Below are 71,081 nucleotides of genomic sequence, written 5' to 3'. Positions count from 1 at the left end.
CCTCAAGCCCTTTCTAAACCAAAACTCTTAAGGCGACTACAAACTTAAAGAATCCCTTAGCTTCATCATTACCATTAACAGGTTAACATAAATATTGCTATACATAGTCACAATTCTCTCAATCTTACAACTCAAAAGAAACTCTTAACAGAACCATTAGAATTAGCATATATGGTGCTATATATAGTTAACAATTTTCTCCGTCTTACAACTTTAACTCAATCATTTGAATTTTCTTGTTAACAGAACATAGGAAAAACTTCGATGTATTCACATCAAACTTAAACATTTCCTCAATTCCACAAAGCCAGGGTGCATTAATATCAATAGGTTTCTGCGAACATAATTCAATCTCATAGCTCCTCCTTTTCTTTATAATTTTAAGCAAAATCTCAAGCCTAGTTAGAAAACCCAAACTTTTCTGTTTAAACAGTTCCATTTGTAACAAAACCAGTTCCATAAGTAATTCCATTTTTACATAAACAGTTCCACAAAACAATTCATAAATCTCCAGTTAATAAAGCATATGTGCATACACAAAATTGCATCTTGATTCTAAGTAGAAATACATTTCTTCATTTAAACAGTTCCATTTTTAACCCAATTCCAGAAAACCGTTCCTAGATCATTACTATAAGTAAGCTCAAAATTGTCCCATTGCAATGAAATCTCTATTGTTCATTTCATTTAAGTACCAAAATTCAAATGATAAATATTGGTACTAGCCTTCCAAATTTGAAGAAATCCATAACCAAAATGTTTTTGTAATTTTATCTCATTTTAAGTTCAAAAAGTTCAAACAAGAAATAAATTCTGGTATCAGGCTTTCACTTCCAAATATGAAGAGATGTTTTCAACCAAAACTTTTTGCAGTTAATATTTTTTGTTCAAACAAGCGTCTCTGCAACTTTTGTTCTCACAGACAGACCTTTTTAGTTATAGTAATATTTTAAACCGCACCGTTTTTTGCTGTTAGCTCAGGTTTTTCTGTGCTGCGTTGATATTCCACGGATCTCAGCTGCAGATGCCTTGTGCTGGTTCTGGCGTCCGCCATTCTTAGCTTCTTAGCGGCTTCTGGAGCTTTTGAAACCATTCAGACTGCCTACCTTGCAGTCTACCAGGACACTATCTCCTGTGTCTCAGGTGTTTTCACCATATACATTAATAGACTCACACTTAACATTTACACTTTTTCACAAACTCACATAACATGTGCTAAGCATAAACTCACTCAACATTACACATTTTTACAAACTCACATATAACATTAACATCTACTTATTTATACTTTAAGGAAACTATAGAACTACTTTAGCAAATATATTTATTAATTCTTATATACTTATATTCATTCCATCTTATTTCTTATTTAAACTTACATTTACAACTAGCATCTTACAAGCTTATTACTACCTGTCTTAAGACTACCTTAGATACTTCTTACAAGCTTATATTCTTAAAGGAACTCTATAGATCTATTTTACAAACTTATATAGGCTACCATTAGCATATATCTAACTTAGCAAACACCTAAAGATTTCTTAACACAGATCTAACAAAACAGCATTTTTACAAACTCATGTATCTTATTTTCGTCTTTCTAACTTCTTACTCTTAATTATTATCACCATCTCTATTAGAAAGATTCTCTTAACTAGACAGGAAGTACGTACATCATTTCTAAAGTTTACAGTTTATAGTTAGCTTTGTTATAAAGCACTGGGATTTAGGGAGTGTTGTCATTATAGAGTTGTGATACTTGTTGCTAGGGGTTTGTAACATTCTCCGGACAAAGCCACACCCCAAAGTTGCGAGTTGGCCTTTTCGAACTGGCAGAGATGCACTGTCAGCGGTAGACAGTTTTTAACTAGAGGCTGTCCCTTCACCCAAATTCATAATAGTTCCCCTAAATGCCTCAATTCAGACAAGCGTTTCTATTACAGCAGCACTTTTGGTTTGCTCTACTGAAAAACTTCACTTCATTAGCTTTAACTCCTGATGTTATTAGCAGCGGTGATATTTAGCATTGTCTTTTTTTTTTTTTAAATAAGGAACTTTCAGGTGAAGCAACTCTTTTGTAAAACAGCTAGATTTTCTGAAGTTTGTTTCCCATCTATAAAGCAGTCATTTCTTTTTTGAATGCCTGTTTCCTTGTCTCCTTATTAGATTTGCAAAGGAATTACTCATTGTAGGCAGTTTGTTCAAAAGGCAAAGAACTTTTTAAATTTCAACAAGTTTTTTCATATCTAAGACAAAGTTCAGTGTATAAACTGCTTTCCCTTGTTTTAAGGATTTTAAAGTGGCTTGTTTGCTCTTATAGGTAGCTTTTTGTCACCCAACTACCGTAAAAACTTTTCACAGCTTTTAGGGTAAATAAGGCATTTTACCAACGGAGCCCCAAACCACGAAGCGCCTAGTTCCGTATCCTTTCAATTTTTCATTGGAACTGACACTTAAACTCTTAGACGATTTTCCTTATTCTTTTAAAGGCTGTATTTTAAGTTTACCATGAATGTATTTTCAAGCTGACAAAAGTGTTTCAGGGCAATGTCGCCATCTTTAGCAGAAAAACTACCTTTCCCAGAATGCATTTCCCTTATATCAGTCCATAATAATATCAGTCCCATATCAGTCCCTTATATCATTTCCCATATTTCTTATCAGGTTTGAGAGTCAACTGGTTCTCTTTTACCAGACTTGCTTACAAATTCTTGTCCGGGAGGTTTGAACAAAGTTTTTTGGCTTTTGCAACGGGAGATTTGAACAAGCATTTTACATTTTCAGCTATGGCACATTGGGAGGTTTCTATTCTCCTCAGCTGGCTTTAACAGGTGTTTCAACTTCATCAGACACTGGCCCCTGAATCAGAACCACACCTGCCTCGTTAACCGGCATTGAGGCTGACATTTCTGATAGCAACTTTCCTCGGGGCTTGTGTTTGTTTTAGCCAGTCAGTGAAAGACAAGATCATTTGCAACAGAGCTTTTCCATAGCTCCTTCAGAGATTTTTTTTCTCCCACTGATCTTATTCTCATTTTGCTTGTTCCTTCCCCTCCAGATGCAGAGCTTCAGGTATCTGTCTGCGGCTCTGTACCTCTGCTAGCTGCTTTTGGAGGTAGGGGCTTTTTTTTTCTCCCCCTGAATCTGCCTCAAATTCTAGCAGCTTTGTCAGGTCATGCATTTCCTGGGGAGGTATCTGTCCCTTCTGTTTCTTCAGAGTCTTTCTCCCAGACAGTTCCCAGTTTGGTCTCAATTTATCCCCTCTACCCCAGAAACAGTTTCCGACACTACAGTGGCGGCTTTCCCTGCTACTGAAGGTAGGGGCTTTAGTCCGTTTCTGTTTTCGGGGTCTGTGCGGTTTGCGTACAGACTGAAAATCCAACAAGGGAGGTTTTTGCCATCTCTAAACTCCCATTAGAACAGGTGCTTTGCCTCATCAGGCCTTCACCTGGCCCAGTCCCCCAGTGGGTTGCATTTGCTTGTCTGGGTGCTCAAGGACAGAGCTTATGCCAGAGGCAATCACCCCTCAGGGCTACACTCCCTCATCTCAGGGAGTCAGTTGAAACAAAGCTTTTCTCAAAGAGGTGCTTTCTCTGACAGAAAAGAAAGCTTTACCCCTGGATAGTTCTGTTCTGCCCTGGCCTGGCTCTTTCCCCAGACAGCGTTCTGACTCGGCAGCACGACTGTTTCAGACACAGTTCAGCTTTACTGTTTTCCCAGAAAGGTCCTTTCTCTGATAGGAAAGCTTTTTCTCAGATTTCTTTTTGCAGTTGTGGACCTATTAACCTGGGACTTGTAGGAAAGCAGATAACTGTGCCATTCCCACCGGCTTTAGTTTTGTTTGTTCATTAGCAATCTTCCCCTGGGTCCTGCACCTTCCTGCCTCAGCTCTGTGCTCCAGGAAGTTCACAATTGCAGGAACCCTAGTATCCCTGAAATGCACCCCAACTCAGATGCTGGCCAGTCACCTCTGGGTTTTTGGTCAGAAGCGAGGATACAATGCTAACAGTTTGCATTGCTTCAGGGGATCTTTGCATTAAGACAATTAGGAGCATCTTTTCATTCTGAAACGCTCACTCAGACAAAACCTTTGATGCCTCAGCTCGGCTGTAACTGTGAAGCTTGGCTTTTTGCTTTTCTCTGGTAAAGTTTCCTGCCCTTTTGGGCGCTCTCTAGCTCTTCACCCTTGCTCTCCCCAAGCGTTTCCCTCAGGGTACTCTGACCCACTGTCTTTTACTAGCTTGAAGAGACAGAGCTTAGAAGAGGTTTTTAGGAACTTGTTCCAGCCTCCTGCATTGCAGGGAGGATTGTTAAAGCTTGAAAACTTAGAGAGGTTTTGCTGTCTTAAATTTGTTGTTTTCCCTTAGAGCTAATCACAGGTGGTCCCCATACTAATATCTTCAGGTGATTCTAATTTTTGTCCTTTCTCAGAAGGACAAATTTAGTTTTTAAGTTTAAGAGCTTTTGAGAAAGATTAAGGCTTTTTAGAGATTTTTTCCCCCCAAATTTTCCAAGAAAAGCTTTATAGTTTAAGAGAAAGATTTTTTTTCCCCCAGGAGAAAGACCAACTTTTCCCAAAACTTCCCAACTTTAAACTTTGACTTCTTACACCCCCATTTTTGCCTCAGGGAGAAATTACTTTCTCCTGCCACTTGGACTTAACATTTCAGCTGTCCCCAGGTCAAAAGCTTCCATAGGAAACTTTTTCTTCTCCATAAGCTCAAAGAAGAGCTTTTTTACTACCCGTAAAGCCCAAAGAAAGATTTTTTCCCCCAGTTTGCTTTCAAAGCCCCCAAAGTTAGAAAATTGAAGAGCTTTTCTGTCTAGTTGCCTTACTTATTTTTTCCTACACAATCTTACACTTCTAAGTTTTTCCTAAACTATATTACTACCCTATACCTTATACTTATCACAGATAGAAATTGAGAAAGGGATAGAAGATAGAAAATTTTGACAGAAGAGAATTTCGCTGCAGCATCGGACATCCTTCCAGTCCGCTTTCCTTTTCTCTCGAGGATAAAACCCCTGCCTCACCAAAAAATATATATAAAATATATTTTTTTTTTCATAACACCGGCATGCCTTTCCACTGGCAGGGCTGACTCAGCACTTTCACCAAAAACTCTGTAATAAAACTATTATTTTCCTTTATCTTTAGTCCCTATTACTTTGTCTTAAGTCCCTGTTCATTTGTCTTTAGTCCCCCTTTTTTTGTTCCCCCTTTTTTTCTTTAGTCCCTTTTTTTCTTTAGTCCCTGTTCATTTGTCTTTAGTCCCCCTTTTTTGTCCCTTTTTTTTCTTTCGTCCCTTTTTTTTCCTTTTTCTTTAGTCCCTGTTCACGGCGCCATTCTGTGGGGCGTTTACCCACCACCCCCACAGCTTCCCAGAGTTTTCTTGAGTGCGAGCAGCAGGAAATATTAGATAGAAGGATTTATAGCAGAGAATCTTGCGGAGATAAACAGATAGAAAATAAAGGATAGCCTCGAGAGGGCCTGGAACCTATTCCAACGGGCCCGGACTGTCTCTGATCCAGGGTTTTTATAGAGACGCCAAGGGGTGGAGCAAAAGACCTCCTCCCCCAGCACAGCCAAGTGCAGGCCATCTCAGACACCTGCACTCAGGCCCGTGGTCCTGATCATCCTCTATTCGGACCTGCTGGGTAAAGCCACGAGGAACCCCAGAACGGGCTCCCACAGAGGACCCAAGACCCTATGGTATGTGTGGGAGCCCACAAAGGTTTCCTAGTTAGATCTGAGCTTGCTTTACATGGCAGGGCTGCATTAGGGGATGGCTTGACCACATGCATGGTCACCAAGTGTCTGGAATGGTCTGCACTTGGCTGTGCTGGGGAGAGGTATTTTGCTCCACCCCTTGGCATTCCTTTAAAAGCCCTTTGACAGAGACAGTCAGGGCCGGATGGATTACGATCCAGGCCCTTCCGAGGCTATTCTGGGTTTCTTCTCTCTCTCTCCTTCCTTCCTTCCTTCCTTCCTTCCTTCCTTCCTTCCTTCCTTCCTTCCTTCCTTTTTTTCTCTCTTTCTCTCTTTCCTTCCTTCCTTCCTTCCTTCCGTCTGTCCTTCCTTCCTTCCTTCCTTCCTGTCTGTCTGTCTGTCTGTCTCTTTCTCTCTCTCCAGGTATCTTATATTTCATGCTGTTTCTGCTCAAGAGTACCCTGGGGGAAAGTGGGGGTGAGATGCCCCCCCAAGGCATGTTCCTTCTCTCTGCTCTGGCCTTTTCCACTCAGCACATACACCTCCTTCTAATAACCATCTTCACTTTTCTTCTCCCCTTAACCCATCTTGAATATAGATGCAGGGCAAGAAAACAGGACAGCAGTCTCCAACAATAAGCAATACTCCTAGATATGGCCAGAACTTCTGTATCCCTGATAGAACTCAGCCTGGCATCAAATACTAAGGTGCCATATAGGTGAAGAAAGCCAAAGGGGGATTATGTCAGAAGATGAAAGGGTCTTAGAGGAGAGGAGGGACAAGGAGGATGCTACTGGGGATGCAAGCAAGTCAAGTAGTATTTTCTTACATGTGGGATCTAAATATATACACACACATACATACATACATGTGCACACTCATTTATTTGCTGTGAACATATAACGTGAAGCATTTGGGCGAGGGAATCCAGCAGCAGGTGCAAAGGGAAAGAGGAGAACTGTGGGGGTGCACATGATCAAAGGGTATTGATTATACATATATGAAAACAGCATGAAAACCTGTGTTTTGCATGTCAAGTTAAAATATTAATGAAAATATTAGGAGTAATGGATACACGCACACAGACTAAAAAGGCTCAAATTCTATCCTTTCACTGAAAAGTGTTTTCAGTCCCCACATAACTGACATCAGTTCCATCAGCAGAATGCTCCAAGTTCTTATAGGAGGAGACAACCTGAACTTCAGCCACGCAGGGGTCAGCGTGGAGAGTGAGAGCTGAGGTAGTTTATGTCCATGAATTGCAGCTAAGCAGGGTTCATTCAGTATACATGAAGATCAGAAAGTGAGGACTGAGTGGCAAGAGGCTGTGCTGGAGACACAGAGGACCCCAGAACAGAGGAGCCTACTGTGACAGGCCATGGCAAGGAGATGGCTTTTTATTTCTTAAACTTTTCCTGTATTTGAGCTGTCTCCCCACTCCATTCCAAATTTTCAATTTTAAAGAATTCACTATATTTAGGGTTTCTTGTATAAAAGATGCATCAGGGTGAAATGAGAGTAGATAAATGGACAACAGGTGTAGGACTCTGTCTCAGCAGGTCGGGCAAGTTCTGGCTCGGATGCAGAAGGAGGGACGCTGCCAGACTCTAAGGATATCAGGAGATAAAACTTACTGAAGTCTGGGGACAGGGAGAGGACAGTCTGTCCATCCTGAGTTTTAAGTACTGCTTGTTTGTGGAGATAAAACAAAGAACTTGATGAATTCTGGGGTGGAGAGAGGCCGGTCTGGCCATGCCTGGCTCAGCTATTTCTCACTTGTGGAGATAAAACAACAAAGTTTTGAAATCTGGGAAGGGGAGCAGGACAGGGACAGTCGCAAGAAGTAAAGCGTTCACAGCATCTGTGAACAAAACCGTAAATCTAACCACCGGCACAGGCAGGGAAAACTCCCTCAAATGATACCTCCGCCTCTAGAGTCCTGGAAGTGACAGAACCTCTCCAGCTGGTACTGAGGGCGGGGTGGCTTCAGCTCAGACCGGATCCCTCACACTGTGTGCAACTAAATAGCGACCTGAGGACTGCAGCCCCTGTGATGAAGGGGCGACCCATTACGGGCAGCCGCTCCCCTCTGCCTTCCGCGCTGGCCCGAGCTCCACAGACAGAAGACAAATCCCAGTCCGGACAGACAGACAGACATCTGCTTCCGCGCTGGCGAGCTCACAGACAGAAGACCAGTCGGACGACATACAGACAAACGAGACCCCAGAACCCGGAGCTGCAGCGCTGAGAACTCTGGGAGGTGGAAGAGATCAAGGCCGCGGAGAAAAGGGTGACCCAGGGCTGCCAAAATTGGAACAGAGCGCCTTGCCATTCCGGGATGTGGTTTCTGCCCTTCTTTTGTGGGGCACAGCCAGCTACGTCCAGGCCCTAACTGGGGCCACCGCTCATGTGGGCACCAGGATGCCGCCCACCTAATGTGGGAGAGAACCAACCACAAAACATCGACCTCCGGGCGACCGGAAGATGCCCCTAGATCAAGTAGGAATTCCGGGTCCTGTCATCCCTAGTGTACAGGTGGAGTGGCTCACGGTGAAGATCGGCGTGGAGGCACCAGAAGAGCTCGATTGGTCAGCCTGGCTTTGGTCCCACAGCGCCCTCTGTAGCTCAAGACGAGCAGTGCAGGTATGCTTGGTAGCCCTCCCTCCTGGGGTTCTCGGATTCCTCAGGACAGGAACACAAATTCAATCCTCCTCCACCCCGCCACAGGTGCCTGTGTGTTCTTTACAGTGTAGTCAAATGTAGACATTTGTCCATACTGTTTACTTTCACACTTATATGTAATCATTTTATACAAAGGCAAACACTACATTTACATTGCCCCCAAATGTACATATATACATATTAATACATATATAATACACACACATATATATGTAATGAGAATTTTAAAAGGTCTTATTAATAAAAAAAAAACCCGGGGCCAGATATTGGGGTAAATTCTGAGAGATCAGAGAGACAGAACAAACCACAGCTAACCTCACCTCGCCAACTCCTCAGCTGATCTTGTTTCCTCAGACTGAGAGCCTCTCCGTCCTCACTCAAATGGATCTCAGCTGAACTGCTGCCAAGAAGCCTAAAAGCTTAAAAGCCTCTGGTTCCTGGTCCTCATGCCTTATATACCTTTCTGCTTCCTGCCATCACTTCCTGGGATTAAAGGCATGTGTCTTTCCCAAGCAAGACATGAGATCTTCTCAAGTCCTGGGATTAAGGTGTGTGCCACCATCCCTGACTCTGTTTCCAGTGTGGCCTTGAACTCACAGAGATCTGAATGCATCTCTGCTTCTGGAATGCTAGGATTAAGTGTGTGTGCCACCACTGTCTGTCCTCTATGTCTAATCTAGTGACTGTTCTGTTCTCTGGCCACAGACAAGTTTTATTAGGGTTCACAATATATTGGGGGACACAATATATCACCATATATATTATATACATATATATTTATATCCATGCTAGTTTTAAAAGCATCAGAGTATTTCACTGATAATGAATATAAGTCAACATACCACAGTTCATTTAACCTGTTCAATATTTACAGACATTTGCCTGTTTGCAAGGTGGGCTTTTTTTGGGAGGGGGGATTGATTGTATTTTTGAGCTTCTGTAACAGAAAATTGTGCAGTGAACATCCTTGTAAATGTATACAGGGTTAAACAAAACATGCGCTTGTGGTGATATTGTGTTCCCCAAAATATTGTGCACCCTAATAAACTTATCTGGGGTCAGAGAACAGAACAGTCACTAGACATAGAGGCCAGAAAATGGTGGCACACATGCATTTAATCCTATCACTTGGGAGGCAGAGATCCATCCGGATTTCTGTGAGTTTAAGGCCACACTGGAAACAGCCAGGCATAGTCACTCACACCTTTAATCCCAGGAAGTGATGGCAGAAAGCAGAAAGGTATATAAGGCGTGAAAACCAGGGACTAGATCTGGTTAAGCTTTTAGGCTTTTGAGTATCAGTTCAGCTGAGAGGCATCCAGTCTGAGGAAACAAGATCAGCTGAGGAATTGGCCAGGTGAGGTTAGCTGTGGCTTGTTCTGCTTTTCTGATCTTCCAGCATTCACCTCAATACCCAGCTCCAGGTTTTTTTTTTTTATTAACAAGACCTAAGATTCGTGCTACACATGCTAATATTTTTAACAATCCTGTCGAATTGCCAAAAACTGTCAGCCCACCCATCCACTGACGGTCAGTTTTCCTGGCACCACACAGCAGGTGCCACGACAGCTTTGCACAGCGTGGTTTTCCGTTCAGTAAACACCAGAGAGAACAGAGAAAAGAGGAGCTCAAGTGCAAGATTCCCACAGCACTCAGGCAGAGGCTCCTGTGCCTGCTACGGAATCTCTGATTCACCTACAAGAGGAACCAAAGGACGGGACATTGACGTCAGAGCAGTGGACTAAGTCCCTGAGTAGACTGTAGGAACTCATGGTGGCCACTAATAAAAACGTTTACCTTAGTTTATAATTCCAGAGGTACCTTCCATCCACTCATGGTAATATTCACAGCAACTTAGATCTGTGGAAGCTGACTGAAGTCAGTTATTTTTAAAAAATGAATGACAGTGAATTCATTCAGTGAATGAATGGGCAGATGACTGCTAGTTAAAATTTCTGGCTGATGGTCATATTTTAGTCAATTTTATAACCATGTATATTTACAATTATGAAAGTTTCCCATAATTTAAAAAAGATCAATATTAGAAAATTGCTAATTGGAAATAGGAGCCATATGTTACCAGACAAAGTCTGCTTACCTTTGAAAAGATTGTAAGCAAGAATTGAGCATATTCTAAGTTGACATTAACAAAATAAACAGTCCTTTGGAAATTATAGAAAATTGTTGGTGTGTTGCCCTAAGAACAAATGGTACAGGTGCCGACAGGCAGGAAAACACCCAAATGTGGCCAAATCTCTCAGGAACTACAAAAGCCAAATTGATCTTTTACTTCAAATCTGAAGCACCAAACAACTCACTACAAATTGACCTAAGATGAACAGAAATGCAACAACTGTTAATAAAATACTTGCAAATGGAATTAAAGAAAACAGCAATGAGTAATTCTCTGTGATGAACACGGCTTCATCCCAAAAGTGCAGGAATGGTTCAACATATGAAAGTCAATAATACACCAAATAAATGGACTCAAAGACAGAAATCAGTAACAAGTTAAGGTTGCCCAGTGTCTCCACTCTCATTCAATATTCTTCCCGAAGTCTTAACTAGAGCCATAAGACAAGTAAAAGAAATGAAAGGGAAATAAGGCAGAAATCCAAGTGTCTGTATTTGCAAAGGATGTGAGTCTCTATGACATCTAAAGACTCCACCAGAAAACTCTCAGGTATCAACACTCAGCACAGCTGCAGAACACAGAAATAACATAGAAAGTGGACACAGAGGGCGCAGGGCAGGGGAGGGAGCAGAGGAACTGCAAACTTCCATGTGGAAGCATCAAATTGCTATGAAAATGACCTTTGCACAGGCTGTGTTGGATCAGCAATGCTCACACAAGTCCATGTGCTTCTGCTTTAGTCCCAGCTGAGGGACTAGAGGTGGAAACTTTAGGAGTGGTCCTAGGCTTCTGATCATTGGGAGCTTGTCCTTGAAAGGGACCCAGCTTTCTCTCTCTCTCTCTCTCTCTCTCTCTCTCTCTCTCTCTCTCTCTCTCTCTCTCTCTCTTTCTCTCTCTCTCTCTTCTCTCTCTCTCTCTCTCACACACACACACATTCTCTTTATATAGACAAGATCTCTCATACTTGCTCTGTATACAAGGATGGCTCTGAACTTCTGATCCTCCTGCCTCCACCTGCCAAACACTGGGATTTGGGAGCACATATCATCACACCAAGTATTTTAAGTTGCTGGAAACAAGCCAAGGGCTTTGCACACACTAGGCAAGCACACCACCAACTGAACTACACACCTGAGCCCCTCTTTCCCTTGTTGTGCTGTGATGGAGAAGGGACTTGCTCCACTGAGTGTCCCTTGCATTTGACATCCTCCCCTCGCCACAGGACAAAAATGCACAGGACCAAGTGCCTGTGAGGCAAAACAAACCTTTAAAGTTCTAAGTTAGGTATCTCAGGTGTTTTTCATGACAGAGAGCTGACTGCCACACCACACTAAGTTGGGTCTTAATATTCCACCCACCCTGACCCGGGCAGCTGTGCATTCTCCTGATATCCATGAGAACACAGGAAATAGAGATTATCCTGACTTACAGAATCATCGCATAAAGGAGGATGTGCTGTCATGTGCCTTTAATCCCAGCACCCAAAAGACAGGAGCAGGTGGAGGATCTGTGGGTTCAAAGCCAGCCTGGGCTGCATAGAAGCTTTGTGGGTTTTAGTCGCAGGTATCTGAAGTATGGTGCTGAGCTAGAAACAAAACCAAACAAGTTTGAAAATATCATAGCTCTGTCTCTGTACTACCAGCTCTTCCACATGCACACACAAAGAATCCCTACTTCATGATAAGCATGAGAACCCTAATTAGAAAAGATGAGTGAGGATCTATGCGTGCAGCACTCGTCTTCGTAGGTCCTTCTGTGAGTATGCAAAGCATGCTAAGTCAGGACTTATCCATGGAACAATTCCTACAGTTAGGCAGAAAAATAGAAATGACAAGAAACAGATGTGAGGATGACCTGACCCAGCCCAGCTCAAATAAGGTAGGGTTCGAGGAGAATAGAGATCTGCAGACAGGAGGCTTGGACCCTAGACAGCTACACTTAGGGAACATCACTCTCCTCAACTGAGCCCCCAAAGGAGCTCCCCCATTCTCCTCTCTCCTCCCTTTATGGTTAGAGGTGGGTTTTTTAAAAATACATGTGGAGGTGCACCATGTGGATGTCTGGTGTCCAAAGGGGCTAGAAGGGGGCATTGGATCCTGTTGGAACTGGGGCTACCTGTGGATGTGTACTAATACATGGTGGCTGGGAAAGGAACCTAGGTGGCATGGAAGAGCAGTCAGTGTTTTTAACTGCTGAGCTACTACCTGGGCCACAAAAGGAGCTTTTCAAACATATCCTCTGGTCCATGACAGCCGCTGTCAGTTTGCAAATCAGACTGAACAACAAGCTTTCAGAATGACTGTTTTTACTCAGTCTGGGGTCTCCTTTCTTCCCCAGCAAGGACCTAATCTGTCCACACAACATATACTGATGTTACCTGTTTGAAAGTGAACATCACAAGTCAATGATAAATGATTTGGTCAATGACCACTTGTAAGAAACATGTGACTCTCTCCGTGGAAAAGGGAACTGTTATGTCTGGGTTGTGTGCTTTCAGCTGCCCAGATGGCATCCATGTAGGGCTGCTCTAGTCTTCCTGCAGGGTGTCCACTCTGTCCCTTTTATACATGGCTTCTGAGATTCCTATTGGCTTTCACCTGCTTCATGATGTCATTCTCCCTCTCAGCCAATCAGCACCTGATAGAGTCTTGGGGTTCCCCTGGAGCTGACTAACCAAATTTGCCTCAGTGTTCAGCATCTCTGATCCTGGACACACATGATTTTTTAATTCTGAACCTAATAAACCATATTCCATCCCATTATTCAACTCCTACACTGTATTCATATCCCCATGTTGACGATGTAAGGAAGGGAAAGAAACTTGAACATTAATTTGTTAGACAAACCCCTACACTTGGAAGAATTGAAACAATGTGGGATAAAAGGGAAAGCTCTGAACCACGATCTGGCGCCCTAACTGTGGCCTTGGCTCTGACATTGTCTAGGGTTGTGACACTGGAAAGAGCATTTCCTTTCACTAAATGTGTCTTCACCTTCCTTGGTGATCTCACATGCTGGAAGGCTTCGGGGCTCTCTAAGTCATTGAGTCTTTAGGAGCATGGAAAGCAGGGAGTTCCTGGGACTGCTTTAGCTGAAGGAGAGAGAGAGAGAGAGAGAGAGAGAGAGAGAGAGAGAGAGAGAGAGAGAGAGAGAGAGAGAGACACACGGCGAGCGAGCTGGGTATGCAGAAATGAACACTCAGCTCCAAGATGCTTCATGCTAGCAGCTGCCCTCCGCCCACTGTTCAATGTCAGCATTTGAAGTTGATGCTGATCAGTAGTAGTTTGGGGTATTGGAGTGGGGGCAGGGATCAGCTACCACTGTGCCACTGTTCAATCAGCAGCGAGGCTGGCTGACTTACTAGACAGATGTCCCTTCCTGCTCCGTGGCAGCACTGTGTCTTCCCTGACACGTGGGGTAGAGGAAAGTCTTCTTCCCCTGGCCGATCAGGACTGTTTGTTACAGTCAAGGGCACAGGAGCAGCTGTGTCCCTCTGACACCGCACACTGGGTCAAAGTCAGGCACCTTCCTGGTAGAGGAGGTCACCCATTTTTAGTGAACGACTTACAGGTAGGTACCCGACCCTGGAGACATTCCAAACAAGCTCTTAAAGAGTTTAGTCAGAGCCCGGTGGCACACCCCTGTAATCTCAAGCCTTCAGAGCCAGAGGCAGGAGAATCAAGGGGTTCCAGGAAATAAAACAATATTCCTAATGTTTGGAGTCTTCTGTCTAGATAAAGAGAACTAAAGAGAGGAGTGAGGAGCACAGGGCAGTGAGGGCCTGCTCTCCCAAGTGCTGAGGGTCAGGACCAGCTCTTCCACTCCCGTGGCCCAGGGGCTTGCTCTCCTACCTGCCACAGGCGGCAAGGGGTGAGGAGCAAGGGGACATCTCTCACTCACCCGCACCACCATAGGGCAGACGAGGGGCGGGGCCAGACCTCCCATGCTTACATTCTCGTTCTCGGGGATGGCTCACCCACGCCTCTGTCAACAGGATCAGCTCCGTTGTGCTGCCCAGGTGAGGCACTGGGCCTGCTCTCCTGGTGCTGCAGCAGGTGAGGGGCTGGGTCAGCTCTCCAGCCTGTGCAGGTGATGAGGAGTGAGGGGGAGGGCAACTTTCTCTCCCCCATGCTACCACATGGCAGACAAGTGGGGCAGGGCCTGTTCTCCCACTCTCCCACCCTCAGGGCCAGCTCACCTGTGGCCCTGCCAACAGGGTCAGCTCTGGTGTCCTGCTCAGGGGAGGTGCAGGACCAGCTCTCTCAATTGCTGCAGCCAGCGAGGGGCAGGGACAGTTCTCTAGTGCGGCAGCCTGTGTGGGGTGGGGCCAACTCTGTGCAGCCCTGTCCTCTCGGCCTTCGATGGTAACAGGAGCCATGGACGTCAACACCACAGACCACAGCTGCTGAGGGTCACGGGTGCAGATATGGGCCTTGGCAGCCGCCCAGGCCTGAAGAGCACCATGGCCCGGGTGGCCAGCAGGCTATCCCTCGGTCCAGTCCTCACCAACTTCACCTCTTCCGATCTGCCTCTCTCCACAGGACATGAACCATTCCTTCTCTCTCTCTTCCATACCCCACCCTACATTTGCTCACAATCATAGATAGAGCCTGACCACCCGGTGCCACAGGGTGTCGGGTGAATCCCTGTTGTCTCCTTCTGGCCCAGGATGGACAGCCCTGTACGGGCATCAAGAAAGGATCTTTAACATTTGTTTTTATTCAGTTTCCCTCTACATTTGAAAAGTTCAGACACTGGAATCATGAGGTATTGGTGAAATTATTAAGGCCACTCCACGTAGTTAAAAGGGGGGGGGTTATTTTGTGGGGTAACTTACAAGTGAAGGGATAGGTTGCAGGGTCTGGTAAAGGTGTGGCGCAGTCCTGCGGTGTTCTCTGGAGAACTCTGCTTGGTCTGCCTACAGCATCCAGGGTCCAGGAACCAAGAGAGCTGGCACATCCAGTTCTCGGTCTTCAGGGTCCTCTCTCTGCCCACCTTGTAGGCATGACAGTTACCGAAGCCTCAATGGGGGTTGGAACTTTCAGATCAAAGCTGGAATGGCTACCCACTACAATGAGGAACGTACTGAACTTGAATCTAGGCCCTAACTTCAGTTTTGCCTCTGCTATATCCTGGGGTTATGACTTTGCACACTGTTTCCTCTCTTACTCAGTGATCTTCACTCTGATGGCTAAAGAAACTCCACTTTACGCTGGGCATCTACCTTGGTTCCTACTAGCCCTTTGTCTCTGACTCCTGTCCCTGGAAGAAAAGTTCCCAGTAACCCCGACTCAACAACCCCACCCAGAAATAGACACACGACCAGAATCTGCTTGTTGTGCTATGGCTGCTTTGATTGATTGATTGATTGATTGATTGATTTTGCTACAGCAAACATGCTTATCAGACATTCAGGAACCTTTTTTAGGTTGCCTTGAATACCTAATCTTGGCAAAGCAAAGCAATTCTTGGCCTGCTTGTGCAGACACACAAGCTCTTCTTGCAGTTTTTGCCTTTAAGAATCCTCCTCTCAGCTACTTCATGCAGCAGTTTCTAGCTCGGCTCAGAGGCCATTGTCCTGCTAGCAGCTTCAGTGAATTTCACTAATTATAATCTTAATTGAACCGTGGTCTTTTCCAAAGTGTCTTAAACCATATGACCTTTGGAGGCCCCATGAGATACACGGCAGAACCCAGACTCAGGGCTTGGGATTCAGGACAGGCCTAAGTAGGAGAACATCTGAGGTGGACTTGGGGGCCCAGGGGATCCGGAGACTATGCCTGCCATAGATTAAAGAGGGACAGGCCCTAGACGGAGAAAAGTACCACAACTTGGAGGCCCCAGCTGATGGTGAGGACATTGTGGACTTGGAGGCCCAGGGGAGTCCCAGACTGTGACCACCGCCAATTTGTAAATGGAAGACAGAAGTAAGAATTGTTGGCCAACACAAATCTGAAAGTGGACTGATTGATGAGTTGTACTGTTCTGTTCTGGGGACATCTCAGGAGAGACTGGGAGATCGGATACAACTGTATGCCCAGTCTCCAGGGACAGCAAGAGATGTCTTCCTGTCCTCCTGGTTCTGGTGTATGAATAAAGGTGGCCATCACATGTTCGTCTTTGTCTGGTCATCTCTGACTGTGTGGACTTACTGTCTTTTTACATTGTTTTCTTTTGTCTGCTGGATTTGTGTTTCCAAGATTGTTGAAGAAATAGGAATCGGACTGACCACACCCAAGTTTCCCTTGAGCTCCATGTTGTAACACTTTCAGAACTTCTGGTAGGTAGGCTACAGAGTTGTCACCTAGGAATCTCCACTCTCTGTGAACCAGAATGGCCAGAAACACGGTTGTTCGACCCTCAAACTGCCAAGTGAGTCTGGCAACTGGTCCCAGGGAACCCTGGCCACCCTGACCAGTTTCCTCACATGAAACTGGCGTTGCCTGTTCCTTGAGCCCCCTCCGTGGCCGAACTGTTTCAGTCACCGAGTTAATGTGTCAGAGGCTGAGCAAAAACCTCAGGAAAATGCCTGGACTCTGTTCTGGCTTCTGCAGAAGAGAAGGCAAGAGATCCCCACCTTACAATCCACACATCCAGCCCGTCCAAGACCTGACTGTGTCTGCAGGGTGCCATGTGCCTGCAGTCCCAAGAAACCTGCCCTGCCCTCACCTCCACACCCCAGCTTGCTGGATTATGCTCCACAAGCTAGCTTCAACTATTCTCCCTCCTTAGAGAGGCACCCCCTAGTGGGCCCCCACTCCTGCCAGAGGAAGGGACTGATGGGGACAGGAGACCCAGACCTCCATTTTCAACCTGTGATTTATATAATTGAAAGACCCAGAACCCTCCCTTCTCTAAGAAGCCTCGGGCCCTCATCGGCATGTTGGAAACCATTTTCTTTATCCATCAACTCACCTGGGCTGGTTTTAAGAAGTTTCTAGGTACCCTTTTTACTGCATAGGAGAGGGATTGAATCATGACTGAAGCCAGGAAGGCTGCAAAGGGTCCTGGCGTGACTGGGTTAGATGCTGAAAGAAGAGACGAGGGAATGTTGCCCTCAGCTCTACCAAACTGGAACCCCAACACTGATCAAGGCAAGGGGGAACTGGACACCTATCACTGGGGCCTCCTGACCAGAATGCGAGCAGCATCTAGAAACCAACTAAGTCTCAAAGGTATCTGAGGTAACTCAGGGAAATCAGGATCTCCTGCTGCATTCCTGGATCATCTCCAAGAGGCTTACCGGGCATTTACTCCCATTGATCTGGGTGCCGCAGAAAATCAGTGGGCTGTTTATAATACTGCTGTAGTCATCCAGTCAGCCCCAGATATTCACAGGAAGTTACAGAAAGTAGAAGAGGTCAGGGGGTGAATAGGTCACAGTCAGTAGAAATGGCTCAAATGACTTTTAACAATAGAGGTCCAGGTGAGAAGACAGGAGGCCGAACAAAATAATGGGGACTGCATTTAGAGAAAGGCCCAATCAAAATCAAAAGCACCCCAAGCAGCCAAACCAGCCCCAGGTCAGGTCAGAGAAGGACCGATGTGCACATTGTAAAGAAAAAGGACATTGCAGCTGGACCAGATTGATGGGGCCAGGGCTCCATACTAATGAGCCACCAGAAGTCCGTGGTCACAGGAAAAGCAGGGGGTTCCTGATGGATACAGGTGCAGCCCATTCAGTGCTAACTCAACCCCTGGGCCTTCTTACTAAGAAAGAGACCATCACCCAAGGGGCCACAGGGACTGGAACTTACACTTGGACCACCAACCAAGAAGTGGGCCTTGGACAAGGTACTGTGACTCATTTCTTGTTATTCCAGATTGTCCATAACCCCTGATTGGTAGAGACTTGCAGAGACAACTTGGTGCCACCATCAAGTTCAGTGAGAATAAAGCCAATCTGGACCTAGGGAGTCCATAGTCAGCCATCCTGGTCACTTGCCCCTCATCAGAAAAACATCAAATGACAAAAATTAACACGGAAAAAAATACTGGGAGTGGCCAACTCCCTTCTAACAGAATTAATGTTAAAGTTCCCTGGAGTATGGCCAGGGACCAGTCCTCTGGACTGGCCTCACATTGGCAGCCAATTGTTGTTCAGCTCTCAAGCTCAGCCTTGCCTATAGGTGTTAAACAGTGCCCCATCTCAAGGGCAGCTAAGGCGGGTATCAGAAAGCACATCAGCTGCCTTAGGGATACGGGAATTTGGGTCCCCAGCACTCGCCTTGGGACACTCCACTGCTCCCTGCAATTGAGCCTGTTCAGGACTTAAGTAAACAGGAGAGTGGAAATTGTCCACAAGAGTGTTGCAAACCCTTACACTTTGCTCAGCCTGTTAGATCCAGGAAAAGCTGTATATATTGTCCTGGACCTGAAAGATGCCGTTTTCTTTCTACCCCAGGGTCCTGTGGGCCAACCTATATTTGCTTTTGAATGGACAGACCCTTAGTCAGGGTTCAGTGACCAACTGACCTGGACCCAACTACCACAGGGGTTTAAGAACTCCCCTACTCTGTGTGAAGCCCTTAGTGCAAATCTGCTTGAGTACCTCCAAGGGTACCCAAAGGTCACCCTCTTACGGCATGTGGATGATCTCCTCATTGTTGTGTGTACCCCGAAAGAAAGCCAACAAGCTACTGAGGAACTGCTTAAAATGCTCTGGCAACTGGGCTACCACGTGTCTGCCAACAAGGCTCAATTATGCTCCAATAAGATAACTTACCTGGGGCATTGCTTACAGGGTGGCAGCAGGACTCTGTCCTTGAGCAGGATCTAAGCTATCTTGAATATTCCAGAGCTACAAAATAAAAGGCAGCTGAGAGAATTCTTGGGTACAGTTGTATACTGCAGACTGTGGTTACCAAACTTTACAGAAATAGCAAAACTGTTATACTAGAGTCAGGGGAAAATGGCCTCCTGATCTGGGAAACCCAAGAAAAGGAGGCATTCTAAAAACTCAAGGACAAAACTCAAGTCCAAGTGGATCAAAGACCTAAACATAAATCCAGTTACACTAAACTTAATAGAAAAGAAAATAGGAAGCACTCTTGAACGCATTGGCACTGGAGACCATTTCCTAAATAAAACACCGACAGCACAGACCCTGAGCACAACCATTAATAAATGGGACCTCTCAAAACTGAGAAGCTTTTGCAGGGCAAAAGACACAGTCAATAAGACAAAAAGACAGCCAACAGATTGGGAAAAGATCTTCACCAACCCCACATCTGACAGAGGATTGATCTCCACAATATATAAAGAACTCAAGAAACTAGACATCAAAGCACTGAACAGTCCAATTAAAAAATGGGCTAAAGAGCTAAACAGAGAATTCACAAAACAAGAACTACAAATGGCTGAAAGACATTTAAAGAAATGCTCAACATCCTTAATCATCAGAGAAATGCAAATCAAAACGACTTTGAGATACCACCTTACACCTGTTAGAATGGCTACGATCAAAAACACCAATGACAGTCAATGTTGGAGAGGATGTGGAGCAAAGGGAACACTCCTCCACTGTTGGTGGGAATGTAAACTTGTACAACCACTGTGGAAATCAGTATGGCGGTTTCTCAGAAAATTAGGAATCGAACTACTTCAAGACCCAGCCATACCACTCTTGGGCATATACCCAAAGAATGCTGATACATACCATAAAGATACATGCTCAGCTATGTTCATAGCAGCACTATTTGTAATAGCCAGAACCTGGAAACAACCTAGATGCCCATCAACGGAAGAATGGATGAAAAAAATGTGGTACATATACACAATGGAGTACTACTCAGCAGAGAAAAACAATGAAAGCATGAAATTTGCAGGCAAATGGATGGAACTAGAAAAACTCATCCTGAGTGAGGTAACCCAAACCAGAAAGACAGTTATGGTATGTACTCACTCATTGGTGGATTCTAGATATAAAATGAACAATCAGACCACAACCCATAGAACCATAAAGGCTATATATATATATAGCATGGAGGTCCCTAGGACGACTGTGGCATATAATAAATTTCAGTTTACTCAATTATTGAAAAAAAATAGCCAAATGAATGGAAACACATGAACTATGAACCAAAGGCTGAGGGGGTGGGCTGGGGGTAAGGGGAGGGCGTGGGAAGGGGGAGAATAGGGGAACCCATGGCTGATATGTAGAACTGAATGGTATTGTAAAATAAAAAATATATATACACACACAAAAAAATTAAAAAAAATAAAAAAAAAAAAATAAAAATCAAGGAGGCTTGATGTCAGCCCTGAACTCAGGCTACCGGCCATTACCAAGCCTTTGCATCTGTATGTGGATGAATGGCACAGAGTGGCCAAAGACATACTGACTCAGAATTTGAAACCCTGGAAAAGGCCCGTGTCTTATTTATCTAAATGCCTACACCTTGCTGCAGCAGGATGGCCACCTGCATCCGGACCATTGCTGCCATGCACTATTGCTAAAGGAAACTGATAAACTGACCATGGGACAGGAGCTGGTTGTCACCAGTCCTCACTCCATTACAGTGCTCCTTCCGAGAACTTCTGAGCACTGGATGTGGAACACACGCCTCACCCTTATCAAGCTCTCCTTTTAGATACACCCAAGATCTGTTTCTCACCTTCTGCAATGTTGAACCCAGCCTCCTTCCTTCCTGACCCTGAAGAGCAGCCAGCCTGTGACTGTGCCCAGGTCATTGACCACCTGCAATATGGATGCCCTGACTTCTGAGACCAGCCTCTGGGGAAGGCAGATATGACCCTGTTCACTGGTGGAAGCAACTATGTACAAGATGGGGTTAGGTATGCAGGAACAGGTGTGGTGATGCTCATGGTGGTAATCTGGTCCCAATCTCTTGCCCAAGAGACATCAGCTCTAAAGGCAGAACTGATAGCCTTGACCCAGGCACTAAGGTGGGAAATAGCTATGCTGTCATCATCTATGCTGATGACCAGTGTGCCTTGGCCACTGCACACGTCCATGGTGCTTTGTGCCAGGAACAGGGTCTGTTGACCCACTGGAAAAGAGATCAAGAACAAAGAGATCTCTGCTCTTTTTAGCAGCAATTTGGATGCCAGAGAAACTAGCTATTCTCCATTAACCAGTGCACAAAAAAGGGGACTCAGTTGAAGCACAAAGCAACAGATTTGCTGATACTACAACAAAAAGAGCAGCTACAGGCCAGTGAGGCCACTGCAAACATTAGACCATCCTTAGATTCTCACCCCCTTTCTGCACCAGACCAGCTAGAGCATCCTACATACACCAACGAGAAAAAAAAAATTGGGCCAGCAGCAGGGATCCAGTAAGACAGAGGACTGGTGGGCGCCTTCAGATGGTTGCCCCATCACAGCAAATGTCTTGGGGTGGTCCCTTCCCTCAAAGCTTCATGAGAGGACACACTGAGGGTCAACCAAATGGAAAGAACTAATCAGAGGCAGGTACTTTCTACACCACCCAGATGAGAGGTTTGAATAAATCACTGGCCACTGTGCCATCTGTGCTCAGGTGACCCAAGAGGAGGAAACCCAGCACCTACAGGTGTTCAAGAAAGGGGCACGGTCCTGGCGAACACTGGAACTGGGCTTTCCTGAAGTTACTCTGACAAGGTTTGGCTAATGGTATTTGCTAGGTTTTTGTAGGTAATTTTCAGGATGGGAGGAAGCCTCCCCACCAGGTCAGAAACTTAGTCTTACTAAGAAGCTACTAATGGAGATCATCCCCAATTCAGCCTTCCCTATTCTTTGGGGTCTGACAGTGGCCCCACCTTCACAGCCAAACTTTCTTACCAAGTGGTTAAAACTCTAGGAATACATTGGAAATTACGCTGTACCCATAGGCCCCAGAGCTCAGGATAGGTAGAGAGAGTTAACAGGCCCATTAAAGAAACCTTCAAGAAATTCTGGGCAGAGACTGGGGAGGGGTGGACAGAGCTGCTCCCTACGGTTCTTCTCAGGACCAGGGGCTCCCTCTACTGAGATAACACCATGTGAAATGTTTGACCTCCCACCTCCACTTATTCCTACAATTTGAAGATCAAGATATACAGAGTCACCTGTCACCTCCCAACGCTGGTTTTAACTGAAGCACACAAGTCCCAACCTGGGGACGTGGAGTGGGTCTGCTGCCTGCCCGACAAAGCCCTGTGACCTTCCTGAAATGGGCCATACCCAGTGATCCTAACACCACCCACAGTTGTCAAGGTAGCAGGAGCCGTGGCTTGGGTCCACCGTTCCCATCTAAAGGCAGACATGATGCCCATAAAAATGGTAAGAAATGGAGGTTAATGCGAGCTGCCCAGTGCCATCAAAAGGTACAGCTCATCTAGACCTCAGACTCAGACTGATAAAAGAGTTGGGAATCTTGACAAGTATCTCTTTTTTTTTTTTTTTTTTTTTTTTTTTTTTTTTTTTTTTTTTTTTTTTTTGGTTTTTTCGAGACAGGGTTTCCTGGAACTCACTTGGTAGACCAGGCTGACCTCGAACTCACTTGGTAGACCAGGCTGACCTCGAACTCACAGAGATCCACCTGCCTCTGCCTCCCCAGTGCTGGGACTAAAGGTGTGCGCCACCACCGCCCGGCGACAAGTATCTCTTATGCTTGGACATCTGAAAATGTTAAGGTTTAGGATTGGGAATTGTCCAGGGAATCATACCTCTTTTATATCCATGGTCTACTAGTACAAAATTAACAGATGTTCTCCAGAATGTTGCCTCCAAGCCTGTGTTTAAATTTGGTTTTTGTGACCTTTTTGAAAGTTATTTAATCATGTCTGACAAAAGAGATTGTGGCCAGTCACTTCCAAAACGTGGTTTATTAGAGGTAGCATAATTCCCGGGGGGTAATGAAAATACACGAAATAAAACCTTTTCCCATACATGCCAGCACATTGCCATCAGAAAAACAAATCACTTTTCTGACCCAAACTGCGAAACCGAGTTTGTCCAAGAAGGGAGAACGGGTACCTAGAGCGACATATCCTTTTTGAGTGAGAAAGCCCTCCCTCAGGATGCGCCTATGTGAATGCAGCCTCTTTTAGAGTCAAGACCTGGAATGAACTGAACACCCACTCCTGGTGTAAGGGCCTGAGCTGGGGCTTCCACCTTAACATTAAAGGTTATAGCTTGTAATTGGGCTGTGAAATTCCTTCTCCAAAAGATACTGCTATGGCAAGTCAGCCCTACAGGCCAAGGAGAAAGCTGGCTGCCTCAACCACAGACCAGAATGTCTTCCATTCTTCTCCTCTCAGACCACTCCACCATGACAAGAAGTCGACTCTTGGTCTCAGCCAAGGGGTCTATGGTAACAGACTCAACCCCAGCCCTAATATAAGGTCATGAAATAATCTCATCATCTCCTGATGATGTCCCTGAGCTTGAGAATTTAAAGATACTACAAAGCTGGACACCTTCCCCGGCCTGGGGAATGAATTACTGTTGCTTTTGCCTAGATCCTAGACTTCCTTTTTATGTGGTGATAGGGATCAACTTTTCTATCACCCCAACTACTACCCCACCAGAGAATTTCAGTTGTAAACTGGAGAAAGCTAAAGTCCCCTAGAGACTTCCAAGGAATAGGTTCTTGTTTAATCTCTTCCACCAACAGTTACTCAACCGTCCAATTATGGCTCACATGGATACCAATAAATCTGAATGTATCAGAATGTATTTTCTGGCTCCATTAGAGACAGAAATAACGGGCCTGTACACGTGGCCTTGCTAGATGTGTAACAGCTGAGCATCCAGCACTGGACCACAGGAAGGAAACCTCTGTATTCTAACCCATATCCTTCCCCACGTAGACACGCATACTGAGAGGAGGCTAGAAAACTACTGCTTGCAGGAAAACCTCTGACTATGAGGTCCATAGTTAGAAGGAAAACAATGGCAATTTCAGCTCTACCGCCTCGTGACAACAGAGATCACAGGCATGGGCTGACTTGGGGACAGCAGCATTAATTATTCAAGACCAGCATTTTAAAACCCTAAGTAATGAAGGATACCAGTATACAGAACCTGACACATTCCACAGGACAGCTTGGAAAACAAGTGGATCCCCTGGCAGAGATGGCTTCACAAAAAAACGTTAGAGGTGAGACTTGTTTTTCCTAGAAGAATGAGGCCCCTGTGCCGCTTTAGGTGAGAAATGATGTTTTAATGCCACCAGATTGGGAGTTAGACAAGGAGCATTAGACATGGTTCAGAAAAACCTAGATACAAGAGCAAAGGAGCATGCTGAGGCCTCTGGTTGGTACCAGTTTATGCCTTACCATCCTCTTTACTGCCAGAGCTGGGCCTGTTATTTTACTGCCCCTTGAGGTTGTCATCATCCCTCACATAGGTTTTTTTGTTTTTATCTTTTTTATTTTATTAAAGATCCTTTTATTCTTTGTGTCTTTCACATCATATATCTCAGTACCATTCATTTCCCATCCCTTCGTATCCACCCTCTGCCCTTGCAAACTCCTTCCCCAAAATTAAATAAAATTTAAGAGAAAAAAAAAAAGGAAAAACTTTATCATGGAAGCTGTAGTGTGACGCAGTGAGTCACACAGTAAACCCTTTTGCTCGTATATCTTTACTTGCAAGTGCTCATTGCAGTCACTGGTCTGGTTTCTGCTGCACCATCAGTGCTGCGCCCTCACTGGGACTCCTCTTGGTTATCCTGCTGTTGTCCTGAGTTGTGGAGATCCTGCAGCCTTGGGTCTGTCGGGCTGGTCCCTTCACATCCTCCACCACATCACAGATGGGGTGGCTGTTAGGGTGGGCCAACTCATAACAACCCTGGTTCTGGGCCTGGGTAGTTGCAGGATTGGTCAACCTGCCAGCTCTCCCTTGTCCTCACCACCAGGGGGAGCTCTCCTGCATTGCCCTGGCTAGTTTGCCCCTTGAAGCAATGAGCAAGGCAGCCTCCACATTTTAAATTGGTTACTAACTTACATTAGAAACGAATCATTTCTGGTAAAATATTAGCTCTAGAGGCTCCGTACCAGCCTGTACATAGGCACCATCAATAACAAATCATATGACCTAGAGCCAATAGAGAATGTGATAACTAAAGAAACTCCACTTTATGCTCGGCATCTACCTTGGTTCCTACTAGCCCTTTGTCTCTGACTCCTGTCCCTGGAAGAAAAGTTCTCAGTAACCCCAACGCAACAACCCCCACCCAGAAATGTACACATGACCATCTGTTCGTTGTGATATGACTGCTCTTTTGGCTTCTGTAACCTGCTTGTGTAGACATTCAAGGACTATTTTGAGGTTGCCTGGACTACCTAATCTTGACAGAACAGCTCTTGGATTTCTTGTGGAGATACTCCAGGTCTTCTTGTGGTTTTCTAACTTAAGAATCCCTCAGTAAGGATTGTATGAGCCAGAGGGGTCAAGGACATCACAGAATCAACTCACCTGGGCTCAGAGGAGCTCACAGAGTCTGAACTGACAACCAGGGAGACTGCATGGAACCAACCTAGGCCCCCTACATATATGTGACAGTGTAACATTGTGTAACTTGGTCTACTTGTGGGACTCCTAACAGTGGGACCAGGGACTGTAACACTTTGGCTGGCTTTTGGGAACCTATTCCTTACACTGGATTGCCTTGCCCAGCCTTAATACAAGGGGACGTGCTTAGGCCTACCACAACTTTATATGTCACATTTTGTTGATATCCATGGGGGGGCCTGCCACTTTCTGAACAGAAATGCAGGAGGAGTGGCTTGGGGGGTGGGGAGCAGGAGGGGAGGGGAGGAGCGGAGGGTGTTGGGGAATATTTGTTTACACTGTGTGAAGATGTGTCACTGTGACTGCTTTAACAACGAGCTGAACGGCCAACAGCTAGGTGGGAGAGAATAGGCGGGACTTCCGGGCAGAGGGAGGAAGTGAGAAGGAGGAACCTAGGTGCAGGGATTTTACCAGCAGACTCAGAGCAAGCTGGACACACCATACTAAAAAAAACGACAGGGCAGAACAGAGATTAATAGAAGCAAGTTCATTTGAGTTGTAAGAGCTACTTGGAGACAAGCCTAAGCTAAAGGCCAAGTTTTCATAATTAATAAGTCTCTGTGTCGTTATTTGGGGCTAGTGGTCCAAAGATAGTCTGACAAGGAAGTTTGCTACAGGAGGGAGGAGAAATTGTGGTTAGGATGTAACATAAATAAATTTAACTACTATTACTACTAATAACAGAATCTCCTCCTTGCGCATTTCATGCAGCAGTCTCTAGTTTGGCTCAAAGACCATTGTCCTGCTAGCAGCTTCAGTGAATTTCACTATAACTGATCTGATCTGTGATTTTTTCCCAAGGGTCTCCAACTCCATAACATCACCTTCCACCAGGGAATAACCGACAGACTTCTCTGTGCTCACTGGGGTATCGAGCATTTAGGAGCACAGAATAGAGAAGGAAACCAGGGAGTCCCCAGTGTTTCAACAGAAGCAGAGAAAGTGCTGGTGTGCAGACAGGCACACTCAGAGCCAAGATGCTTCCCTGCAGGAGCAGCCCTCCACTCAGTTTTCACATTAGCTTCCATGTCGGTGCTGTTCAGCAGTCACCTTGGGATGTGAGGGGAATTGACCGCCACATCTGCCGCCCCTCCATGAGCAGGGTCGCCTTGGCTGACATGGAGAGGCAGCTGTGTCCTGCTCAGGGCTCAGGGTGCGACTCTCCTGGACCGGGGGTTTGCAGTTAGGACCGGACCTTCAGGAGAGAGAATGAGACTGTGTTCCTGTCTAGGGCACAGGAGCATCTGTGTTCCCTGCTGTCAGACTCCAAACAAACTCCAAAAGTGTCAGTACTGGGACTGCTTGTTGCAGTGTGTCACCTCGACACTTGGGGGCTGAGGTAGCTGGGTCACTGTCTTACTCAATGTCCTATTGCTGTGAAGAGACACCATGACCACGGCAACTCTTACAAAGGAAAGCATTTAATTGGGGCTGGCTTACAGTTTCAGCAGTTTAGTCCATTATTATAGTAGAGAGAAGCATGGTGGCGTGCAGGCAGACATGGTGCTGGAGAGGTAGCTCAGAGTTCTATATCTGGATCAGCAGGCAGAAGGGAGGTGGGGCACTGGGCCCGGCTTGAGCTTCTGGAACCTCAAAAGCCACCCCCTAGTGACACACTTCCTCCAACCAGGTCACACCTACTCAACAAGACCACACTTCCTAATGGTGCCACTCCCTATTGGCCTATGGGGCCATTTTCATTCACACCACCACAGTCACCGCTAGTTCATGCCTAGCTTCTGTTTCCTAATGAACTCCTAGCAAGCCCGGCCTATCTTGTGAAAGGTGAAACCCTGTCATGTTTTATAAGAATTTTGTCCCTATGTAAAAATTCATTGTAAACTTGTGTTTTAAAAAAGCATTGATTTAATCCTATTTTTTTTCATTAAAATTGTTTTAGAGTGTGCCGTTCTGCCATGAAGCTTGTGGCTGCGGCCCTGCCTCTGCCACTGAAGTGAAGGACTGCGAGCCTGTGCCACCGTGCCCACTGGGATCATTATTTCAGAAATGTACTTGCTCACAACCTTCCAGACGCACAAAGGAACTTGCTTCCATAACTCCTTGCTTATCTGATGACAGGAAGCAACCATATTAAAACCTGGAGCTCAGACCACCAGAGCCGCCCAGGTACTACAGAATGTTGGACAGCTGGAGATGCAAGTGATGTAAGTCTCACTGCACTTGAAAAGAAAGGTAACTTGCATGCAATCATATGTGGCAAATTGACAAGTCCCAGGGCCTTTTTTTCTGTGTTTAAAAGTTAACTTTATATCGTTTGGTCCAAGGGGCCATGCCTCACTTTTTCTTACTTTGCCAGTGGGATCCCAGAGAACAGGTCAATAGTGTGACCAGTTTGTCTTTAGAGTGCGTCGCATGTTTGCAATTCAACACCCTCAGTCCTGAGCAACGTTCACGACAGGCTTGTGCAGCGCTCTGGGACATGGAGCTCATTCACGGCTCTCAAAGGAGGGTTTCCTTCTCCTGCCTCTCAGCCCTGGACCCAGATATCCTTAAACAGCAGGGAGAGAGTTTTCCATCCTCGTAGTCCCTCAAGTGTGCCTGCAGACTTGAGCGTGAGAGACACTAAGTTAATGAGCACACCCATCACACGCCTTCTGCTTCTAGCAGGGATCGCACGGGGGAAGACATGAGCTGTGCTCCCCCCAAGCTTAGGTGCTCCCCCCTTACTAGTGATATCAGGGGAAGCCTGGGTGGCGACTGCTGGGTTTATGCTTTTGCACATCCCTCTGACGTGTGCACAGCCACTAACAGCTGCTTCAAGTCTTCTAGTGCTGTTCTCAGTAAACGGGCTGTGTGTAAGGTCTGCTCCTTAAGGTAAAGCTTCCCAAGAGCTCCTCCGAGTTATGTTTTCAAGGGGCACAGACACTGCCAGTCTCTACACTGCCACTTTACTGCCATATTAAGGGTATGCCAGGCCTAGAAATTTTCCATTCTTAATATCAAGTCTCCTGCCACAAGCGAGACTCTGAATGTTAAGTACTCATAGCCAGAATGTGGAAACAAACAGCAAATTTTCCTATGTCTCCTACGTCAACATGGGGGAAAACATCCTAGGGATGGCAGCAGCCCACCATAAACACGGACATCTAGAAGTTGCCTTCATGCTGCACCACAAGTTTTTAACATGAGAACGTGCAGCTTCCACCTCCTTTCCTGGGATGGATTCCCTCACTCATCCTGCCCTCCCCTTCATGCTTCTCACCTTTGCGGACAGAATGAACTTGACATTGTCATCTTTCAATCAGGTTTCTGGCCGCTCACACATATGCTTGTCCTTTCAAAGGCGTGGGGACCCAAAGTGGTGTTGTCATGACTCGGGAATTTTGTGAGTAGGAGACTTGGGTCTGTCTGGTCCCACATGGACCAGCTGTTAGACGAGCTGGCAGGTAGGCAGGGTGTGTCCACATGGGTGAGTGTTTTGACTGCCTTTTCTCCCATCAGGCAGCCAGTCACAGGCTTATCACTGGTGTGTGGCAGAGCCCAGATTCTTCTTCTCTTCATCCCGTAGCCTACTGAGTGATACAGCAAAGAGGTTAGCCTTCCCTGTGGCTACACAGTCACCAGAGGATGGTGGACCACCTAAGGAGATGTGTGTGGCTCTCAGGAGCTCAGGCACTGAGGAGGGGTTTCCTGGGCATGACTTCATTGATCTTCACAACTCTGGGTGTGCTTCGTCGGCACATCACCTTCCTGTTCCACAGAGGGGGAGTAAACTCAGGTTTAGGATGAGCTCAGGTCCCACCGTTAGCATTTCTCAAGTTGTACAATTCCTACATCAGGGTTCATTCTAGAAGATGGGTTCTTTTTGTTTTCCATTTTTGGTATTCTGTAAGAGGAAGGCAGTCTCTTAAGATCATAGTAAAACTCCCTCTCATTTCCTCCCGCTCCAAGGACAAGTCACTCTTACCCGGGACTCGTGTGTCCTCCCAGACACCAGTTTGTCACACTGAGGTCCTGAGCACAGCCTCTTCTCAAGCAGTTCGTGACACAGCCGTGAATCTTTCCTGGTTCCTGGACTGAGTGAGTGTTGAAGCAGGTTAGCAGCATCCCTGGGTCCAGCATCCCGCGAGGTCTCCCTCCACAGCACAGCTCCTCCTAGCTCTGGGCACCCCTCTGTCCCCTGTCATTACCTAATGGTCTCTAAGGAGAGCCTGTGTCCTGATGAGAAACAATACACTAAGGTACTGGATGAGCAAAGATCCATATTGTCATTGGGAGTGGAAGAAAGAGCCGGCTGTCTTTATTTCCTGTTTGGAAGTTCAGCAGTATGGCCTGTTTCTTCGAGGTTCTAGGGATCACTAATTCAATCCTCAGTCTCCTGAGCACTGGGATGACAAGCAAGCACCAGGTCAGCTTAGCCATACTTCTCGATAGCTGCTGTTTGCTGAGTGTGCTGACTGACTGAGAGTGTGAGCCTCTCTCTCTTCAGGCACTGGGATGGAAGGGGATCGGGATTTCAGGGTGTGCCACCAGGCATCTCTGAAACTCTTTGTGCAGAAACTCATTTCCTCACGGCCTCGTTTAGACATTTGGACATTTTATGTACATCTTAGTCACTCTGCTCTATTCCTTTAGATGCTTTGTTGAGAAACTGAAAAAAGACCTTAAATATGGAATTACTGTCGGCACTGGGACGATAAAGAAAGTGGCTCTTCCCTGTCTCAGTGGCCGACCTAAAGTCTCCAGAGCAGCACAGGACTGTGCAGACAGAAGCCTCAGATCCCCAGCCCTGGGGGGAGGGGAGCTGGCGCTGCAGAGCCCCAGAGCAGGATGGCAGGTCCGGGGTCAGGTCATGTGTGAGACATGGCTCCCTCTCCCGACCTGGCTTCCCTCTTTTCTGACTTTAGAATTGTTCCCATTTGCTGTTTCAGTGCTGTATCTCAGACTGAAAAATCATCTCCCCAAGGCCAGGAATGTCACCTCCTACAGAGGTGCACCAGGGAGTACAAACAGCGCCTGGCAGACAAGGTTGGTGTGAAGAGCAGACAGACAGGAGGAGGAGGGTATGACAGGCTACTCGGCCTGTGTCCCGGGACTGCGCTGTGGTCACCAGTGGAGTCAGTGATTTTAACGGACTAGTTCATTTGGGGGGAGTAAAGACCAGTGACTCAAAACGGTCAACCTCCAGTGGTGATGCGGAGGATTCTCACATTCAGCTTATGGGCCCAAGAGGGTGACTTGAGGACAGACATCTGTGAGCTTCCTGCCGTATCTACAGCAAGAGACCTGACCACAGTGGACTTTCTCACCAGAGCATAGGTGTTTCAGATGTCAGGTGTGAGAAGTTGAGATCCTGTGCTTGTCCCTAAAGCTTTTTTGTAGCCATTCATCTTCCCAGTGGTGTGCAGTGGGTCTCGCCGGGGAGAGTCAGTTTTGGCTCACGGAGATGAGTCCAGGGCTCTGCAGTGCTCCGGTGTGGGGCCGGAGTGTACACTGGAGTCACACACAGACTGCTGTGTATCTGCCTGCTGGACTGTTCCCTAGTCTGGTGTTGAAGTTCTGCCGAGGGCTGAGCGGCTCTGATCCAAACGTTCCTACAGCACTGAATAGAAGGGGTTTATTAATGACATTTTGTGTTTTTTATCTGTCACTGAATTCAAGTAATCTTCAGGAGCAAAATCGGAAGTGAAAATTCACTTGAGACCGCCAAGACAGGTAGTGTAACTGTGAAGCTGGTTCAACCGTTCAGCATTGCTTGGGATACAGAATGCACCTATAGGTGTAGCTACAGAACGAACGGAACTGTGGATGACAGATTACAGGGGACAGACAAGGAAGGAGCACCGAGATTACAGAAGGGAACTGTGGATGGCAGGTTACGGGGGACAGACAAGGAAGGGGCACCGAGATTACAGAAGGGAACTGTAGACAGCAGGCTACGGGGGACAGACAAGGAAGGGGCACCGAGATTACAGAAGGGAACTGTAGATGGCAGGTTACTGGGGGGACAGACAAGGAAGGGGCACCGAGATTACAGCAAAGCCTAAAATGAAGGCTGGAGAGTCTCAGTCCATAAAGTGCTTGCCAGGCAAGCCTGAGGACCTGAGCCTAGCCCAAGAACCTAGCATTCATAATGATAATAATAAAAAATAAAAAATAATGCTGGGCTAGGAGTCTTTGCAACCCCAGCACTAAGAAGGCAGCTACAGGTTGATCCCTGGGGCTCACTGGCCAGCCAGCCAGGCCAACTGTGTGAGTTTCCAGACCAGTTATAGACACTTTCTCAGAAAAATAAGGTCGTCCATATCTGAAGAGGACACCAAAAATTTATAGCTAACCTCCAAACTCCTGCATATGCATGCATACAAGCCAACAGACACACACACAGACACACACAGACACACACAGACACACACAGACACACACACACACACACACACACACACACACACACACACACACACACACACACACGGTCCTGAGAAGATTGAGATTTATCTGTTACTGAAGACAGCTAGCGATCCAGTAAGTGAGGCAAGCATGGTTTCTGTGCTAGCATGTCAGACCTGAATAGAACTACATTCTGGACATCTCCGTGCTGACAAAGCTTTTTCTTCTGAGATGTGCAGTAGTGGCCTATATCCATTTCCCTTTAATAGAAGAAAAAGGGAGAGGAAGTGTTACAGACTGTTGCCTTCTGGGAAAAAAATCAAGGACCTACAGAAACCATCTAAATAGTTTACCAAGGGAGACTATGGTCCTACGGGGCCAATTATTGGTGGTATAGAAAACAGTGGGGAGGTGGACCCTGGTGCAGCATGGTCATCTACAAAGCCCGCGGCTTCTTGAGTACAAACCACACTTTTCAAGCCAGCGCTGGTGTGGCCCAGAGGAAGCCTCTGATGAGTTAGCCCCCAGCACATCGGCATCAGCCTCTCAGCCCAGGGAAAGTGTGATGCTGACAAGGCCAGGTTAGTCACACAGGTCCCTGACTTGGAAAAGAAGGTGTAGAAGTGGTCCCCATTGCGTCTGGGTCAGCCACACAGGAGTGAGCCTGGAGCTCACTGGTCAGCTGAGGCAGTGCTGGTGGACGGTGTCTGGAGTCTGGAGCACTGAGCACCACAGAGAATGCTGTGTCCCCTTGTCCACGTCCTCAGGCTTTTGCTCCATGGACCCACTGACGCTGCTGTGGGGACAGAACCTCGTGCAATGAGTACTATGTGTATCTTTCCACCCTGTCTTGTAAAAATGGCCATTGACATAGGTTAAGTCCGGTCATATTTCTTCAAACATGTTGAAAGTCAGAACTTTTTATGGGCTCTGTAGAGATTTAAAAAGTCCCAAGTAAATATCTACTGAAATCATCTCCCTTCGTAAGGAGTGTGTGGCGCTGCACTGTTATTCTCCGAAAGCCAGACTCTTGGACATAACAGAGATGTGAAGGTAAGAGAATTTCCGTTGCATGAGATCGTTCTCAGCATTTGGTAGACCCTCAGAGGAAATCCTCAGGTGTAGCCAGGGAGATGGTGACTCCGTGGATGAAGCGCTAGCGGTGACTGTGTTAGGACCTGGGACAGAACCTCCAGAAAGCGCATGAACACCGGGGAGCGCTGGCCACCTCTGTATTCAAAGTTCTCTCAAGGTGAGGGGATGTGGAGAGAAGAGAAGGCCCAGCTTCTGACAGCACAGCCAGCAGGGCAGACACAGCAGCACAGAAGAGACTGTTTGACCAAAACGTCAGGGAAGGACAGCACTCGAGGCCGTCTGCTCACCTCCGCAGGTGTGCTGAAGCACCTGCGTGTTCTTGCTCACACATGAACACACATTTTCAAAATAGACACAGATCATCAACACATACTCACAGATCACACGTAAAGTATTTAAAAAAGAAAACCTACAAATGTCTCAGAAAAAAAGAAAGTTATCAAATATCTCAGTGAATCTGTTTTCTATTTGTTCTGTCTGACTTCTTAGCCAGAGCAGGCCTGACTTGAGATCTTGCCACCACGTATATATCATCAGGCCGAACTATTTGGAAGCTTCTAAATGATTGGTTGATTCCTGTCTTACCTTTCATGAGTCAAAGCTTCCTCTTGAATGAGGAAGATCTTCAAATTGCAATGCCCTGTCACAATTAGACACAGATGTGACAGTCAGCCTTCCCCAGCTGTGAACCTGTGCAGTCAGGGACCAGCACACCTCCTGACACAGATGTGACACTCAGCCTTCCCCAGCTGTGAGCCTGTGCAGTCAGGGACCAGCACACCTCCTGACACAGATGTGACACTCAGCCTTCCCCAGCTGTGAGCCTGTGCAGTCAGGGACCAGCACACCTCCTGACACAGATGTGACAGTCAGCCTTCCCCAGCTGTGAGCCTGTGCAGTCAGGGACCAGCACACCTCCTGACACAGATGTGACAGTCAGCCTATTCCAGCTGTGAGCCTGTGCAGTCAGGGACCAGCACACCTCCTGACACAGATGTGACACTCAGCCTTCCCCAGCTGTGAGCCTGTGCAGTCAGGAATCCTTACACTTCCAGATGCAGGTGAGAGAGTCAGATGTTTTCCCCAGCTGTGAGCCTGTGCACTCAGGAATCCACACACTTGCAAAGTGCAGTGAAGGAGCAGGAGTAAGCTGTGCAGTTCCTGGTCACCTGGGAAAGGGAAAGGGAAAGGGAAAGGGGTGACTGGTCTCAGCTAGATTGAAGACCCTGTCACTGTGGCTTTGCTAGGCTTAGTGCGCCGTCTTCACACATAGTTGGAGACTTGGGCTTCAGCTTTTCCAGGCTGCCATGTGCACACTGATGGCCCCGCAGTTCCAGGGTCTCAAGGCACTGCCCCATCCCAACAATGTTGCTTTATTGGGGACACTCTGTGTCTATATGCCTAAGCATTCCCTCAACAGGTGAGAATTTCTGCAAGGTGGAAGCTCTGGAATACTTAGAGCAGTTTGGTGCAGTCCATGTCTGAAAGGCACAGACCTGGTGAGTTTCAGTCTGAGGGGAGAGACCTGAGGATACAGGGACACACAAGTCTACACCCCAGAGGCCAGAGGCCAGCAGACCGGGAGATCTGAACTAACGACAAAGAAAGCATGCCTGTCCCAGGAGAGGCACAGAGGAAGTGTCTTTTTCTATACCAATTTGTCCTGTGGCTCCCAGATGGCTTCACATTGCCCACCCGAGTTGAGGGTGGACCTTGCCTGCTGAGCCAGTGAACCCCCACATAAGTTTCTTTAGAATCGCTTCATAGTCAAATGCAGAAATTTTGCTCCATCCACTCAAGCTGAGAGCAAAGTCCACAGTCACAGCTCCCAGTCAGTCTTGGCCTGACGTTTGAGAAGAAACTTTCTGCCCACGTGTGGTATAATAATAGGAAGAGGAGCTCATGCAGGGAATCCCAATGACTTAGCATTTCTATCCCAGGATGCCTGGTCTTGTTTGGGGACACAGGGTCCTGTGGGCTCAGACTACTCTCTTTTGTCCATCCCAGTTCTGAGCATCAGAGTTCTGTGCCCTGTGATCTGGGGAATCATGGTGGGGCCAGTTGTTGAAGCTCCTTGGGCGTGCCTACCTGAGTATATCAGATATGGCTGGCTGGCTCACTGGGAATTCTTGGATTGTTTTGTCTTCTCAGACCCATCCAACTCGAACAGCCTTGTCCAGCGTCAATTTACACACACATTTTTGCTATCAAGGAATGCTTCCAGAATCAACTGTATGTGGGATCCAGGTCTAGAAGGCACAAGAGCAAAATGCTAGATGTCTCAGAAGTGTCTTAAAACTCAATAATATCCCCAAAGTGTCCCAGCTGGTTGCTATAATAGCTTTCCTTTAAGGCACACATTCTGATTAATATAAGTTGCTCTTAAAAGATATTGGGACACGACTGCAGGTTTTCCAAGACAAACCCTCAAGCAGAGACCTCAAGACTCAGAGGTTATAGAATTCCCTTATCCGACACTGCATGTGAGTGTCATCTCTTCATTCCCAATGTCATATTTACTCTGAATTCCTCAGCAGAGCTACTATTGGGAAAGCAATGAACATCCTGCTTTTTTTTTTTTTTTTTTTGTAAAAATTTCTGTACCCTAGATGTCCCACAGGGACTAGTGGACTCTGGTGTTAGCATTCTCCCCCCTCTTGTTCCTCACATTGATTGATCTTAACAGACCTCATTCTTTGCTTGATTCTCTTTCTTACTCATTTCTACTGCTGACTTCCTCTGCCAGGTTAGGTCATTGTTCAAGAAAAGGATTCAGAGAGATGGAGACAGACAGAAATGGAGGGAGACTTGGGGGCGGGGTGGAGGAGAAGGATGAGGAAGAAGAGGAGGAGGAAGAAGGAGGAGGAAGAGGAAGAAAAAGAAAGAAAGAAAGAAAGAAAGAAAGAAAGAAAGAAAGAAAGAAAGAAAGAAAGAAAGAGAAAAAAGAGGATGAGGATGATTAGGATTAGAACAAAGAGGACGAGGTCTAGGAGGAGGACAACAATGACAATGATGACTAGGAGGAGGAGGAAGAGGAGGAGGAGGAAGAGGAGGAGGTCCATAAGTACTAGAGGAGAGAGGAAGAATTATACAGAGATGAGGAGAGATGGGAGGAGGGGAGAAGAGACAGAGAAAGTGAAAGAGATGAAGGGAGAGGTCTAGGAAAGGAGAGGTGAGAGAGGAGGAGAGGAAAGGGAGGGAAGGGAAAGAGGAGAGGAAGATGGAGACGGGGAGGAGACCTGGGGGCGGAGCTGCTGACCTTGAGTCTGCTTTTCCTCATTTCAGAACTGGAGTTCTCACGCTGACACCTTTTCTTGTGGAAGAAATATCAGTCTGCCCACGAGGGGTTCCATCTCCATGAACAGGACACACCTCTCTTCTGTGTATGATCTATTACGAGAAATCACAGCCATGTTTGCAGGCAGGACACAGAGCTGATCATTCCCGTCCTTTCTGACCCACTTGGGAGTTCAGCCTCAGCACACTCCTTTTAGAAATCCGTGAGGACCATGTGTCCAGGAGGCAGTGGACACTGGAAACGGGTTCTCAGATCTGCCACCCAGTCACTTTCTATCTGAGAGGATGCTGACCCCTCCTGCTTCCTTTTCCTGACATCTGGGGATTCTAATACTAGGTACCTTACAGGCTGTTGAGAGGATAAAGGATCAGGACTGGGTGTAGCTCGTGAGCAGAGTGTGTGTTCAGCATGCTTGAGGCCTGGCCTCCACCCCCAGGAACACGGGGAAAGAAGGAACAGCACAAAGAATGGAATCCATCAGCTTATTTGATGCTTATTAAATGTTACTTTGTTCTTCATCAATGTCATATAAAATAGGTAAATTTATAGCAAGTCATAAATGAACATTTAGTTGGGGCTTGCTTACAGTTTTAGGGGGTGAGCCCATTATCATCATTGTGGGGAGCAGGCTGGCAGACATGGTGCTGGAGAAACAGCTGAGAGTTCTGCAGCTGGATCTGCAGGCAGCAGGAAAAGGGAGCCGCTGGGCTTGGCATGGGCTTTTGAGACCTCCAAGTCCACTGCTAGTAACACACTTCCTCCAAAAGGCCACACCTCCAATTCCTTCTCAAGTAGTACCAATCCCAGATGACCAAGCACTCAAATCTATGACCTATTCTTACTGAAACCATAATAGTCAGCTCTCTGAATGCAAAGGGGAAAACCATGGAAGATGGGAAATTAAGCATATTTGATTCTGAAATTTGGCCTAGAAAGTAAGGTTCTCACCTGCCTAGGAAGTGGTCTCTTCTCCCAGGTTGTGTCCATGATAACACACTTAGTGTGATCAGATCTCAGGGTGTCAGATCAGCCTCAGATCAATGAGATTCTGGCACGTTACTCCACATCAGCCTGGACTTTTTCGTTGAGTTTGGAGTCAGAGGAAATGCAATAACATAGTGAGAAACTCTGCCCCATAAAACATACAAGAGCCGGGGACACAGCCACAGAGACCCAGGAAAGGCTAAGATTCTGGGATCAAAGTGCGCATTCCAAGAGGTGGAACTCCTCTGTGTGTGTGTGTGTGTGTGTGTGTGTGTGTGTGTGTGTGTGTGTGTGTGTGTGTATACGTGTGTACTTCTCTATATATGAGTGTGGTGTGTGTATCTATCTGTGTAAATTTTCAGCCTGTGTCATATATGGTCACTGATGTTTATGGTTGGCACACTATGCTCATTCACAGAGCCCAGAGGAAGACACTGATGTGTCGTCTGTTAATGAAGCTTATCTCAGGGTAGAACAGTATATCAGGAGTTCATGGAGACTAGAAATTGATTCTGTTAGATGGTATATTTGCTAACAGGTTAAGAGGATATTTTTCTGGCCAGGAACCAGTATGGCTGTAAGGGGTCGGCACACCCACTGCTGGCCTGCCTTGGAGTGCCTAGAGGGCGGGTTGCAATGTCAACACTCATTAGCCAACTGAAGAAGAATGAAGGTCTCAGAGGGTCCCAGCCTACATGTCTGACTGCTCAGAGGGCTTCTGTGAGAGACGAAGGTTTGTTAGAGAAGTAAGGCACACACTGGAACCTGACTGATCATGTGTAAAGTGAAGTTTCTGACTCAGGTGAGCTTGCGTTTGGACTGACTGGAAGCCCAGATTAGGCTTTCCACCAATGTGCAGTCTCAAGTAGACACTGAGGTTCCTGATGCAGACAGCACGGTGTCTCCCCAAGTGAGGCGCTTGACTACAGCCTGGTACCCCAGCACCATGGAAACTGAGTCAGAGCTCCCAGGAGAATATCCTAGTGATGGCACTGGCTGGGCTCCCACCAGAACCCTAGAGGGTGCTGTTTGGCGCTTGAACTCTTCACGCCTTGATCCTTTGGCTTTTTATGATCTGCAGAAGGTCACACGTGGGATAAGGACTTCCGGAACAAAGCGGGACCACCTCACAAGCTCCGCCAGACAAGAGAAGATGGCTGCAGCTCTGTGGACTGTGTCATAGTTGTCCATGTACAACAGCATGGGGTAGCCTTCCTCTCTGCCTCATACTCATTTGAGTCCCTCCAGATTGTCCAGTCCTGCAGCAATGTCGTCCTGATGACTTCCTCCTGACTGTACTGTGGCCATCAAATACAACACAACACAAAAGTCTGTCTAGCCTAGAGAGGTCTGCTTGCCTGAACGTGTTTCCTTGAAGGCTGGAATTGCTCTGAAGTTGCAATGACCTCATCATTGAAGGTAGTGCTCCCTTCTGTCCTCCAACGAGATGAGTCCTGCGAGGGGACGAGAGGACAGACACACTGTCAGTGGCGGACTCTGAACTCTGACTGGGTAGACGCTCTCTTCACTGCTTCTGCTCGTGTTGGCCCTGCCTAGAAGGGAAGCAACCCAGAACACACAGTCCTCCTCCATGAAGTTCACAGGAACTCATATTTTATTTCATCTAAGTGTATTTTTAAGAGGATTTGTAATTTCTAAAAATGTGCTATTTAATTCTACAATAAAAGTTAACTTCTGTGACATGCTCTGGAGTCTTTCTCTGACCAGGGATCACATGTTAAGTGAGAGATGCCGTCGTCAGCAAATGGACTGACGAGGTGCTGGAAGGCAACCTTCTCTTGGTTACTTTCCTTTTCCTCCTTTCTTTGTTTCCCTTTGCCCTTTTCTGTCTTTCTTGGTTTTTTTTTGTTTGTTTGTTTGTTTTGTTTTTGTTTTTTTTTTGCTGTGGCTGGATCTCAGTGTGAAGCAATGTCCAGCCTAGAACTCACTATGTAGTCCAGGCTGGCCTGGAACTTACAAAGATCCACCTGCTTCTGCCTCCCAGGTGCTGGGATTAAAGACTTTTAATTCCTGTGCCTGTAAACTTTAAAACTTATTCTTTGACGTTGTTCTCTGTGTCTGTAGTGTATATTAATCATGTCCACTCTTCGCTGCCTCTTACGTTCTCCAGCTCCTTCCAGAATCCCTGTTCCCAACACAGCCTCCCCACTTTTATGTTTTTAAAATGTATGTTTATTTACTCTGTGTGTGTGTGTGTGTGTGTGTGTGTGTGTGTGTGTGTGTGTGAGAGAGAGAGAGAGAGAGAGAGAGAGAGAGAGAGACAGACAGACAGACAGACAGACAGACAGACAGACAGAATGCTAGAGGCTCTGTGGTGTTCAGGACAACTTGCAGGAATCATTTCTCCGCTTCTGCCCGGTGGGATCCCAGGATTAAACTCTGGCAGGCTTGCCGGCAAAGGCCTTGTCGCCTGAAGCCAAATTGCCTGCCCCATTTTCTGATTTTGAACAACCCGCTCATTTTCATCGGGGTTTCTTGCAGGTGCATGTTTGTGGAGTCCGGTTGAATCCTGGGCAACTTCCCAGGCTATACACCCCTAAAGAAAATGACTCCCCCTCCCTGCAAAGCAGTTAGCCGCCACAGCTGCTCAGCTGGGGTGAGGTGGGGGCCCTTCCCCCAGGTGTGCTGGAACCCTGAACCCCAGGTGTGCTGGAACCCTGGACCCCAGGTGTGCTGGAACACTGAACCCCAGGTGTGCTGGAACCCTGAACCCCAGGTGTGCTGGAACCCTGGACCCCAGGTGTGCTGGAACCCTGGACCCCAGGTGTGCTGGAACCCTGAAGGGCTGACTCCACCTTGTGAAGCTTTAACTCCTTCACTTGCTGACTGAACCGTTAGTAAAAAGTGTACACTACTCCAGTTCCACTCCCGTTTATTCCATAGTTCACAATGATCTCAAACCCCTGACGATGGCTGGCAAATTAGAAGAAAGTGTACAGTACCCTGTCCCCTAGCCAGTGCCCCCCCCCCAACTCCTCCATACTCTAATTCTGTGCTCCATTTCTTGGCCAGTCCTGTTATTCAGTCCCAGGACCATGTTTCCTTGCTTCTGCACCCTCACCCCACCCAATAGAGGACCCTCCTACAGAGTCCCCCCAAGAGCCAGGTATCAACCGCTCTGCTGCTGCCCTGGGAAACTCTTCACCACAGTCAAAGGGCACTAGTGCCAGAGAGAGGAGTGAGGAGGCGGGGCTGCACTTGAGAGGTGGGAAGGGGCGGGGCTGCACTTGGGAGGTGGGAAGGGGCGGGGCTGCACTTGGGAGGTGGGAAGGGGCGGGGCTGCACTTGGGAGGTGGGAAGGGGCGGGGCTGCACTGGGAGGTGGGAAGCTAGGGAGGTGGGAAGGGGCGGGGCTGCACTTGGGAGGTGGAAAGGCCCATGAGCCTCAGAAGAGGGATGCTTCTGCGGATTCCTTCTGCAGGATGAGGCTGAGGACTGCAGAGTCTACCTCCTCAGCTGCTTCTTAGCTCACTCCTCGAGTGCCCAAAGCAGTTGGGCCCTATTACCATTTTGGAGGTGTACATTGCTATGGGTGTGGGTGCGTGTGGGTGCGTGTGGGTACATGTGTGCACAACATGCAGGTGTGGAGGCCAGAGAACATAGATCCCACTGTCCACATGTGCAAAATTCACTGTGTTTTCCACATAGATCCCACCGTCCACGTGTGCAATGCTCACTGTGTTTTCCACATAGATCCCACCATCCACATATGCAGTGCTCACTGTGTTTCCCACATAGATCCCACCGTCCATGTGTGCAGTGCTCACTGTTTCCACATAGATCCCACCGTCCATGTGTGCAGAGTTCACTGTGGTGAAGATGGACTTCCTGACTCCCTACTCACTCCAAGGAGAGTTCTCTCTAGCCCGGCCCTCAGCAGATGGGGAGATGATGCTTCAGAGCTTTAGAATGTGCACAAACTTTAGTCCAGACTTCTCTGGCCCTGTCCTCTGCTGTGGCTCCCATCCCTGCCTGAGTGGCAGCTCCTCTGTGGCCAAAGTACACACAGGGCTCTGCACTGGCACTGTCTTGTGGCTCGTGGCTCTGAAGGCCCATGTGGAGAACCGGAAGGGTTTGTCCTCAGTGTCCTTGTGAGGAAATGACCTCTGACTGTTCCCTAGGGAGGAACTGTGGTCAGCGCCCGTGTGTCTGTTCTCCTTCTCTGTTTCTGCTGGAGATGCACTTTTGACCACTGTGAAGCCCAGACATGCATGTGGTGAAGGTGCAGGAAGGGAGCCAGGGAGAGCAGAAGGTTGACTCTTTACTGCATTCCTTCCGACTCCCCGAGTGAACGAGTAGCTTCCCCAATTTTATCTCATTTTTTATCTCTTCCCCCACTGCCCAGATGTGGGTTGATATGCCTGTGACTCCAGTATTCTAGAGCCTGAGGATGACTCTGCCATGTGGGCCTAAACTCTCTTCAGAGCCTCGATCATGTCGCTCTCTGTCTGTCTATGGCATTAATGACTTGGCTAACAGATCCCTTAGCTAGAAGGCCAGTCCACCTCAGTGAACCCCTTGAGCCCCAAACCCGAGACCTTTCACAGAGCACACAGGAGCACCGTGGGAAGAGGTTTTATGAAATAGGACACTGAACTGGAAATAAAACAACACCTTGACAACTTCCCGTATTTAAAGCCGTATTCCACACTCCCAAATCTTCCATGCATGATCATGGCAAGAACACACACTTTTGAAAGGACTATACATGCAGTACTTATCTGTAGAGGCCCATCCCATGTCCCTATGGCTTGTGGCCCTTGAAATCTTGTGCCATATATCGCCTAGTCGCTCATTCTAAAGTTCCTAGACAGATTCAGGCAGGCACCCCTGAAACATTAGTGGCCCCAACATGGTAGGATTTCCTACCACTACCCCTGAAATCTTAGTGGCCCCGACATGGATTATATCCATAGATTTCCTACCACTACCACTCCAAGGGTAAATCATTAGCAACTTGCCCCTGACTCCCTTTATCACTGACACAAGAAGCTGGTGAGAAACACTCAGAAGTCACAGCAGAAGCACTAATCAGGGACTTAAAAGCAAAAGGAGCTCACGGCAAGCTGGGCTGCAAATACCTGACCTTGCACTTGAGGCATGGCATAACGTACCCTATGGCATTTCTCAAGTGCCTTTCTTTACTGTTTCCTGTAAAGTCCAACAGGGCAAGCTGGCTAATGCTGCTTTGAAATATCGTGAGAAAGCATACGGTATGCCTCCCCATGTTGCTTTCTTTAAACATAGTAATAGAATACAAATAGGAAAACATACATGTAGTAAAATATCAGCAGAAAATAGCATCTTTAAAAACCAGCTATAAGGTTTTTTAAATAATGGGCTCACAAGGACTCTGACCCAATCAATGTATTGACCCTTTGGTGGGGTCATACTGTGATGGCACTACTGGGAAGTAACAGAAACTAGCAAGTGGGGCCTTGTTAAAGGCAGTGTGCTGCAAGGGATGTGCTTCGAAACTTGGATCTTATGCCTGTCCCGTCCCCCCACCCCCCAGTCTCTGCATCAGTCTCCTTCCCCAACTCCTGCTGATGCTCTGCCCCACCACCGGTCCACAGTGATGAGGACAATGATGCTCTGCCCCACCACTGGTCCACAGTGATGAGGACAATGATGCTCTGCCCCACCACTGGTCCACAGTGATGAGGACAATGATGCTCTGCCCCACTGCTGGTCCACAGTAATGAGGACAATGATGCTCTGCCCCACTGCTGGTCCACAGTAATGAGGACAATGATGCTCTGCCCCACTGCTGGTCCACAGTGATGAGGACAATGATGCTCTGCCCCACCACTGGTCCACAGTGATGAGGACAATGATGCTCTGAAACAGCTGTAACTGTGAGACACAGTAAACTTCTCCTCCTTTGGGTTGTCCCCTCTGGTATTTTGTCACAGTGATGAAAACTGACTGATACAGCATCTTTCATGAACAGATTTGCCTTGGGCCACGAAAGAATCTGGTTAGGTGAACCAGAAATGCAATCCAGGCTTTCTGTTAAGCAGACATTCCTCTTACAGTGTTTTACCAAGCACTACTCAAGATGAAAATGTTTGTATGTGAAGAAGTTTTTTTTTTTTTTTTGGCCAGGCATGGTGGTACATGCCTTTAACCCCAGCACTTGGAAGGCAGAAGTTGGCAAATCTCTGAGATGGAAGCTAGCCTGGTCTACAGAGTGAGTCCCAGGATGGCCAGGGTTACACAGAGAAACCCTGTCTCAAACAAACAAAAAGATTTTGTTGAGCTGGGAATGTAGCTTAGTGGTAAAGGACTAGTCTAGTGTGCATGAGGCCCTGGGTTCAATGTCTAACACCTCAAAAAGTATTGAAGGATACAGTTAATTGAATGATAATAAATTAATAATAGTTAATTGAATAATAATTGGATAATTAAGTGAGTACAGTTAAAATAAGGCAGTATGTTTGTGGTTTTTTTTTAGGCCACTAAATATGAACTGTGTGTAAATGCCTTTGTGAGCCATGAAAAGTGACCTACCATTTACATGCATGCCAATGGGAGATATAACATGAGAAAACATGATGAAGTTTCTCTTTTCAGTGTGCAGATTTCATGACCATTTCTGGACTCTCTTGATATATAAAAACATTGAATTGCCAGTTCTGAAAATATGAAAGGAGGCAAGATGTGCTGGCTCATTTCCCACAGTAAAATAACAACCACAAAAAAAATCCACACAAATCCCCTTTTTCTGGACTTGTACTTTACCTGGCCTTCACTCATGTCTTCTTCCTCCCACTCTTCCGTTTTTTGCAGTGGTCCTGCACCCAAGGTTGGTAGAGAACGCTGGAGGGTCAAGATTCTATACTGGCCGTTTGCAGGCGGAAGCAAGCCAGTTATAACTGCCACACTGGCTGCGCCCAGGAAAGAAGAGAGGATGGAGCTGGGCGGGTGGCTCACACCTGCGATCCTAGCACTTCTGAGGCTGATGCAGGAGGATCTCCTGTGCGTGTGATGCCTGCTCAGGCTACCGGGTGAGTGCCAGATCAGGTTGGGCTGCACAGTGAGACCCCTGTGTCAAACAAACAAACAAAAAAGGAAGGCAGGAAAGCATCTTTGATGCTTTTCAAGCATGAAAGACCCACACAGTGGGCTGTCTACATGGTCTAAGGAGGAAAAAGCAGCAGAGTATGGGCAGGATTCAACCCAGTGGAAGGGAAGCTTGCAGTCAGCTGCTTCTGCCTCTCTGCTTCTAGTGGGTGGAGTCCATTTTCAGAGCATCCGGATACTGAGGAGAGCCCTACTTCTGGAAGGTGACCGGAAGTGACATCTAGGAGTTTAAGAATGCAAAACAAAGGCTTTTTCCAACAACTATTTCCCACAATAAAGGGAGGGGGATGAAAGTAGAAAGAGCATGCATAGATGTATGCCCAGTCCAACCTAGCCCATCACAAGGAAGGCAGCAGTTATGAAGAAAGTGAAAGATCAGAACTTTGGACCACATCATCCCCTAAGAGGTGCACCCGATGGACTTCACCCTACTCCTGACCCAAATTAAAGACATAAAAAAAAACCTTTAATCTCATTGTTCGGTCCTTGAAATCTGCCAGAAGTTCATGGATCAGATTAATTCAATCTAGAGGTTTTCCTTTCTCCCCAAGAATAGATTCTATCCATATAACATATACTAATGTCATCTGTTAGAATGAGGGAATCTTATGCAAGTACATTTAAAAGAAACATTGAAATGATCTCCCTAACCTAAGAGCCTGGGGGAAGAGGGACTGCCATGTCTGTCTTACAGGATTTCACCATCATGTCTGGTTTAAGCATTCATTTTAACAACACAAATACACGTTGAAGAATTTCCCAATGACTATGAGAACTTATTTCCCTAACTACTTTGTTCTCGGTGACAGGAAAAGCCTGCCTTCAAACAAAATGGAGCTCAGAACCACAAGTCCATCCCAATGCTGCTATGAGTTCTGCACTGGGAAATTTGAGGCAGCTAATTGAGGTGTGTTCTTTAGCTGGAGATAAGTGTCAAGTATATAATTTGCCTACAATAATAGTGCACAAATTCAAGGTCTTGGTGCCTTTTCCTGCATTTGAACCCATAAAACCGCATCTTTCCCCCTAAGTGTTCATGACTCACCTGTCTTTTTCAATCCCAGTGAGCTCACAACAAAGAAGCCAATACTATGACCAGTCTGTCTTTAGAGTGCATCACATATCTTTTCACGAACACCCTCACTCCTCAGCAAAGTGTAAGACAGGCATGTGCAATGCTGTGGTGCATTGAGCTCACAGCTCATGCTAGTGGATTTCCCCCTCCTGCATCTCACCCAAGTTCCTGGCAGCCCTCACAGCAGGAACATGTCCCTCAAGTGTCCCTGCAAACTTAGTATCACAGATACTTATTAATTAACAAGGGTGCCCCATCCCATTGCTGTGGTGATATTTTGCTGGACTCTAATAAAACTAGATCTTCGCTACAGAGGTCAGGAAGTGGTGGCACACATCTTAAATCTTAGCACTCAGGAGGCAGAGATTGGTCTAGATCTCTGTGAGGTCAAAGCCACCCTGGACTACACGAGATTAATCCAGTTTAAAAGAGAAACAGCCAAGCAGTGGTGGCACATACCTCTAATTCCAGCACTAGGAAGGTTGAGGCAGGAAGTGATATGGCTGGGCAGGGAAAGGAATATAAGGCAGAAGGAGACGGGAATTAGGCCCTTTCAGATGAGAGGACTCAGAGGCATTCGGTCTGAGGATTCATGGAGACAGGATCTTCTCTTTTCAGCTGAGGAGTTGGCGAGGTGAGAAGTGGCTGTGGCTTGTTTCCTCTGATCTTTCAGCATTTATTCCAATATCTGGCTCCGGGTTTTGATTATAAGACCATTTAGGATTCATGCAACACACTGCCTTCTCCTAGTTCTGATTGTTTTGTAGAGAAGATTTGGTCCCAAGAACACAATGGCCAGCCTGTCCTTTCACAATCGGTTAGTCCATCCATGTAATCTCAATAACACCTGCACATGCAAGAATATGTATTGAGTTTGGAACCACAAGCCGTTGTGAGCACTGGAGATAGAGCCATAAGTTAGAAAAATCTCCCTTCTTTCAAGTAATTATAGTTTGGGCGAATCATACAGTGGAGGGGACTATGAAGAGAATTAAAATAAAACCAGCATGGACTGGTGAGATGGGTCAATGGGTAGATGCACTTGCTGCCAGGCCTGATGACCTGAGTTCAGTCCCCACAACCCATATGGTAGGAGAGAAACTGTCCCACAAATTGTCCTCTGACAATCACCATCCCTTGCAGCATGCTCCCACTCACAGGCGGCGAACGAACACACACACACACACACACACACACACACACACACACACACGCACACGCACACGCATGCGCGCGCGCGCACGCACACACACGACAAAAATGAATGTAAGTTGAAAAAAACAAAAACAAAAGCAGGACCCACTGACAGGGTGGCTGGGTGGCTGCTTAGCTGGGTAGTCGTTTGTTTGAAGCGGTGCTGTCATCTGAGCCGTGAACGTCAAGCTAGACAGCAATCCCTCATGAAATGTTAAATTGCTATTGTTCCAGTGGAGGCGCCATTAGCAGGAAACTGCTGCTTCAAACAAATTTTAAAACATACTGGTTCGGTTGGCAGTTCCGTTCCCTCCTTCACTTGGTTTCCTTTTCTTCCTGGTTCATTTTCCTCTGCCGTGAGGACAGCTGCCGAGCTCGTTCTCATTGGTGGAAGATTCCAGCCCCACCCACCCGGTCTCCACACCAGGTCTTAAATCCTTGGAGTGTAATTGAAGGAGTGGCGAGAGTGGGCGTGTCATCGGAGGTGACGTTTCCGGAAGCTCCGACTGTCATCCTTCAGGAAAGGTGGGAAGGGTCCCGGGAATGCTGTGGGACGGGGGATCCTGGTGCGGTGGGGCCCCGCGGGGAGAAGCCACGAGTGTGGGACCCGTACCCCTGACCCCGGCCCGCCGCGCGCGAGCTCCGGGATAGCCCTGTCCCCAGAGCTGGCTCCTGACCAGCCAGGCCGGGTCTCAACACTCCTTGCGTTTTGGAGAAACCTGCCTGAGTGCCTTCTGGAGGGCGCTGCCGGCTGTTACAGCTGGATCCCTCTCCGATGCACACGCCCCTCTGCTCCTTCCTTTCGCCTCCTCCAGAGCCCCTTCTGGTCCCTCCCCCTTCTTTTCAGACACTGTCTTTCCTCTGCATGGTTGCTGAACCCCATGTTGACCCAAGCCACTCGATGGCTTCCGGAGGAGGGTCCCTTCTCTACCCACAAGTGCCTCCCCCGCCCCCCCCCGCTAACTGCCCCCCCAGCATCCTATTCCAGTGAGCTCTGCTGGACTCTGCCCAGTTCAGCAGTTAGGGACTTGGGCGGGTTTTAACACTCGCAGGAGGAGATGTGTTATATTTGCAATGCCTCCACGTTCCTAGCAGCCCCCAGCTTTTGCTAGAAATAAGGAGCTTTAGTGGGGAAACCTCATGGAAGAAATGCCACCCAGAGGTTGAAGCAAGCTAAAGTAGAATTGGCCTAGAGAAAACAGGACGGGTGAGTAGAACTCAGAAAAACAAAGGCTGAAGTTCAAAGGAGACTGTAATCTGCAGTTCCTGGGTAGGTGGGAATCCTGACGGAGGAATAGGGTACGGAGATGGAGAAGTGGGACCGCTCGAGCAGAAGATGAGTGTATTCTAGAATAGGCTGGCTGGGGTGTGCTCTGATCCAGTGCACAACAACCCGGATTCTACTCGAAATTCTGTGGAATGATGGTGTGTGGAGCCCAGGACCTGAGTCGAAGGGAAGCGACATCTAGAAAGAATGTAGTTTGGATGGCAATGAGTAAGAACTCCTAGAGTCTCCCACTCCATGTGAGGTAACTGTCCCATTGCTGTTCAAGCCTTGCTTGCCTTGTGGAGACAAGTATACATTGATGCTTCTGAGCGCTACCTGCCTGGCCCGGAATGGTAAATGTGATGGACAGAATCAAATAGTGGTTTAGTGAGCAGAGTTAGGAACATTTGCCCCAGAAAGAAGCCTATACACACACACACACACACACACACACACACACACACACACACTGACCTTGTATTCAAAACTGAGGAAGTGTATTGTGTTAAATATCACTTATGCTCTGGAAAAATGAAATGGTCAGCATGAATTAACTGAGCAGTCTTCACAAAGGTTTACTGAACCCACTCTGCCAGGTATTGGGGAAATGGAAATAGGAATCTGGATAGAGAACAGAAAAAATAGCTGGTGCTTCCTTACCTCCAATGTGCTCTAGGCACGCCTTCCCCTAGTGAGTGATTAAGGGAACAACAGACCCAGCCCGCAGTGGCCTATTAATGGCTCTATTCCTTGTAGCATCAAATTGTGGGACAATTTTGTTTTTTTTGACTGTCAGTTCTCAAATCAGGATTTGAGTATTCTTGGGGGTATGAGGGATAATTTATTGATCAGAATCACTGTGTGTTGTGTTTTATTTTTCTCTAATTTTTGTTTGTCTGTTTTATGCTTTGTTTTTGTTTTGTCTCTCTATGTAGCCTTGGCTGTCCTGGAACTTGCTATGTAGATTAGACTGGCCTTGAATTCAGAGGCTGGAATTAAAGGTGTGCTTAACCATGCCCAGGTCTTTCTATAATTTTTTGAGAGATTTGTGATACACTCATCCTGTGCTAGACCTCTGGGAAGATAGGATCCTGGCTTTGATGTTATCTGGTGTTTTTTTTTCCCCCCAGAACTTACTGGTCCAATGTCTGACCATGGGGATGTGAGTCTCCCACCCCAAGACCGGGTGAGGATTCTGTCCCAACTTGGGAGTGCAGTTGAATTAAATGAAGACATTCCACCCCGCCGCTACTTCCGTTCTGGTGTTGAGATCATCCGCATGGCATCCATTTACTCTGAAGAAGGCAACATTGAACATGCCTTTATCCTCTACAACAAGTACATCACGTAAGATGCCCATAGTTCTCCTTCTTTCGTTCCTGTGAATGACGCCCCTTGCATCTGCCCCAGGGCTCACCTGTGGTTCTCACAGTTGCTAACAGTAGGAAATTTGACAACGTCAGCCACTAATCAGGTTCCAGGCAGCTTTCACCTGTGAGTTGTCCTTGCCGTTCAAGGACCGAGGACCAAAGGTGGCATTATTTGACTCAGAAATGTCCAAGGTAGGAGTCTTAGTCCTCGGTCTGTCCCACATGTCCCCGCTGGCAGGTAAGCTGGCTGTATCTGCATTGGTGAGTGTTTTGACTGCATTTTCTGTGCCCAGCCAGCCAGTCACGAGGCTATTGCTGGTGTGGGGCCCAGCCCAGACTCCTGTACTCATCCTGTAGCCTATTGAGCAGTCTAGAAAAGATGTTTCCTTCTTAGCTGTCCCTCTACACAGTCACCAGATAACTGTGGACCACTTGCCGTCTGACTTATCACAGTAAGACATTTCCCAGACTGTTTGTTCATGATAGCTGGGTAGGCAGCGCAAATACAAGGTCTCAAGGCTGTCACCAGGGAAAGACTCCTAAAGCCCCGGGGACAAGAACACTGGGTGACTGAGGAAGGGCATTTGGGAAGGGTCTTACTTGTCATTGCTAGTCTGAAGTCTAGTACAATAGGATCTATAGAGTTTCCTGTGACTCGGGGGAACTCCGGGGCTCAGGAGGGGTTTCCCTGGCCTTGTTTCCTTGATCTTCACAGGGCAGTGTTTACTAAGGAGGCACATCACCTTCCAGTTCTCTTCTCAGAGGAGCAGTCTCGGGGTCGAGAAGGAGCTTGGGTTTCTGTTTGTACTGACACCTCCTATTTCAGGCTTCATTCCAGAGCATGGGTTCTTTTTGTTTTCCGTCTAGACTTACAGACAGCAGTCCCTTGAGATCATAGTAAACCTCCCTCTCCATTCCTCCCTCCCTAAGACACCAACTCTAATCAGTTCCGCATGTGTCCTCCCAGACAGACAGCCATATACCAGTCCTCACACTGAGTCTCTTATCAGTCCATCAGTCATGACACACTGAGTTTATCAGCCTTCTCAAGCATGGTTTCTGACGCAGTAGGGACTACTTCTGGGTTCTGTGACTCAGCTGAGTGGTGAAGGGTGGCAGCATCCCTAGTTCGTGCCCACTAGGTGCCAGTATCATCCCTCTCCTCACTCTGGCCAACCCCAGTGTCTGGATTTTTCCTGGTTGTTGTTTTTTCTTTGTTTACAAGAAGAGATAGCTAGCTGGATTTGGCCCACTAGTTTTATTTTGCCAAATCCTGGTGTAGACAGGTTGATTTTTGTGTTTTGGAGTGTTTTCTTGGCGGGGGCAGGGGGTTTGGGTGAGCTGGGGATTTTGGTTTGTTTGATTGTTTTAATTTTTTTGAGACAGGGTCTCCTTTACATGTCCCTGGCTGTCCTAGAACTCACTACATAGACCAGGCTGACCTTAAACTCACAGATTCTCCTGCCCCTGAGTGCTAGGATTAAAAGTGTGAACCACCACGCCCAGCTTAGACAGCTCATTGGTAGAAACTTGGGTAAGATACAAAGTAGAATAATGAGAAAGTCATTGAATGGAGATGAGAAGTGTGAATGTACTTCTCTCTATTTTAAGATGGGAAATTCTAGAGCATGGGTTTGTCGTTCCTCCCCCCCTGTAAAGAAAGGTCTTGTGAAAAAGGAGAGGCTAATGGTCCAAGAGAGAGTATTAACTGTAACAAGCTCCTGAGAAATAGAATCAAATGTATTAATGCTGTCAAGAGTCCGTGCAAGGGGCCGGGCGGTGGTGGCGCACGCCTTTAATCCCAGCACTCGGGAGGCAGAGCCAGAAGGATCTCTGTAAGTTCAAGACCAGCCTGGCCTACAGAGTGAGTTCCAGGACAGGCACCAAAACTACACAGAGAAACCCTGTCTCAAAAAAAAAAAAAAAAAAAAAAAAAAAGAGTCCATGCAGGGCTGCACATACAGCTCAGTGGTACAGAGCTTGTCTGGAATGTGGGAGACCCTGGGTTTGGTCCCCAGCACCAGTAACAACAACAACAACAATAATGCTAATGGATGCGGAAGGAATTGGATTTCGTCCTTTTGGATGTGACCCAGTGTTACACTGAATGGCAAATGTTAAGTTAGTGGCGAGACTGACGTGGGGTGGGGTGTCTGCCCTATACACAGTGAGCTAGGCCCGGGGCAGAGTTACGGATAGGGGCTTGCACTTCATTTGCTTGACTTGTTGGATTTGGAATTTAATTTGGGACTGCATTGGGTGGACTAGGCCTGAAGCAATAGATGCAGCCTCCTTCATTGTTCTGGTACCTGCTTTCCAGACCCTGATTCTGAGTCTGTGAACTGACAGGTGGGTGGTACAGAAAAGTGGAGGCCCGGTGACTGGGAGACTGGTTTTCACTTGGTGAGTTCCTGCAGTTTACACCAAATGGCTCACTCTACCAGTTACTTCAACTGGAGAGGGCGTGGGCAGACATCGACCTCACCACCCTTCTGCCTCCCCGACTCGTAAGAGTATTGTCCCGGCTCTTTCATGGATGCTTTAGTTCAGGGTTTAAAAGGCATGTCTGTCTTTCCTCCCCGAGCAGTTCAGGCATCTTAATGATCTCAGGCGTATCTCCCCCCCTTGGTAGTAATTTTCCTGCTAAAGGAATGTGTTGCCTTTTGCAGACCCCAGTATAGAAGAAAGATCTTGAGCATGTGGGATCAGTACATACTTTCTTGATGAGCACAGACAATAAGCCAGGCCGTGGATTCTTTCACAGCTTTTTATGGGCATCAGAAGGCTGCACAGAAGGGACTTAGAATATTCAAGCAGTTCCGGTCTGCTGTACTGTGTGAGCTTTCCCTGATACAAATCCTCTTGCTGCAAGTGAACCATCACCTGTAGTGAAGGCATTTACTGGGACTGGGGTTTATAGACCAGAGAAAGGGTCTCCCGTGCTTAGGTTCACTTCAACAATTAACTTTGGAAACTGGAAACTATGAAATAAAGATCCTTAATGCAACCTTCTATTAGAAGTCTGCTTCTTTTTCTTTTCTTTTCTTTTTTCTTTTTTCTTTTTCTTTTTCTTTTTCTTTTGGTTTTTCCAGACAGGGTTTCTCCATATAGTTTTGGTGCCTGTCCTGGATCTTCTCACTCTGTAGATTAGGCTGGCCTCAGATAGAGATCTATCTGCCTGGCTCTGCCTCCCGAGTGCTGGGATTAAAGGTGTGCTTTTGAATGAGTTGTTTTCATACAAAATACCCGTTCAAGATAATTTTCCCTCAAATATTAGAAGGGAGGAATTCAAGTTAAAACAAAAAAATCAGATGCAGGTTGGCGACATGTCTCAGTGGGTAAAGCACTTGCCATGGAAGTTGGTGTTCAATCCCTGGAGCCCACGTAAAGGTAGAGGAGAGAACTGACTCCACAAGCTGTCCTCTGACCTCCACATATGAACACACACACACACAATAATAATAATAATAATAATAATAATAATAATAATAACGTCCCATCCGGCACCTATAACACTTATGGACTTGTCCTTGAAGCACGAATGTGGTCGCAGTCTGTATTCTGTTCTGAGCTTGTTCTCATAGTGATACTCTTTTTCCACATGGAGCCTTCTCCTTCTACCTGAGCAGTCTCCTGGATCTCTTCATGGCCAGTTCTCTTCCAATCCCTACTCAGACGCCATCTCGTATGCTTCCCTGAGCTACTCCACCTCAAACCTGTTCTCCAGCCACTGCCTGTCCTCCTTTCCCGTTGATAATGACCTTCCTGGCACTGATGCCTTTTTTTATGTATTTCTGTTATACACTGGGGAGTGTTTTGTCTGCCTGTATGTCTGTGAACCACATGTATGCCTGGTGCCAGAGGAGGCCAGAAGAGACTGGAATTAGACAGCTGTGAGCTGCCATGTGGGTGCTGGAAATCAATCTCAGGTCCTCTGGAAGATCTGCCAGTGCTCTTAACCTTCGAGCCATCTCTCCAGCCCTAAAAGCACTGATGTGCTGACATACTTCCTTTTTTAATGTCTTTTCTCCGTTGTAATGGGCGCTCCATAATGAGGGGAAAGCTTGAGTGGATCATTTATGGTATATCCCCAGCCATCAGAACCCAGCTCAGCACCTTATAGAAATGCCCAGTAAGTAGTCTCTAAATGAATGAGTGACTGACATTGTTTCACAGTTGGATATGTAATGATTTATTCAATTATCCTGCCTCAGTGGACATTGTTGTTTCTCCTGCTTTTATAATTCCATATTGAATCTTCTGGTGTGCATATCTCAGTGTATGCATAGATGTTGTATAGTGATCTCCTCCGTAAGTTCCTTGAGGCCAAACGGTGAGTTTCTTGGCTATGTACATCTTAAGTTTGAATAATCATCTCCCACGTTTTCCTTCCAATAAGAAAGAAAGGTTAGATCTCTGCTTGCCATCTTGCCAACACACGAGAGCACACATTTCCTACACTTGCACCCATGCCAGGCACATTCTACCTTGAAGCCTTTGCCAATCTGATGGCAAAACTGCTACGTCACCTTTCCTTAGCATTTCCTTCATCTGAGGTGAAGCTGAGAACTGTTCTGTGCGTCCACTGCCTGTCCCTTCCCACCTTTGCCTCCTCCTCAGTTGCTCTGTGAGGTGGTTTTTGTGTGTTGGCTGACGTGTCTTTGTTTTGACGGATTTCCTTTCTCTAGTCTGCAACCAGATATAACCCCAGACAGAAGCATCCATCTGGCCACTGCCGTGTTGTGTTGGCACCTCGGAAGTTTCCAGCCCTGGTGTTAGATCTCCTCTGTGATAATTCTCACCCCCATCTTTTATTCCTGTGTCTGCTACTGACTATAATCATATCCACACCTGGCAGATATTGGCTATGAGTGCAGTCTTTTAATTTTTTGTTTTTTAATTTATATTTAGTAGTAGTAGTATGGAGAGGTATATGGATTGCTTGCCATGTGCACGCACAGAGGTCAGAGGACAACTTTCAAGAGTCACTTCCCTCGGCCTGACTGGCTTGCATGCCTGTGACTTTACCCACGGAGCTACCTTGTGTCTTGTTGGCCTGTGCACGTTACCTTTAAATAAGTCTACGATTCTGTGTTGGCTGCCTTCATAGTTACCCTCAGTTGCATCTGCTTGCGGACCGCAGGCTGCACATGCCCGGAAGCATTCCCACACTTGGTTTACTGCAAAATACTCTCCTCTGAAGGATTATGAGTCCCAGGAAAAACTTCTAGTGCTCAAGGTCACAAGAGCAACGACAGCCATGGTTTTCTCTTCGCCTCCTACCCCTGGCTGCCGATGGCCTCTGTTCTGCATACCATCTTTGCTGCTGTGACAAACCACTCTGACCGAAAGCAGCTTGGAAAGCAAAGGACTCACATAGCTGATGGGAAATCAAGGCAGGAATTTGAAGAGGAAAGCAGCAGAGGATGCTGCTTACTGGCTTGCTCCCTGGCTCATGTTTATCTACCTTTTTATACTGCCCAGGCCCACCTGCCTAGGGTTACCACCACTCACAGTGGACTAGGCCCTCCTTCATCAATTAGCAGTCAACACAGTGTCCCACAGACAGGCCCACAGGCCAATCCGATGGAGGCAGTTCCTCGGTTGAGGGTCCCTCCTTCCAGGTATGTCAAGTAGACAAGATCAACCAGCACAGAATGAAGCGTGTTTTATGACAGAGGCCCTTCTGTCATATCTCAAGGAAAAGACCTTTTTCTTTGGAGTTACAACTGGGGCATATCACAGGCTTTTATCTACATTTGGTTTGGAGTTGACAGGGGAGGGGCTTGTTTTCTGTTTTAAGACCTTCTCACTAAGTAGTTCAGTCTAGTTTAAAACTCACAGTGCCTCCTTAGGGCTGGAATTATAGGCATCAGTGGATGCTACATCCTTCTTCGCCATTTTTTTAAATTTACTTTTCTATATTTTTTGTTGGGGTGGGGGTGCCTGCAACATGGCATTCATGGGGGTTGGTAAACTACTTGGCTGGCTCAGTTCTCTTCCTCCACCATGTGAATAATAAGGGTTAAACTCTGGTCCCCAGCCTTGGCTGCACGTGCCTTTACCCACTGAGCCGGCTCGCTCACCCTGAGGCTCTCCTTTTTGATGTAGGGGTCTTGTGTTTGGGGAGAAGAGATCAAAACTCCTATGCAGGAACAAAGCTGGTAGAGGACAAGGCCTGTATGCTGTGCCTGCTCTCCCCGGCACCCCTAGAAACTCTTGTTGCGTGGCTGCATTGTCTCAGGGTCTCATGTGGCAGTTTCTGTATACCCTAATCATTCCAGTCTGTTTCCGTAGGCTGTTCATTGAAAAACTTCCAAAACACCGAGACTACAAATCAGCCATCATTCCTGAGAAGAAAGATGCGGTCAAGGTGGGTCCTGGTTTTCACTGGTGTCTGTCCTAAGCTCCAGAGCAGCACAGAGCAACTGACATGCAGCCTCGGTGCATTCATCAGAGCCAGAGAGAAGAACTGGGCTGCCTCTCCAGTGCAGGGAGGGGTAGCGGGATGGCGGGGTGAGGGGTTCGAACCACGTGTAGGAGGGACAGTGCTGTCACTCTAGTCCTCTTTCTCACTTTCTTGACTGACATTAGCATGTTCTGATTCTCAGGTTCGCTTTTGTATTTCAGAAATTAAAGAACGTTGCTTTCCCTAAAGCAGAAGAACTTAAGACGGAACTCTTGAAAAGATACACCAAAGAATATGAGCAGTATAAAGAACAAAAGGTCAGTGTGAGCAGCCTTGAAGAGCTGGGAGGATGGTGCGCTCGCTTCTCAGCCAGCCCCAGGGCTGTGCTGTGCCATGGCAGATGGAGTCTGATTTTGAAAGGGCCGGTCTGTGTAGGGTGAGAGGGCACGAAGGCCAGTGACTCAACAGAGTCACTAATGAGTGGTGAGATGCAGGATTCTCACAGATCAGTCTCTGTGCCCAAGGGGGTGACTTGAGGACAGACACCTGTGACCTTTCTGTCATACCTACAGCAAGAGACCTGACCGCAGTGAACATTCTCGACGAAGCAGGAGGTGTTTCAGATCTCAGTGTGAGAAGTTGAGATCCTGTGCTTGGTCCCTAAAGCTTTGTGTAGCCATTCATCTTCCCAGTGGTGTGCAGCGGGTCTTGTTTAGAATAGTTTCAGCTTGTGGAGAAACACACAGGGCCCTACAGTGCTCCCTGGAAGAGCAAGAATACACCCCGGAGGGGGACCCGCGTGCCAGTGTGTAGCCGTCTGCCGAGCTGTTCCTCACACTGGTGCTGACGATCAGCGGAGGGAGTAACAGCTCTGAGCCATACGTTTCTAATGCATTACAGGGGTTTGTTAATTGATGTTTATTAGTTTAAATGTCACCATATTTCAATAATCTAGAAAAAGTTTGGAGACTCCCACAAGTTGTCCCTCTGACCTCCACATATAAGCCTTGGCCCATGTCCCCACTCTAGTAAACATATAAGCAAGTGTAATTTTGAAAATTAAAAATAAAACAGACAGCACGAATGCTTGCACACTGGTGTTCGGCTCCCTTTGTTACACACTCCAGGATCCCCTGCACAGGGAATGGTCCCATCTGCAGTTAAGATGGGTCAAGATCATCCCCTACAGACATGTCCAGAGCCTTGTTCTCAAGATGGTTCTAGAGTCTGTCAAGTTGGCAATGAACACTAGCTGTTACACCAAGGTACCTTGAAGACAGGAACTCTAGCTATCCCTGAAAATAGGTATATGACGGCTTGGTAGAACAGGGCGTGACTCCTCCATGGCTTTAGAGGTATCTAGCAAAGCACAAATTCTGAACTGGGAAATCAGGCCAGAGCAAAACTGTATTTTGGACATCTCTGTGCCGGGAAGGCTTTCCTTCGGAGAGGTGAAGTGTTAGCCAAGACCTTTTTTTCTCCTTCTGTAGAAAAAGGAAGAGGAGGAACTTGCCCGGAATATCGCCATCCAGCAAGAGCTGGAAAAAGAGAGACAGAGAGTTGCCCAGCAGAAACAGAAGCAGCTGGAGCAGGAGCAATTCCATGCCTTTGAGGAGATGATCCAGAAGCAGGAGCTGGAAAAAGAGCGGCTAAAAATTGTCCAAGAGTTCAGGAAGGTGGACCCTGGCCCGGGTGGGCCTCTGCTCCCTGATCTGGAAAAGCCTTGTGTAGATGTGGTCCCCACCTCACCCACGCAGACTTCAGACTGTAACCGAACCGTGAGGCCAGCTAAGCCGCCCTTGGTGGACAGGTCCCTGAAACCTGGGGCACTAAGCGTCATAGAAAACGGTGAGTCCCCCGCTGAGGCTGTCTCTCTTGCTTCCGTGTCCCGCGTCCTTGGCTCTGTTAATAGAACCTCGTGTGGTGAGCACTGTCTTTTTCTGTCCCACCATCCTGTCTGTCCTGTAAAATGGCCTTTAACTTGGGCTAATCTGCGTCAGTTTTCTAAAAACTTCCTGGAAGACAGGCCCTCAACTTTTAAGGGTTCTGCAGAAATGTGAGGTGTTCAGTGAACTAGAGGGCACAGGTGGCACTTCCTGGAAGCAGTTTTAAAACGTTTAGTACCGCATGTGACTCTGAGTGGCGTTTTGCTTTGTTTTGTTTTTCGAGACAGGGTTTCTCTGTGTAGCTTTGGAGCCTGCCCTGGATCTCGCTCTGTAGACCAGGCTGGCCTCGAACTCACAGAGATCCACCTGGCTCTGCCTCCCGAGTGCTGGGATTAAAGGTGTGCGCCACCACCGCCCGGCTGAACTTTGTTCTAGCAGGTGTTCCAGAGGGCACCAGGTGGTCAGACGACAACCGTAAGGGTCAGTCCTCAGCTCCCACCCTGTCTGAAACAGGGCCTCTCCGTTGTCCGCCATGAGCTTCTGATGATCCTTCTGTTCCTGCCATTCATTCATCTTCCCATGGGAGCACCGGGCCTGTAGATGTGCCCTACTGTTCCTGTGTTTTATGTGGCTTCTGGGGATTTGAACTCAGGTCCTCATTTGAGCTCAGGTCCAGCAGCCTCTGTACCCATGGAGCCATCAGCTCCTCAGTCCCTTTTTGTTGTTTTGTTTTCTGAGCCTGACTGTATAGACTGACTAGCAACAGACCTGTGATTCCCCTACCTCAATATTCCGAGTACCGAGATGACTGTTGTGTGCCTTTTGCTGTCATACCTTTCTTTTCAAAAACCTTTCAAAAGCAGAAGGTGACCCTTACCATGAAAGATCAAAACCTCCTCTTCTTGAAGGATCGGGATCATAAAAGAAGAATTCAAAGTCCCATCTAAATCAGATCTGGATGAGGCAGTCAGCCTTCTCCAGCTGTGAGCTTGTGCAGCCTCGAATTCACCTTTCCAAAATACAGTAGGGAGGCGGAAGTGAGATTGCACCATTCAGAAGGAGGAAAGAGCAGGAGAGGGGTGACTGGTCCCAACTCAGTCCAGAATCGTGTCCTTATGGCTCTGCTGGGCTCGGTCACCAGCTGTACTCACAGTTGGGGTCTGGCTGCATGCTGTCTACCCATGTTGAGAGTGGACCTTGCCCACAGAGCCCAGGCGCCGAAATGCCAGTTTCCTTAGAAATTCCTCATGGTCATATTCAGAAATAGTGCTCCATCCAGTCTGGTTGATACTAAAGTATGTATGTGGTCACAGCTCCCAGTCAGCTGTGGCCAGATGTTGGAGAAGAGACTTTATGTCCCTCTGTGGTGCCACTGAGGGGAGAGGGGCCCATGGAGGGAAACCCAGTGACGTAACGTTTCTGCTCCATGCTGCCAGCTCTGATTTCTGCTCAGGGACTCCTGTCCCTATGGCCTCAGACTTCTCCCTCTTGTCCATTTCAGTTCCCACCATCGAAGGCCTGCGCCACATTGTGGTGCCCCGCAATTTGTGCTCGGAATTTCTCCAGCTTGCCAGTGCCAATACCGCCAAAGGCATTGAAACTTGTGGAGTCCTCTGTGGAAAACTGGTAAGGAAGTGGCACTTGGCGAGGCTGGAACTGTCTCCTCTGTGGCCTCCTGTAACTCTCAGACAGGATATCCAGGGTCTGACTCGGCACCAAGCCCTCCACAAAGAGTGTATAGTATGGCGACTGGAGAGGTGGAGAGAGAGGCAGGTCCCTGAAGTTTAGGGGTCAGACAGACAGCCTGCTTTACAATTCCCCGGCCGATAAGAGGCCACGTCTTCAGAACAAATTAATTGAACGCGAAGAACAACATACAAGATGTTCCTCTGGCCTACACACACATGCATGCACACACACACACTGTAATACTAGGCAGGCGTGGTGCCTGGGGCCTCATGCCTGTAATCTTACCCCTTGGGAACCTGAGACAGAAGGCTTTCCACAAGTTTAAGGTCAGCTTAAACTACATAGTGAGTTCTGGCCAGTATGGAAATAAGACTTTGTCTCAAGAAAGGAAGGAAAGAAGGCTTAATTCTAAACTGAGGAGGAAGGCTTACTTATTTTCTCTTCTCCTCTTTTGAGCTCCTCCTGAGGGGTGGCCTGGGGACATAAATTATCTAAGGTCTTCGTGTGTGTCCATAAAGTGTGCAGTCCTTTGCAGAGATGGAAGGAACCCTGGAGAGAGAGAGAGTGCTGAGCAGTGTGTTCACTAGGAGATGTAGGGACTGTGAGGATGGCAGGGCCACTGAGGGAGCGCTTGAACCCATTCCTCATTTCCAAACAAGTCAAGGAGTGATGGGTAACTTTGAAGCGAACCTTACCTAGACCTTAATGAGGAGGCCAGAGCAGGGAAGCTCTTCTAGGCAGCAGAGAGGTGGGGCTCTTTCCAGAACACCTCAAGACCTGTTGACTGCTACAAGAAAGCCCCCAGGCTGGCCCAGCCTGTGCTCAGCGGGAGATCTGGGGTTTGTCTCAGGGACAAGAACCCCCGCTACTGTGAGGCTCTGGGGGGAGGGGTTCAGGGAGGAAGAGTAGGTGTCATGCTCAGGGTGGAGAGGCTTCCATTTCCTCCGTCGCGAGGGGGTGCGGTTGAGAGCCCCAGGGAATTATGACCTGTTGTTTTCTCCTTTGCAGATGAGAAATGAATTCACAATTACACATGTTCTCATCCCCAGACAAAATGGTGGGCCTGATTATTGTCACACAGAGAATGAAGAAGAAATTTTCTTTATGCAGGATGATCTCGGACTCCTCACTCTTGGCTGGATCCATGTAAGATCTGACTTCCACAGGGTTCCTCTTATCTGTTAGAGGCACGCTGCCTGCTTCACTCCCTGAGCCAAGGGAAGCCTACCCAAGCCCTTTGTTTCTCTGCACACATGACTACCACATTGTTTCTCTGCACACATGACTACCGGTGATCCAGTATTGACTCAGAGCATTGCCGAGAACTTTTGCTGTTTTTCTCAACTGTATCTTTTACTAAAACTAATTCTTTGATGTTCTGGTATCAGTGGTGAAGGGAAGCTGACCTGGGATGTTTGTGGACATGGCATAGAGACCGTGTACCTGAAAGCTGTATAAATGAAACTGTTTTAAATAGCCAAGGGAGTTCATTCTGATGGTTGCACTCTGTCATTATGAAGCAGCACTTGCTTTTGCATACACAGTTTTCAAGTGTTTGCACACTCATGCACACTTTTGATGATGTCCAAGGAAACACAGTTCCTTTCCTAAAGAGTGCTTGTGAATATTTCTCTCATTTTTTTTTTGTTTTGTTTTGTTTTGGGGTTGTTTTTGTGTGTTTGTTTTTGTTTTTAAGACAGGGTTTATCTGTGAATCCTTGGCTGTCCTGGAACTCACTATGTAGACCAGGCTGGCCTCGAACTTACAAAGATCTGCCTGCCTCTGCCTTCCAAGTGCTGGGGTTTCTCTCGTTTTTAAGGCCTCTGACTCAACTGAGCAAGCTGCTTTCCTTGGCATATGGCAGGTGTAAGCCACACTCAGGTGGTTTATTTCTAGATTTGGGGAGTCATACACAAATTTTGTGGGTTTTCCTCAGAAAAAGATGCAAGGTCAAAGCAGGAGAGTGATCTGGGAGGCTTTTATATTCAACTGGCCCAGGCATCCCTGAAAGTGGGGAGAGTTGACAGGAAGAAGTTACTTGCCAGCAGCCTGGAGGCAGGCTACTAAGGGAGCAGAAAATGCAGTGAGTGAGAAAAGGAAGCGAAGATGTGGGAAGCCAGGGAAAGTGGAAGCCACAGAAGCCACAGAGCAGGGACGTTAAAAGGGGATCCGGGATGCTCACCTGCCTTGGGCACCAGCATGAAAAAGACTCAGATCACCTGCTAGGGTTGGGAGCTCACTGAAGATATTAACATTAATTAATTAATTAATCTTAATCAATCCAGTGAAACCCACTGTTGCAATGGTGGAGCAAAGACTGTAAGATTTTCAAGTCATGGGAAGCCGGGTGTGGTGGTACAGCCTGTAACCCTAGCACTCAGCAAGGAGGGTTATGAACTGTGGCCAACCTGGGCTACATAGCAAGCCCCTGTCTCCAGAAAATGAAACAGGAAGTCATAGCATGAAGATGGTAGGGATGGTAGAGAGAATGGAGAGAGATGAGGTAGCTCTTGGCAGAGCTGGGCTGACAGACTGATTTCCTGTTTGTTGAGTGTGGAACGGCTTGATCATGTTTTGCTTTGATTTGGCTTTGATTATCCTAAAGCATTGTATGTGAAAATGTAGCCTCACATTGTGTCTGTACCCAGACTAACCCGGCAGTTCAATGGATCATCATGCCAGCATCTTTGTGCACACACTACCTAAATAAGGAAACCGGACCCTGCCAGCAGCCTGCTCCACCCCTCCCACTTCCTGTCTCCAAGAGTGCTCCCCCTCTGCTTCCATCACCCTGTCCTAACTTTCTTTAGAGTTCACCCCCTAGGTCTGACCCCCTACTTGCTGTCCTTCTGCTCTGCTTGGTTCTAACCTCGAACTGCAATTGTAAGATATGTAATTTTTACATCCGGCTTCCTCTGCTTAACCCTTCAAGATTTATCCACACTCTGGTATGCAGCTGTCTGGTGTGTGTGTGTGTGTGTGTGTGTGTGTGTGTGTGTGTGTGTGTGTGTGTTTACATCTGGTGAGCAGTGGAGGAGGGGTGAATAGGCAGGCTGGGCACGACAATGTGCCAGCAGGACAGTCCATCAGAAGAGCACAAGGGGCTCGTATTTGCACAGGGGGAGAGCACACAGCCCTCAGATTCAGGATTGAGGTCAGAGAGCTGAAGATCTTTCCACACACTGGTGTTGGACTCCGTGTGTTTACAGTGCTGGGAAGGAACTCACTGTGAGGGTCAAGCGTGTTCCTTATGGCTACAAATAGCTCTGTGCTTGAAGAAGGGGTTGGGGCCAGCTGTTGGGAGCTCCTTGGAACTGCCGTCCTGAGAGGGCCAGGCATGGCAGCTGGGCCACTGGAAACTAGCTGACCTGTTTCATCTTTTCAGACTCACCCAACCCAAACAGCCTTTCTATCCAGTGTGGATCTGCACACTCACTGCTCCTATCAAATGATGTTACCAGAATCCATAGCAATTGTCTGCTCCCCCAAGTTCCAAGAGTGAGTACCAAGGATGTGGTTCTGGGTCTTCCAAGGAACAAAAGTTCTCTATTATTGAAACCAACCGTGTGTGTGTGTGTGTGTGTGTGTGTGTGTGTGTGTGTGTGTGTGTATGTGTGTGTGTGTATGCATGTGTTTGCTTACATGTGTACATGAGTATAGGAGGGTGCCTGTGCACAAGTGTTCACATATGTATGGAGACTAGAGTTGGCATAGGTGCCTTCTCTGTTGCTTTTCTACCTTATTGTTTTTGACACAAGGTCTCTGGCTGAACTGAAGATCACTGGTTAGGCCGGAGAGCGCCACTCTCTGTCTTCCTAGCTTGGGGATTTTAGGTGTATACCATCACACCAGGCTCTTTTGTAGATGCCAGGGGTACAGTCTTGGGTTCTCAGGTTCATATGTCAAGCATTTTTACTGGCTGAGCCATCCTCCAGGCCCCTAGACCTTTTAAAAATAAAATTCATAAACTGTCTTAATTGACTGCTCTAGAAGGCTTCCTTTAAGGTCCATATTCTGATAAACACAACCTACTCTTTAAAAAATATATTAATAATGTTGGTTTTCTAAGAAAAACCTTCAAGAAATTTGAACTATTTGACTTACAGTGATAAGATCTCAAGAGCCTGAGGTTAAGGTTAAAGAATTCCCACATTGGACACTATCTCCTAGGGTTAATTTTTTTCATTGCAAATGTCGTCTTTACTCTGAATTCTCCAGCAGAGCTAATAATGGGACAGTTGTGAAGTAGCCTTCTTGTTTTTCATTGTTTTTAGGTTTCACTTTTGTGAACTTGGTGTCATCCCAAGGGCTTTGTGACTCTGTTCTTAACATTCCCCCTCCATTCCTCAGACCGAGGAGGACTCTTAATTCACCTAAGTAATTGCCCATTGGTCCTTTTTTATTCCTACTTAAACCTGTTGTTGATTTGCTCAAAGGAATTTCTCACTTTTAGTTTTAATTTTCAACTAGAGAATTCCTCTTTGGAGACTGGGGAAATGTTTTGTTAGAGCACTTGCTGCTTGTGCAGAGGACATGGGTTCAATTCCCAGCACCCACTCGGTGGTTCACAATCATCTGTAACTCCGAGGCTTCTAACACCCTCTTCTGACCTCACTGTGTACCAGGCATGTAGTCAAAGCACTCATAAAATAGAGTGAATAAGTCTAAAAAAAAATTCCTGATTCCTATTCATAATCACCAGATAATTTATTCTTTAACTATGACCCATTCCCCAGAGAAGAGAGCTATAGGCCAGTATTTTGTGAAAGCTGTCTCAAAATTCCTCTGCCCTGCTGAGTCAGTGTGCTTGCCTGGAATGTGTGAGTATAAGAGACAGTGTCGGGACAGGGGAGGCCTCTGAGGGGATACCTTGACCTTTGACTCTGAGCCTGCCCTTTCTTATTTCAGAACTGGATTCTTTAAGTTAACTGATTATGGCCTTCAAGAGATTTCAACCTGCCGGCAGAAAGGCTTTCACCCTCACGGCAGAGACCCCCCTCTGTTCTGCGTACGTATCTATGAAAGTCAGAAGACTCGCAGTGCATGCTCCTTTCTAACCACCTGAGTTCAACCCCGGCACTCCTCACCTTTCCAGAGTTCCACAGTCAGCACGGACACAGGAAGCAGTGGGCGGTGGAGATAGGTTTGGATCTCAGCTCGGTCACCCCATTCATTTCTGTCTGTGAGGCTCTGACCCTTCCTGGGTCTTTCATCTGATATGTGGGATAATAGTACTTACTTTACAGGGTCGTTGAGAGGATGAAGTAAGTGGGACACGGGTATAGCCCAGACAGAATGTGTGTTCAGTGTGCCTGAGGCCCTGGGTTCAATCCCCAGCATCACTGGATAAGGAAGTAATAACAGAAAATACCCAATGCATTATCTACTTACTAAATGTTACTTTGGTCAGTGTCTGTTACTAAGTTTCAGTGAGTGACCTGAATACAAAGGGAAAAGCCATGTAAGCTAGGTAAACTAAGCGTATTTCATTCTGTGCACTCATTTTGCATAGAAAATAGAGTTCTCACCCCATACCCCCCGCCAAGGAAGTGGTTTCTTCTCCCAGCTTGTGTCCATGACAACAAGATTAGCTAATCACAGATCTCAGGGTGTCAGAAAAGCCTCAGGTCAATGAGATTCTGGTACTGACTCCACACCAGCTTGTGGTTTTCCCTCTTCCTTTTTGGGGAGCTGGGGAGGGAGAAAAGCAAGCAACATAGAAGAAGGAGCCAGAGTCCTATGCCATAAAGCATGAAAGAGCAGGGAATGTATCAAAGAGAACCACAGAAGGCTAGGATCATGGGATCCGAGAGCTGATTTGTATGATAGAACAGTTATTTTATATTTATATATATATATACATATAATATATATATATATATGTACACACACATATGTATGTACACACACATATGTATGTACACACACATATGTATGTACACACACACATATATATGTACACACACACACACACACACACACACATATGTGTGTGTGTGTGTTGGTGTACTTCATACTTTTCCAAGCACAAAAACTTAAGCTTCATAGAATAATAGCTTCTGAAAACATATATGTATTATTGATTTATTATTTTTGTTTTTTATTGAACTTTATTTTCAGTCTTATGGATCAAACTCAGATAACACGTTTCAGCTGAAAGTGAGGAAGAAAATATAAATCTTAAAAAACAAACAGGGCCAGGAGTGCTGACTCAGGAGGCAGAGACAGGCAGACCTGGGTAGGTTTGAAGCCAGCCTGATCTACACAGTGTGTTCTAGGCAAGCTCTGTCTCAAAAAGTATATATATTATTGGTCTACCTTGGGATATAGTAATGTTTAGATGCCAGAATGTTGAAATAAAGATTGCACCATCAAATAGGCCTGGGACACCAGTCAGTACCCAGGTTTCTAGTTCTAAAGGTTCTTTCTGAAGTTGCTCATGGTGCAACATACCTGTAATGCTAGCACTCAGGAGGCTGCAACAGGAGATTCACCAGTTTGAGGCCAGCCTGAACTACATAGACAGACCCTGTTGACTCCAATCAATCAATCATTCGATCAATAAGCAAGCCTTTTTATGCCAGGTGGTGATAGGTGGCCTTTATTTTCTGGATGATATAATGCCCCCAACACTGCCAGAAACCTACTAATTCTTCTGAATAAAGGAATATGTAACAAGTGACTCTAGACAATCTCTGGGAAGATGCTGATTCAGACCATGAGTGGAGCTTGGTGGGAATGATGATTCCCCGGCCTGTTACTGTAATTGCCGCTGACATCATGGTCTGGCTCCCAGTCTAGGAATCGCTGACCTTGAGCCAGCATTTTCTCTATTTACTCACTTACTTATTTTCCAGAACTTCACGAGAGTGCTGCGTCTACATCACCCCCACACCTCCCTTCCCCCTCCAGTTCCTCCTGTGTCCCCTCTTCCCCCTCCCAAATTCATGATTAATTATTATTACATCACACATACACACGTTTATACAGCCTACCGAGTCCATTTAGCTCTGCTCATATATACACACACGTGTTCTGCGATGGCCACTTGGGATTGGACAATGTCTGCAGGAGCTCATCCCTCGAGGAAACTAATTCTCCCCCTCTCAGCAAACGATGACCTGGAGCTTTCACCTAGGGGTGGGGACGTGTGAAATTTCTCCCATCCATGTTGGCAGGTTAAACTGGTGTTGCCAAAATAGTCTGTCTTGTGTATGCAGCCGTATTGTTGATATTTCATGGATGCATTTTCCCTGTCAAGTCTAGGGGTCACAGTCTCACAGCAGGCGTCCTGGGCCTCTGGCTCGCACACTCTTTCTGCTCCCCTCTTCTGAGATTCTCCCCGAAGCCTCGGGTTTCCTGGTTGCACTATAGATGTGTCACTTATTTCTGGTACTTTGGTCAGTTGATGTTCTCTAATTGTCTTCATCTGTTGCAAAGGGAAGTTTTATTGGTGCAGGGTGAGAGCTCCATGTGTCCATAGGTAAAAGGGTGTTTAGAATACAGTCAGAAACTCTATTGGTTTAGGAAAACGGCACTAGTAGGTTCTTCTCTCAGGACTGTGACCTCTCCAGCCATGGCTGCGTTTACAGTACCAAAAACGAATTCGCTTCCACTGAGAAGGCCTTAAGTCCAGCTAGACAACTGTTAGTCACCCCCAGGATAAAAATGCCACTGTTGCGTCACTGTGGATAGTTGACCTATCTGGTCGTTATTGTGAGTCGTAGGTTTACAGCTGGGTAGGACATCCAATTGCTCCTCTTCTGTAGCACCTTACGTAGTACCTTTCAATACTCTGAGAGCCAGTTCCAGGTCAGTTCCAGCTTGAGTCCTCCAAGTACTGTGTCCAAAAGAGTGTGGTATCTTCAGCAAGTCTTACTTCAAGTTCTGGGGGGTAACTAAGGTCAATGACAATAGCTCATATTGTTTGGGGAGACTTCTAATCCTCCAATCAATGCCCAACAATATATATTGGGAGGGTCAGTGTCTTAGTAGCCAGCTACTCATTGTGTAGACCAGGCAGCCTTAAACTCAGAGATCCACTTATCTCCTGCCTGCCTCCAAGTGCTTGGATTAAGTATGTATGCCACTGCACTTAGCATATTGTATGTATTTTTAAAGTAAACTTATATATATATGTATATACACACACATATTATATATATATATGGGGAACCTATGTTTTCAGGCACCCTTAGTGTTACTTATCTCTTCTTCCCTCTCTCCCTGTATTATCCATCCTCCCCCTCCCCAGAAAACCCCCCATTATTCTCTTTTTTTTTATTATGTATACAGTGTTCTGTTTGCATGTATCCCTGCAAGCCAGGAGAGGGCGCCAGATCTCATTACAGATGGTTGTGAGCCACCATGTGGGTGCTGGGAATTGAACTCAGGACCTCTGGAAAAACAGCCGGTGTTCTTAACCTCTGAGCCATCTCTCCAGCCCCCATTAGTCTCTCAAACGCCTCGGTCGCACTTGACTCCTACTACTCTCTCCTCTCTGGAGCCTCGCGACCAGCCTCGCTGCCGTGGTCCCTTTCTGCTTTCCTGGCTTCCTCTGAGACACTAGGGTATAGACTCAAATGTAAACGTTCAGAGCTGGGCTCCACAGATAAGAGCTAATACTTGGCATCTGTCTTTCTGGATCTGGGTTACCACTGGAGTGGGCATTTTAAATGAGAGGTTTAGGGCTGGGGGTGTAGCTGAGCTGGTGGAGCTCTTTCTGCACAAGTCTCAGCCCCTGGCTCCAGTCCCCCATCCTAATGAACAGAGCAGAGTAGTGTGTACCTGTAACATCAACACGGGCGGAGCGGCTGGAGGAGCAAGGCCATCCTGGGCTACCTAGGGAGTGTGACGCCATTCATAGAAGCCAGGCTCATTTCAAAAAAATAAATAAATGTTTATGTTTTTTAATGCCTCTAAGGATTTTCCGCAAGTTCATTGTCCTCCCTTTCTCCCTGCTCCAGGACTGCAGTCATGTCACTGTCCAGGACAGGATTGTGACCATCACAGACCTTCGATAAATCTCAGTCGTGATCCAGGGAGTTGGCTCATTGGGTAAAGGCACTTGCGCCCAAGCCCAGCAGCCCAAGTTCAATTCCTGGGACCCACATGATGGAAGGAGAGCATCAACTTCCCCCAAGTTGTCCTCTGACCTCCACTTGTGCGCTGTGGTATGTGTGTGGGCACGCGCACACACACACACACTCACACACACACTCACACTAAATAAATAAATAAATAAATAAATAAATAAATAAATAAATAAATAAATAAATGTAATTTACAAAGTCTTACCCTCCTCCTGAGTTACACACCCTGATCAGTTTACTACCCATCCACCCCACCCCGCCATGGAATTAAGCTTTTAAGACAGAATATGAAAGGGTCAACACCAATGGGAGACTGTTGATCTTTTTAATTTGTTATTTGAAAATAAGCCATTTTATTTTTTTTAAGGCAAATCTGAAAAATGAGCAAATCACACCAAGCAACTAACTCAAAAATTAGGATGCAAGAGAAAGCATCTCTTTAGAGCCAACCGCTGGCCTTTGTCCCTCTGGTGATTTATCTGCCAACTTGTTCGTCTCTACCTTTGGACTAAATAAGGGCGTCTATGCAAAACTATGAAAGCCATTTTGAAGGATTTGGCCTTTTCTTGTTTGTGGCATTACTAAGGGAGTGCATCACTCTGGAGGGAAGTGCATGAGGAGCTCACAGGCCCTATAAGTTGATTTTGTTTAAAAAAAACAAAAACAGAAGTATATTATTTAAAAGGTTAGGATGTTATTTTCTTCTGTAATTAAACAGCTCACTTGTGTTGTGCTCTAGAGTTTTCTGTCTGATTTCGGGCACATGGGATGGTGCGTCCTGCAGCAAACTGTGTGGCAGTTCACTTGTGGTCAGTGTGGTTTGCCTGCCCACTGTCCCCGCCACGGGCAGGAAGCCGTCTCTTGTTCCGGTGTTGTTTCAGGTGGGTCCTCCCGCTTTCTCCTCAAGCCTCACAGCCAAGGCACTGAGCCTTTCAGAGTCCCAGCAAATGGAGCGGTTGCCTACCCACCCACCCTGCTAAGCTGGCTTCGTCATCTTTGGAATGTCTAGGATGGTGTGTGAGACTGTGGGTGATAACTCACTTCTCTTCACGAACTGAGCAGGTGTTAAAGGTGGCCTAGAAATCTGTGACCCCAACATGAAAGGAGAGTAAATATGTTGGATAGCAAAATTATTATTATTATTATTATTATTATTATTATTATTATTATTTGTGTGTGTGTGTGTGTGTGTGTGTGTGTGCACCGTGTGCGTACAGGTGCCTGCAAATCCAAAACAGAGCTGTGGATTCTCTAGAGCTGAAGTTACAGACAGTTGTGAGCTGCCGTGAAGAATGCTGGTAATAGAACCCAGAAGCCCTGCAAAAGCAGACAGTGCTTTTGACTGCTGAGCCATCTCTCTGGCTCCCAAATTGATGCTCTCAACCATACCACAATGCTGCCTTCCTGAAATAAACATGGGCACGTGCGTTCAGAAAAGGATGGATTCGTATCAAGGGGTAGGATTATGAGATGATTCTTTATTTTCCCCTCTCTCCTTTTTTTTTCAATTTTTCCCAACTAGAACATATACTGCATTCTAACTGGACAAAAAGAACAGTGCCTCCTGTTTCCCAGAAACCAAAACTCCACTGCCCCCTTAATGTGGGAACGCAGCCAAGACCTGCTTCTCTGAACAGCCTCGGTGAGGGGGCCTCGGTAACACTCGGGCAACGCAGCAGGCGTATGTCATATATGGGGACCTTCCACGAGGCTGACCTCACTGCTGGAACTTGTTCAACATAAACCTTGCCTTGAGATCTTTGGACAAAGCCTGGTGGATGGAGAGCTGAAAACTGCCTAAGGAGTGAATCGCTAGTGTTATGCCTGAAGAAGTCTGGGCCGTGCTTCTGGGCTATTGCTGCTGGTCAGTCCCTGAGGAGGACTGCTTTTCCTGTCACCCTCCTCCTGAGAGGAGCTGCTGCAATGGCCCACCACTGTTTCTGACTTCTGAGCTTGGCGAGCACACGGGCCGTTGCTTAAATTGAACACTACAATGGTTGCTGGTGGGTGACGGAAGTGGAACCATCTCCTACACAAAAGGAAGCGAGGCCGTTCTTAGCTACTCCTCTGCCTGCTCCCTGCCATCACAGATTCGCCACCCCCAGCAGTCTACGTTCACCTCACTTTGCCTTGGAAAAAGTTAATGATTCTGGGCATGGTGATACATGCCTGTCACCCCCAGAACTGTGGAGGCTGAGGCAGGAGGCTCAGCCTGAACTACACGGTGAACTCGTCTTT

The 71,081-nt window shown here is 46.9% G+C and overlaps 1 protein-coding gene and 1 long non-coding RNA gene across 5 annotated transcripts; one reads left to right on the top strand and one right to left on the bottom strand.

Annotated features, from left to right (window-relative positions):
* Positions 1–27,516: 27,516 nt before the first annotated feature.
* LOC114694404 lies at positions 27,517–44,610 on the bottom strand. 3 transcript variants are annotated; one of them, XR_005091109.1, is made up of 7 exons: positions 44,520–44,610; positions 44,289–44,413; positions 37,720–39,209; positions 36,733–36,863; positions 35,562–35,722; positions 34,059–34,642; positions 27,517–31,590 (listed from the first exon to the last, which is right to left on the bottom strand). It is a non-coding gene; the product is annotated as an uncharacterized LOC114694404 (long non-coding RNA). The 3 variants fall into 3 exon arrangements; XR_005091110.1 differs by lacking the exon at positions 44,289–44,413 and having other exon boundaries at positions 27,517–29,874; positions 29,956–31,590; positions 44,520–44,607; XR_003734701.2 differs by lacking the exon at positions 44,289–44,413 and having other exon boundaries at positions 44,520–44,607.
* A 1,070-nt stretch (positions 44,611–45,680) lies between these two features.
* On the top strand, positions 45,681–69,501 carry LOC114694405 (STAM binding protein). Of its 2 annotated transcripts, XM_028871309.2 has the most exons (11): positions 45,681–45,768; positions 47,558–47,655; positions 49,528–49,744; positions 56,065–56,140; positions 56,398–56,493; positions 57,667–58,024; positions 59,564–59,688; positions 60,760–60,897; positions 63,137–63,249; positions 64,660–64,759; positions 68,718–69,501. In XM_028871309.2, the coding sequence occupies exons 3-11, from the start codon at positions 49,542–49,544 to the stop codon at positions 68,772–68,774; spliced, it is 1,266 nt and encodes a 421-aa protein (XP_028727142.1). In that variant the 5' UTR covers positions 45,681–45,768; positions 47,558–47,655; positions 49,528–49,541; the 3' UTR covers positions 68,775–69,501. The 2 variants fall into 2 exon arrangements, with proteins under 2 accessions (XP_028727142.1, XP_028727143.1); XM_028871310.2 differs by lacking the exons at positions 45,681–45,768; positions 47,558–47,655 and adding an exon at positions 48,171–48,337.
* Positions 69,502–71,081: the final 1,580 nt, after the last annotated feature.

This window comes from Peromyscus leucopus, chromosome 3 (genome assembly GCF_004664715.2).
Source record: "Peromyscus leucopus breed LL Stock chromosome 3, UCI_PerLeu_2.1, whole genome shotgun sequence".
In the NCBI taxonomy this organism is placed as follows: Eukaryota; Metazoa; Chordata; class Mammalia; order Rodentia; family Cricetidae; genus Peromyscus; species Peromyscus leucopus.
The sequence above is the reverse complement of the archived record's forward strand: the minus strand, read 5'-3'. Positions and strand labels throughout refer to the sequence as shown.

Coding starts and splice junctions, on each gene's coding strand:
- LOC114694405 (XM_028871309.2), top strand. CDS start 49,542: ATGTCTGACCATGGGGATGTGAGTCTCCCACCCCAAGACCGGGTGAGG. Junction 56,494..57,666: donor AGCAGTATAAAGAACAAAAG/GTCAGTGTGAGC, acceptor CTCCTTCTGTAG/AAAAAGGAAGAGGAGGAACT. Junction 60,898..63,136: donor TCACTCTTGGCTGGATCCAT/GTAAGATCTGAC, acceptor TCATCTTTTCAG/ACTCACCCAACCCAAACAGC.